At 40.1% G+C, this 72089-nt stretch overlaps 3 protein-coding genes and 1 long non-coding RNA gene across 12 annotated transcripts in view; 1 reads left to right on the top strand and 3 right to left on the bottom strand.

Moving 5' to 3' along the window:
• Positions 1-3020: 3020 nt before the first annotated feature.
• On the bottom strand, positions 3021-42742 carry LOC112970914 (carbonic anhydrase 3-like). 6 transcript variants are annotated; one of them, XM_026075811.1, is made up of 8 exons: positions 42497-42742; positions 37287-38077; positions 20143-20278; positions 8317-8370; positions 7397-7489; positions 5379-5444; positions 4699-4854; positions 3021-3867 (listed from the first exon to the last, which is right to left on the bottom strand). In XM_026075811.1, the coding sequence occupies exons 5-8, from the start codon at positions 7481-7483 to the stop codon at positions 3748-3750; spliced, it is 429 nt and encodes a 142-aa protein (XP_025931596.1). In that variant the 5' UTR covers positions 7484-7489; positions 8317-8370; positions 20143-20278; positions 37287-38077; positions 42497-42742; the 3' UTR covers positions 3021-3747. The 6 variants fall into 6 exon arrangements, with proteins under 6 accessions (XP_025931596.1, XP_025931597.1, XP_025931598.1 ...); XM_026075812.1 differs by lacking the exon at positions 8317-8370; XM_026075813.1 differs by lacking the exons at positions 20143-20278; positions 37287-38077; positions 42497-42742 and adding an exon at positions 9419-10061.
• CA1 (carbonic anhydrase 1) lies at positions 38085-47063 on the top strand. Its single transcript, XM_026075808.1, has 7 exons — positions 38085-39277; positions 39496-39693; positions 40868-40986; positions 42741-42836; positions 43727-43789; positions 44797-44952; positions 46139-47063. Exons 1-7 carry the CDS (start codon positions 39241-39243, stop codon positions 46247-46249), a joined length of 780 nt encoding a protein of 259 aa, XP_025931593.1. The 5' UTR covers positions 38085-39240; the 3' UTR covers positions 46250-47063.
• Positions 47064-59238: 12175 nt separating this feature from the next.
• LOC112970917 lies at positions 59239-63443 on the bottom strand. The gene is made up of 2 exons (XR_003255200.1): positions 60395-63443; positions 59239-60171 (listed from the first exon to the last, which is right to left on the bottom strand). It is a non-coding gene; the product is annotated as an uncharacterized LOC112970917 (long non-coding RNA).
• A 5287-nt stretch (positions 63444-68730) lies between these two features.
• The window catches only part of LOC112970912 (carbonic anhydrase 13-like), a 23438-nt gene continuing 20079 nt past the window's right edge, over positions 68731-72089 (bottom strand). For all 4 annotated transcript variants that reach the window (XM_026075804.1, XM_026075806.1, XM_026075805.1 and 1 more), the window contains one exon: positions 68731-71006. In XM_026075804.1, the coding sequence (XP_025931589.1) occupies positions 70893-71006 (114 nt within the window). In that variant the 3' untranslated portion in view covers positions 68731-70892. The remainder of the gene's footprint in view (positions 71007-72089) is intronic.

The raw sequence follows: 72089 nt of genomic DNA on the forward strand, positions 1-72089 counted from the left end.
ACGCACTCTTTATTTTTGTTTGCTGAGGCATGGGACAAAATGCCTCAGCAAGAGACAAAATGTTTTATTTTGCTGAAGTCATTGACAATATAAACATTTTTTAACTGATTACTCAGCCTAACATGAGCAAGCAGATCCAGGAAAATCCCTCTTTAAATGTGAGATACAGTAAAAATTATACATAAAGTCATCTTTTCCTTTTGCAGTAGAAATAGATAACTATAGCCATTTGCTATACCTAGGGTCATATCAAAAATTCACAATTCAGTTACAAAATTACACCTGACTCAAAGATGACTACAGCTGGAAGGAAACTGTTTCAGATAACTCACAGAAAAGCTTTAGGAAAGCTCTAGGAGTCAACTTCTAATTCTCTAGTCCTTGCTTTTGTGAGTTGTTGGAAGTACATGCAGGACCAAGGGTTCCAACTTTTGTTGAAACCTAATAGGTGGTAATTCACTTGAATCATTTGCTGCTCTGCTGAAAATTAATATGTGCATTATATGCACTAAAGTAGTCAAGCATTTAGTGCACCACACTGTCCAAATGATTAGGATAATTTTTAGATTCTTGTTTTCATTGACCAGTGCTCAGAAGCTTTTTTTTTATATATAAGATAAATAAGGGAGGAGGATTAGAGTCCACCTAATATATTCTTACTTCATTAGCAAGGTCATTAATACTAAACTACACTGGAATATCATTACAGAGGAACACATTCATCAAAGGCAAAAAGGGAATGGGACAAAACTGTCTGCTTTGTACTMCAAGAGAAAAGTGAAAGTCTAAAGCATATTAGCAATGAGGTTATTATTTTTGAGCAGTAATAGTAAATGCAGAGACAGAATGGAATGAGAGCAAATGTATGGGGAATATAAATTTCAGGCAATACCTTCCTTTGCATCAACATATAAACCATGTGTTTAGCCTGGGACCACAATTACTGTCAGTAGTTAATTCACTTTTGCCAATTTTGCAAGGCAGAAGCAATAMAGGAAAGATGCAAAGAAAGTAAACTGCATTCAAAGTCTGATTTTGTGGGCAGTAACAGCACAGTATCAGGGAAATTAAGGTATTATTTCATTTTAACAAGTTTGATTTGTATACTTAAAGTATAAATGAATCAGGAAATTTCAGAATGATGTAACATTTCAGCTAATTGTTTCATATGCTTTTTGCAAAATAACAGAACTCATATCCAGGTTAGTGATATTCAAGGACATCATTTATGAACATATGAATTTTGGGAAGATGCAAGGGAATATGTGTGTCCAGACAAGAAATAAATATTTCTTTTGTATCTGAAAACAGGTGCAACAGGACAAATGTGTTTTAGGTGATGTCTCATGTTTTTGAGGAGCTGTTTTATTAGATACACAGAAACCATGATGGGATATCAAAATAAACTGCAACAGCTAAACGGGCCATTACTAGTGTGTCCATCTATCCATATATTACAAGGACATATAACAAGTTTTTCTAGCAAGTTCTTGTTACTTTCTATCATCACTCAACATTAGAAATAAAGCCAAAAATATTGATTTTTTACATAAGTTAATTTATTGGTTCTCTGAAGACACAAAAGCTGTTACTTCAATTGCAGGCAAACAGTCCTGTTTTACTGTCCCAATAGCAAGAAATTAAAACATCACAGTCAATGGCTTTTAGACAGAAAGATTCAAATTCTGGTCTCACATACCTGTGTAGAAATTTCCTTGACACCAAGATCAACTGCACATAGATATGAGAAGAAATTTGAAAAGTAAGACATAGCATAGTTAAAAATGTTGTTTATGAGCTTTCTGTAGAAACATCTTTATATGTTGAGAAGATGTGGAGATTCAGGAAATTAAAGATCTAAGAGACTCTTAGTATTTTTGCAAGTGCTGCACTAGTAAAAATCAAAAGTTGATCTGATATGAATAAGCCAATGCCAAAACATTTTTAACTAGATTCAAACAGTACTTTCTGCTAACATGAACTTGGTTTTTAAAATGAAACTGCTCAATACTAAGCAATATGCTTTTAATAAACTGCAATATTAATTATCAATGGGAATTCAGCAACTCTTTGATCCCTTCTAAATTAATACAAAGGATCAAATTCTGCCCTCAGTTTCACTCCTGAATCCTCACTGAATTGTACTGGTAATAACAGCAGAATTTGGCCAATATCGCCCATTTCATTACTTCATTAGTGGAACACTTTTTTTTTTTTTTTTCTAGTAAAGGTGAAAAGTGAAATAGTGAAGGATAATTGGGAAATGCCTGCTCTAGCCATTTGTAACCTTGCTTTTTTCATCCTTTGACATATTCCTTATGAATGTTGCTGTAAACATATCTGTGGCAAGGTCTGCAGAAGGAACTCTCTCTGCCACCAACTGAAGAGTTAGAGGAAGACAAAGAATCCAAGAAGCTTAATTTGCAGGAGCTTTAGCCACCATGACAGCTTTGACCACCCAATCTCCTGTATGTAGGACACTGAATAATTACCCTGATGATGAATATAAGGTAGCAGATCTTTATTCATACTCTGAATGTGGGGTTAATCTCAATGGTACTTGTGTTACACTGCTTAGGGAGCATGCTAATGTGTTAAAGTTGACATGGTGAAGGACAGGGAAAGATGATTTAGATGTTCCTGTCTGCCAGTGATTCTTTGGTTTCATCCGGTATGTCAGCTGAACTGTCTCCCTAGAAAGTAACAGAGCTAAACAGAGCTTAAAGTCTTCAGCTACTCAGAGTTACAGTAAACAAACACTCAGATGACTTAACCTGGATTTGTTAGTAGCAGGGAAGACAAATGACAAATATGAGTTGCCAGCTCCTCTCCCTATGCAACAAAACTCCCAATGGGCGAAATCACTATTATGCAGACTAAGGTGTGGAAAACCAAAATCCACACACACACACATTACAGCATCAAAGCTGAAATGTGTCATCCTGAGAGGTAACACAGTCAAAGCAGCAAAAAAAAGGCACCCCTTCCCCCCCCCCCCCCCCACAGCAATCCTACAGCTGTTATACTGAATACAAGGCAACATGACACCAGCACTGCTCTATGGCTGGATGGGTGAAGCAACAGCAGCAGTGAAACAAGACCAATGGGCAACAGCAAAAAATGGCAAAGACAGCAAATGCAGAAATGACAAGGTATCTCTTTTCTTCTTCACACACAGAAGCTGAATATGCCTGACTGTATCTCCAGAATACGAATCCTGGATAACAAGCTATGAGCAAGAGCAAGAAGGAGAAAGGTGGTTTGTTAAAAGGGAATTTATTCTTCAGATGTTCATGATGGGGTATCTGAGAAAGATCACTACTAAAGATGCTGTAGGGACAGGTGCTTAACCTCATGTTCATGTACTGTTGATCCTCTGTTAATCTACTTTCCTAAACTACTGGTTCATTTTTCTGCCTTTACTACATTTCCTTTGAAATTTATTTGAAATACTGAAACTGAGTCCATTTTTCTTTCAAGATCATATGGCAGAGAAGTAACATTATCACAAATGCAAACACATTTGTGATGAAGAATCACATATATCCCACATTTCCATGTTAAGGTTAGTACTTCTACACAGTATTTTTTCTGCTTTAAAAATCAAATTCAGTTATCTGTCATGTTTCACCACTCAGATTTCAAGCTCAGAAACACAGATCTGGATCCAGAGGAAAAGCAGTAGCAGGCAAAAGCTAACTATGCTTTGGGATGCAGGAATTTTCTCACTCAGGTTCAGCAGGAGCTTTACTTGAATGAGGCTCTCACCACCCTGCCCTTCATAGGCTGAGGTGGGCGCCAGTTATCAACCAGTGGGATCGCAGGTTCATTCTCAGGGTTCTTGGAAAGGCTACGGAGCTTTGCCATCTGCAAGGAAGCAAAATAAAGTGTCAGCATGAATTAATCTGGAAGCAATGTGGACCCTGATGCCTAGAACAAACTAGAGAAGAGAAATTTTTTCTCACAGTGGCAAGCATGACTGGTAGAGGTCACTGCAGCCCAGTGTCTAGCACAGTTTCTGTGGATCTTTACAGCCTTCATCCACAGAGCAGCAGATCATCTGACCTTGCCTGGGCTTTTCTGGATTTTCTGCTAAGCCATACTCACAGTGTGAAGCAAGGGTAGGTGCCTCTTTTGTGACCCAGCTGAACTTCAGTCAGATCACTTGTGGAAAAATGGTCATCCATGAAGGGGGATGCAAGTCTAAGTGTGCACAAGGCAGTCTTATAGGAACAGCTGCTCTGCAGAAGTCCATCAACTGGATTAATGATCTAAAATTTCAGGTTCACTGCATATTGTATTCAGAACATAGTAGAGTATAGAGCATGTCACCTGCATGGGAGGTGGTGAGAATGTTTTAAAGGTTTTGTTACTTATACTTTCAATAAAGACTCTCACAGTAACTTCTAGGGTAATTGAATCTTCCTACAACAGTATAGTGCCATACCAACTCCTGAGGCCAGTATGCCTCCGTATGGCTGCAAACAGGCTGCAAGCTGCAAAAAGGATGGGCACTCAGAACAACTACTATCAGCAAGTCTGGAACATTAGCAGGATTCCAAAATTATAAATCATTATAGGACCCTCATYATCCTACACACTTCTGTATGGTAACATACAGCTGGCAAATCATCACACCAACATGGTGAGAGACCATTGAGAATAGGAAAAGGAGTAGCAGAACTAGCTGGCGTTTACCTGGTCTGGGCTGACTTCAATGGGCTCCCTCAAGAGAATCCAAGTGATGCACTCTTCACAAGGGGGTGTAGTGAATGAGCCATGGTAGGTCCAGTAGTCCCGAGATTTGGGAAAAAGAATTGATGGATCAAAGTGCTGAAAAGGAGCCTCTTTCCCCTTAAATAAAGACAAAATAAATCTCTGCAGTAACTCTAGGGATAGCCATCTTAAAAAACATCAGTATCTGTGTTATTACAGAGGAAGTAATTAAATATCAAGACCAAGAGATCAGTCCCTTTTCATCCTGTCAGGCATCTGCCCTGTAATAACTGACATTTTGATTCTATCAACATATAAAAAGAAAATATAAAACAAATTGTGCAGGACCAAGCAAATTCATTGTTACATTCTTCTATTCCCCATGCCTTCAAAAATTCATTTGGGATTATCAACATTTTGTTTTATTTTTGGGTCACCTGGGATAAAAGTTAAGGGCTGGTGCACTGCAGCTACAGGATACTTACAGAAGTGAGAAGCTATATGCTTACTTAAATAAAAGAAACAATCCTGCTCCACAATTCACAGTATCCTCTGGTGCTACTCTTAGGTACCAGAATGATATCAAGATGAGTGACTTCGAACTTCTGGTTTCTGCTTCCATTGCTTTCAACTATATTATATCATAAAAAGCATTCTGATACCTTGGTCTTAATATTATCAATTTCTTCAAGAATTCTCTTTATCTCCGGTTTGGGAGTTGTTCCAACCTGTAACACAGAGCACAAGTACTGCATTTGTTCACCATGTTCCACAATATGAAAAATGAATTCAGTACATCCCATCTGCCGAGGCAGGCAGCAGTATTCTCAGAACGTCTTGTACAGACTGGCACAAAATGATGTCTGTTAAAAGGCCATGCTGAATAACAGACTCGAGTAACTGGTTTTGTAATTCAGAAATGTACTGAAAGACTCTACAAGGTGTCTCCCACTGTCTGAGCAACAAACTGCACACCCAAACAATGTCATTTAGACCCCACAGGGCTTAGCCCTAGGCTCCTGGTTTGAAAGCAGACCACAACTGCTGGGTGATGATGTATAGTTACTCAGCACAAGTGCTGTTAGTCTGAACAGCTGGAGTTCCTGCAGATACTTAGAACATTCTGCAGCACATATGCCATCTGACCAGACTCCATATAAAACATATGATGAGATTCCTGTCATGGCCCCCTCATGGTATGAGGTCACTTTATGCTTGTGTTCACAACATTCAGTGCCTCCAAAAGCTTTGAAATGGTTCTGCATCCAAGAAGAGTAAACAGAATATGAATAAGACATACTTTTGTTGCTGTGTCTTGTTCCAAAACAGATTAAATTAAATTCTTCAGTAAGGAATTCAAACTCTGTCCTAGCAACAGAAAATCAGTCATGGAACACAACAAAACCAGAGCAAAACAACTGCTCTAACTCCAAAGAGCAAGAAGGAAATGGGAAAAGAAGGCCAGAGAAGATGTAGTGATGCCACTTACTTTTGTGGACATTTTAGCCAGCCTTAGCATGATTAATAGGAACACAATTTTATACTTTATAAGCTGTGTTTTACAAGGTAAGGCTTTAGCCTAAAATAGACCAAAAGAGACAATAAAAGAAGAATAATCAAAGGACATAGTCATAGGTGAGAATCTGTACAGATGCTAAACTTTTGACTTCTATCATTTTAAAGTATCCACATGAAAAAAGGACAGGCTGGTTCAGCTAATCACAGTATAACAGAATTAAAATAGCATTGGCTCTAGTGTGCCCAGGGACAGTGTGGCAAAATTAATTACTTCCACTTGCTATATTTGTACAAATGCAACTTACTATTAAACAATTATTAAACAATAAAAGAAGGGCTATTCCCTGACACTGATTCAAACATTGTGTTCAAGCTGAAGTTACCACCTGCAGGTACAATGAGACCTTTACTTCTCTACAGCTGCATAGCTGAAGTCTGGCTAATTTATCCCTATTAGGTTGTCTGTCTGTTAATCTCTTCTAGTGTCCTTGACCATTTCCAGATTTGATATTAGGATTGCTTTCTTTCTGCTATATTAAAAAAATCAGTTGCAAAATATCTGTATTTTATTATTTGTAATTAACCTGCTGTATTTCAAGGTTTTAATTTTTTCAGTGAACTCCTTTTACAACCAGTTCTTTGAGGTACTTGGTTTCTTTGGAGCAGTTCCTTGAACTTCTTTTCATTCCCAGCTCATGTGGGGATCAGGAAGAAACCAAGCAAGTGAATCAGTCAAGGTAACCTTGCTGACAAGTACATACAACAGCTGTTAGCAGACACAAGGCAGGAAGAAACACTCTTCCTATGTAGACTCTCTGCTCTCACCCACCACATGCAGTACACGTCACAGCACAGAGTGGGTAAACTATGAGGGATGAAGTAAGCAACTGCCTCAGGCTTAACATTGTGCATCTCTTGTTCAATACCACCCATGAAATGTGCCACTGTTGTCATGAATGGTGTCAGAAATCTGTTCTGAATGGGTTTGTGCATGGAATCTGGAGGGCCCAAAGGACATGTGTGACTTCTGTCTGTGCACCACTTTGAATGCTTTCCTGTAAAACGGTACAGTGCTGAGAAGAACAATGGGAACATTTTCCCCAAAGCTAGAGAAAGATGAAAAGTATGGAAAATATACAAAGACCAAATACTTGTCACTTACTTTCAGAAAAATGCCCACAACAGCCACACCATCAGGTTGTTTCAAAGCTCCTGCAAAATTACCATGTTTTGGATTCCAGTGGACCATATGTAACTAAAAAGCAATAAAAACTCAGTTGTAAATGTAAGAAACTGCTAACAGCCCAATTTATAAACTGTTAAATTATATTGAGAGAAGTTTTCAGTACACAGCAAGTAAAGGAATGGATATGAACAAGGAAACTATACATAAATGTTTCTTATTCCTGTTCCCATGCTTCCATGTCCTCACATTTTCTATGAGCATTACACTGTATTTAATTGAAGCATAAAAGACAGAAAATGGAATTTACCAAACAATTTTAAAAATTAATCAGACAATTCAACTGTGAACAGTTTAACTCATGCATGTGACATGCACACATGCAATGCAGGAATACCTACTGACATGCACTTCATCGCAAGTAGATTCTTAGATTATCCCGTTATGCAGATACAAGCTCAAGGATTTACACTGGGTTGTATGTAGTGCATATGATACTGTTTTGTATCTCTTACTACTTTTTGCACATTGCACTGGAAGGGAACAGAGGTAGTAACCTGGCATTTCTTTCTCATTTCTACTTTCAACAATGATGTATTTTCAGGAAGTATTTCAAGTTTTTACATCTCCTTCCAGAAAATCTCTGGCTCCTGTATATAACTGCAACCAGCCATGTGGAATCTCAGCATAAGTAGTGTCTGGAATAAAATGCCATACAACACGAGTCTAAGGCATATTTTGAATGCAAATTTTTAACAATTTTTTTTTGAAACACAGTCACAATTATTTAAAATAACAACAAAATAATTTCCCCTGAATGTTAAGTAATATGTTGCTCTGTTTCTTTTCTCTTGCAGATAAAGATATCATTTTCAAAGATAAAGATAGGGTAGCCATACATCTTTGGTTGTCTTCTAGCAAAGTTTCATACATTCCAGGCAATCTTCTCTTGTCTATAAACACCAGAAAAAACAAAAAAGCAAACAAAAGCAAAGTAAATATTTTCTGCTTGAAGTAACTAAGAAATAGCTTGAGGAAGCAGGATATGTCCATTCAGTCGGCCAAGAGAAGGTAGCATATTAATGCAGTTTGGCTGTGGCTAAGGCACAGGGGAAAAAAAACAAAAAGCATCACCCACAGTCATCTCTGCAACATTTGTGCCCATTGACCCTGCAAAATATCTGCCAGCATTTTTCCCTATGATAGGTGGGCAGAGTCCCTGTAAGCACTGCACCTTGACAGTATAGGTGATTGTATAATAGGAAAACACTGCTGCAGACTTTTCATGGACAGATGTATTTTAAGCCTATTTTCAGATAATATGGAGGAAGGAGGAAACATTTGTTAGTAATTCACTTTCATCACTAGTGAATTTGCTCATATTTATTACCTAAAGAAGTCTTCAGGGCCCCAATCAGCCATTAATTTTAGTAACTTTGGACAACAGTCCAGTAGTTTGCATCAAAAAACACAGAATATCTGTTTACCATAGTTCTTTAAATACAGAGATTTGAAAGCACAGATGTTTAGAAGCTAGAAGATATTCCTTACCACTCCAGATTTTAAGATAGATGAACAGCAGCTTAGTGAAATGTGCTTTTAGCAAGTTTTTCTCTTTATCAGTAACACTTCCTGAAACTAACTTAGTAACTCAAGCTATACCAGAAACTGCTAGTAGCCAAAGAAACATCAGCAAAAACCAGAGCTCCCTATTTGGAAATAATAGATCATTTTGTCACAAATATTTTTAAAACATTCCAAAAAACAGCAAAAAATCTTGCTCAAAGAAGCAAATTCCATGTTAGTGCATATTTGCAAAGACATGTTTGTTGGCAGATACAATTTATACCACCGCACATTGATGAATATTCACAAGTTTTATGACAGATTTTAGAGAAAAATCAATAAATAAATTGCAAAGGGAGAATGGTTAATCGTTCAGATGCACAATCAGTCAAATTCCAGTTAGTACCACATAGTACTATCAAAAAGAAGTCCTACCTCTGCTGCATATTTCACCCCATCTATAACATGTTCTGAGCCATGGTCATCAGAGGAACCCCAGTGCAAGTGAAGCTGACGCAGCCTGTAGGCTCCTGAGAGTGGCCCACCTCTCAGCACTGCAATTGAGAATCTACGTCAACACTAGCCTACAAAATGGTGACAAGCACATTTACTGAATAGGGATCCATACTTCAAAAGTGTGGAGCACCTCTTGTAAACCCAGCTGATTGCAGTGGGAGTCACAACACCCACCAGTTTATGAGACTGGGCCTGAATTCCATTATTGCTCAGGACAGTACTATTTGATTTCAAAACTGTAAAGCCTGCTGTGACTCAAGCACTGAATCAAACCCCAACTGCCAAACAAGCCCCTTTCCTCTAGCAAGACACATTATAGTTCCTGACGGGGAGAGAAGGAAAGTATTAGCAGCTTCTCCTTTCAAGAAAGCGTTCTGTTGGGATTAGGGCTGTGAAATTAACCCCGAAGTGTCATGCAGTGCCATGAAATGTACCTGCATTCCATGAGTGGCATACCTTTCAAAGTTCACACATGTTTACAGCCTAGTCTGCTCGTTCTAAAAATAAAGATCTATTTCCTGAAGTGAGGGAAGAGAAGAAAGTTTAAAACAAATCAGTTCRAAAAGTGCAGGCAAAAGCTATAGGCCACACTGAACACTGCCGCCAGTGAGACATAAATTAAGAAGCTATTATTTGATGTTCTCAGCCAAGTAGTGCTGACCACACATAGGTCTGACGGTTTACCTCTACTGTGACTTTCAAAATATCACATCTGCTCTTTCAGTTTGGGGATAATTTTCAGCAAAGCCTGGACATAGGATAAGCTCTCAAATATATTTTTCATTTATTACCTAAGGCAGGAATGAGATGAGTTTCCTTATGCAGAGAGCTGATAACCCAGTTCACAACTGCAGCCCCAGGAGACCTTGTTAAAACAAAATTTGAATTTCAGCTTCTAACAATAGCTTGGAATTTCAAAGTTAACAATAAAACCGTACTTAAAATGCTTTTGTGCCCAGTGGTCTCAAGTTAATTCTTGATATCATGTGTTGGAATACCTACAGATAAATGATATGCTAAGCACGGAGCAAAAGGTTTAACTTCGCAGTTTCTCTTTTTAGTTTGCATGTGTCGCAGCCACTGGGGGGCTGAAACAGAGCACTGTGATGAGTTTTGGGCATGCAGTTTCTCTTACTTTGAGTTTCTTAAAACATAAATAAACTAACATAATTAACTTCATATTATGGAAAGCCTTCTGTGGAAGATACAATGTATGTCACATCATTATTATCCTTCCTGTTTCACTTCGGAAGGAAGGAAAAATAAGGCATAGATGCTAAGACCCGAATTTTCAAAAGTATTTGCTTGTCATTTCATGCTGGAATCAATGGGAAGCAGGAACCTTCTTTCAAGATCTGTATTTATATGATATACCTACATTTACAAGATAAATCAGTATCAGAGTTGGAAATTCTTTTAGCAATGATTTGTTACTGACGGCCCTTTCCAAAGCTCAAATACAAGGTAGGCCTTAGAAACAGCACTTCCTAATGGTCTGCAGATCTCTCTAGCATAAAAAATAATTCAGTTTTTAACACTCAGAATTTTCCATGTGATTAGATCAAAATAAAAGGCTATGTTTAAACTAGATTTCTTTTGCCAGCTAAAATAAGATCTGCGACTAGTACTTAGCCTCGGCTGCTGCCATCACAGAAGCCAATGAAGGGTGGTGCTAAAATGTTTATGAAATGCTGTCTCACGCAGTTCTTCAGAAATGTTAAACATTGTATTCAAGAGCTAATTCCAAAGAGACACATTTCTATGGAAGGTTTCAACCCTAAATTTCTATCCAGCAGCCTGCAGAAAGTTAGCAATAGGAGCAGATGGGGTGTCCAGAGGTACAACAGAGATGACTGGGATTGGAGAGAACGGAGGGAAGATGATTTACAGGAAGGGCAGCACCAAGCTTGGCAAAATCAGGATATTTCTCCAACAGTATTCCCTGGAAAGGCACCTTCTTGAGCAGCCTTTGTCTAAAAGTTTCAGCCTTTAGGAAGCTGTAAAGAAGACAGAGCAGAACTACCATATGAGAAGGTTCATAATCAACTTCCTTCATCACATGTTTTTGATGTGTGTATTGACCTGAAATGCATTTATCTCTTTCCTACCCTTACGCACATTTAGGAATTTCAATAAACAGACAGAGCTGTGATACAGTTTTATAGGCTTGAAATGATGGAATGGCAGAATGGAAAAAAGCTACAGTTTGTGGCTTTGATCTCTCTGTAATGCAAATTTAGTACTATCTTGTGGGGAAAAAAACCAATCTTCACTCATGACTGTTACTTAAAAATTTTATATTATGATATATGTGGTGTGGAAGCCTTTTCTGAACATACGTTAAGGTCAATGCCTAGGATCAATCAGGAAAATTTACACACAAAAACAACAGATGTTTCTCATTGTTAATGTTACACAACAGTAACCACATCCAAACTTGTGCAAACAGAAGTGTCAAGAGACGCAAACCATTTGCACTGATCTGAGAGCATCCAGGCTTTTCCAGGTAGATGCTTTTTCTGACTTCAGAATTAAACACCTAGTGAGTGTCTAATCTGAAAGAATATTTTTTTCTATACTTTCAAACAAAGTATATGGCACTGATTTCATGCAGCATTTGTGGCGGAGCATTCCATGTCATAAAAAAAGTGTAATTTATTATTTGTCTGAGGCCACTGTGTAGAGAGTGCAGTCATGGATATTAAATTACCATACAAATACATAACAATGAGGTGGTCCCAAATAGTTTACATTCGATCTTCACAATGTGGAACAAAAACAGGTAGCTGAAATGGTAAGTGGAGGAGTCCAAGGAAACAATGAGCTCATCAAGATAAACAATAGTGATAGTGATCTTCAAATACACTGCAGATATGTCACTAATTATATAGCTTACTAAAAATAGAATTCCAATAGAAGTGCCAGCAAACCTGATGCAGAAAAATACAATGGAAAGTAATTCTGTTTTCCATGGATTAGATTGCTTTCCTTCTTGCTAAGGAACTGATCAGTAGTGTGTGCTCTTGAGACATCTTCACATTATATGGTATTGTGAATTTATTTTTCATTTTGGCAGCTGTTGCTCATCTGCACTCAGAATTATGCACTGATATAGCTCTGGAATCAAGTTTTGAACAATTTGACCTAAAGATGCAAGACTGATCTTAAATAGCAAAACCATTTCATAGCTTTTCATAAGTGAGTTCTACAAAGTACAGGGGAAAGAATCATTACAAAATGTCAGAGTTTAAGTCAAAAGAATCTAAATACTTCCAGCACTTGTTGAACAGTATTGGAACTACCCTTCAGAATAGATGATTGTTACAATCATTAAGTTACGTAGTCTGCATGCAGCACACTGAACACAGATGCAATGTTTCTGTAGTACTTTGTAGGTGAGTAAATAAGACTGATCATTAACAACAAGGATTTTCATGTAATTGTTTTCAATTACTTCCTTTTGTATCTATAGGTCTAGGTCTGTGGTTTATACTCAGTTAAAAATTCCGTATGTCTATGGCATTTTGCTCGGGCTCTGTGTAGCTGCTTTGTTTTATCAAAACTGATATGGCTACGTATGTTTTCAGATGATACTATTATAGCTCACCTACTATACATATACTATGAAAACACCATATTATGTAGTACACAGAAATATATAATATCAGGCTTTACCGGATGTTGGGCACAGTTGCTGCATTCAAAACAGCTGCAAGTGTACTGAGTTTCTTTAGGGATTGAAATAGCTGAAATTGAAGAACAGGCTTATAAAGGACCCTTATAAAGGGGTCAAGATTTTTGATTTAGTAGTTTTAGGAAGAGGCAGCCTGTATGTATGAAAGAAGACGGGGAATGTATTTGTATGATGAAAAGTAGTGACAGCTTAAAAACAGAGAAAAGCTTCGCACTATTTGAACAAGCATGGTAACGATGACCATCAGAAAAAGCCAAGAAAAGGCCTCTTTATAGTAAAAGGATCTGCAAACAGTTCTTTTTAGTTGGCTGCTTCCTTCTGTATTCACGGAAATAGGTCTTTGCAGATTCTTAATTATAACTGCACTGGTGATTTGATTACCTCATTAATTTCTCCTACCTGGAACAATCAGTAAAACCTCAGGTTTGTGTAATTGCTCAGTTCAAAAGGATTTAGGAGAATTTTGTCAGGAGTAAGTTCCAGGTTCAAAGGCTGATTTTTGTGATTTAATGTTCCTATGATAAAATAAGTAGTAGAGATGCTTGCAGAACTAGAAAAAACACCCAGAAGGAGCTAAAGATCAAGACAAGTATGTAGAAGTTTTCCTGTAATACCTAAAATACAACGTGCACGTGGATGCGATACCGCCACTGGAGAAAGTTACCATGGCATTCAAGGACTCAAATACACTGCAATGTCCGGTTGCAAATCTCCAAGTCTGAAACAGCCATATGGTCAAACAAAGTAATCATCAACCTGACTGTCAAGAATAGAAGAAACCATGAGCAAAGTCACTGGAAACATGAGGGCGAGTTTTGTGCTTACACAGTGTCTAAGAGAGCACATTAAACCCTTCCAGATGAAATCCTCTCATCTTACACAAAGCCTAAGGATTCGGTGTCCATGTGGAAGGAGGTTACTTGGGGAAGAGAAATCCACCTTCGAACCCTGAGCTAAGGATACCACTTGGCTACTATTAAGAGCCTCCCTTCCCAGCTGAATCTGCACCTGACAGCAGTCCCTGCAGCTATAGCCGCCCTGCCCCACATAGAGTGAATCTAAAAATGGCACGATCCACCAAAAGAAGCTCCTGGGCCACCTCTTTTCCATACACAAATAATCTTTCCCCGCTAGTCTGTGTAGGCCAGTAACTATAGGATGGATTTCAGTTTCAAGCACTTTGCAAACCTTAATTCCTAAAAACTCCCAAAAGCCATAACAAAAACTGACCTGATCTATCAAAAGTGTCATCAAAGACAACTCTGCAAGTCCGTCCGTTGTTCAGGATGGTTTTAGCTGCACCGGGATCATAACTAGCATGCCAGGGGGCAAGAGATGCGTCGTGCCGCACTTCATTGCTGTTGATTTCWATGGGCGACTGCTTGTCTCCTTTGGCAAGAGGGTAGTTTTCATGCCAGCGCGCAGGTCCTAGGGGTAAACGCAAGGGAATGTCACAGATAACCCCTGCCAGGCCCCCAACGGCCGCCGCGCGCGGGCTGCGCGGGCCGGTGGCGGGGAGGGGAGGGCGGCAGCCCGCGGCGCCGCTCACCGTTGTCGCTGTCGTAGCCCCACGGGGACTGGGCCATGGCCTCGCTGCCCGCACCTCGGCTCCTCTCTCGGCAGCTCTCGCAGCACCGTGGCCTCGCCGCTCCTCCCCCGGGGCTTTTTATAGACGCCCGCGGCTTCACGTCCTCCCCCGCGGAGGGCGGGAGGCTGTGAGGAGGTGGGCAGCCGCCGGGGGCGGGCAGAGCCGCGCTCCCCCGCCGCCCCGCTGCCTCCCCCGCGGCTCCCGGGCGGCCGGCGCCCGCCGCTGTGGGAGGAGGCGGGGAGCGGGGGGTCCGCGGGGCCGGGCCCTCCTTCCCCAGCAGCACGTTTAATCCCACCCAAGGGGGAAAGCATCGCTTTAAACCCGGTTTTCGTGCCCCTTTGCGAGGCAGAGAGATGCTAATGGCGCTGAACGGTCCTTTCGTCCTCCTCCTGCAAAACATGTCTCAGCCTGCCCTGCCCCGGCGAGTCCAAAGGAAGCGGCTGCTTTGCCCCGGTGAGAGCAGCAGGGCAGCGGCTGGCTGCCTGCGGCCGCTGCGTCTGCCTGCCCCAGGGCCACACAGTTAGAGACKGGGACATCGGCTGGGTGGTGGAGCCCGGCGGGGCGAGCAGGAGCAGGGGGGCCATGGCTCGGAGGGCGGCCAGGCTGAGGTGTCGCCGACTCTGCCGCTGCCGTGGGGCGAACGAGGGGCTCCGAAGCCCCACCGCCGGGGCACACGGTGGCCTGGCTGCGGCTGCGGCTGCGCCTCTGCCAAGGCCAGGGCAGTGCACAAGGAGCTCGCTCACCCTTAGGGTGCAACTGCTGCTCTCGGTTTGTCACGCCTGGCAGCCCCTCTCCGGCCTTTCAAGGCTCGAGTGGCAGGAGAGGCATGCAGCGCTGGAATTACCTCCTGGGGAGTTAACCTGCCCGGCAAACAACAGGAGCCAGCCAGATGGGAATGCAACACCCCAGCAAGACCGAGCCTGCAATGCTTTCCCCTCTTTATGTGCAGCGTAGCTGTTTTGAAGCTGAGTTTGGATGAGCTCCCAGCACAAACGCTACAGAGCTCTGTCTCACTGGTTTCATAGATAGCCTGAATTCCCATATTAACAACTGCTAAAGACACTGTGTCTGCCTAAAAGGATATCTCTTCATCTCCAAAATCATGCCGTTATGTAAAGCTAGCTTCTAACAGCTCCGGAGAAGACCATACCTTGTTATTACGTCAAATTCAGATTTGGTTTTGTTGAGCTGATTTTCATTTATTCAGGGAGCTTTACATCAAGTTCAGTGCAAAACTACACACATCTGCTGGCTTGCTGTTCATCCTGCAGGTGATTCACACATGTGGGCACACACATGGGCCCCACACTTTGAGGCCAAATGCTGATGTACAACTGTTTAGTCTGCTGGCATCCAGTGGAAAGGAGCATTGATGAGGCATAACTGGTGGAAATTCAGACTGGATCTGTCATAGAATATGTCTATGTGTAGAGAGAAATCAGAACAGAGGGTGGATATTTTGTCCCCCTGAGCAAAAGCAAGCATTTGTCATATTAGTCAGCTTACAAATCAATACTTCAGTCAGGAAAACGGCTGTTTTTCAGGTGATGGAGAAGTAGTAATCACTATGGCTCCAATAGTTGGCTTTCTCTATCTGTACATAGTCAAAGCTTCTTTCAGATAGTAGCTTCACCACAATCTCCCATGCCTTTATCACTCCATGTTATGGCTACTACAATCAAATCTACCTCGAGCTAAACACTGCCTGAAGCTTCATACCTCGAGCTGGCTAGTACCTGAGGCTAAATATTTGGGAGTCTGCCCAAACGCACTGTGAGCCGTGGAGATTTCCAACAGAGTTGCAGCAAAGTTGCTCAAATGCTCCATGCTCCCTGTCAGCACTGGAAAGTAGTGTGAAAGCAGATCTGCAGCTCTGAGACTCCAAAAGTTGTACCCCATCTTTTGGTGAGATATAGGGAAAAGGTTCAGAAGCTACAGCGTGCAGATCGTAGGATTAATCTGGCCATGTTTTATATCCTACAACCATCTGGAGGACAAGGGTTCCACTTCTAGCTTACTTATATTGCTATTCTAATAAATAACTAAATTTGGACTTTGCTTAGGGTAGCTACAATGGCTTCTTGGAAGTTACTTGTTTAGTAAACCATCTCATCTATATACACCCTCTCTTCTTCTTGCTTTGAAGTAAATCATAGTAGAAGACATTTTCCTCAAATGATGCGCATCACATGAAAGCCGCATGAGATTTGTGGACAAATGGCCTGATGCCCATCCAAGGCTGACCAGGCAGAACAAGACACAGAGCAGACCCCCAAAAGACCCTAAAAGAACCCCTAGAAATATCAGATCATAGGTATGTGCTGATTTTTATATTTAGCAGTAGCATAGATATTAAATCCTATTCACAAACAGACTGGCACACAAATCATTTGCCAAAACAAAGCAGCACATGAAGTGCTCTTGTAAACATACAAAACTTGTAAAAGTGAGCCCTACTACTCCAGCTGTGACTCCTTCCCTTATGCCTGCAGGTATTTTCCACCTCACTTGSTGACTGCGAACATGAATGAAAGTCCATTAAGGAACTTTTCACCAGACTAAACTTATAAAGGTTTTACATAGTGTCTTTATATATAAAAATGTGTATCTTATCAGATTGAAACTCATACAACCATAGAGRTGCCTCTTGTCACCTTTAAAGATATAAAGATATGCTCATTGTAAAAGTGTCCTTTGTAAAATTTACTTCCTCATATCTTATTTAGGCAGTATTAAATTAAGAAAATAATATGAAATGGTTTAGAAATGATGGTATGAAAAATTATACCTTTTGCTTTTAAAAGAGAACTCTTAAACAAAAGAAAATATAATCTTTTACTCTGTCATCAATCAAATGAATAATGTCACATTTGTTTGTAAGGACAGGCATATAAAACTGACACCTGTTGCAATTTTAATTCAGAAAGCTTAGACATTAATCCTTTTGAAATGGTTTCTACCTCATCTTGTTAGACAGAAACATTTATGAGCTCATGAAATTCTAATTGGAGCAGCTTATTTTCTGTCTGTATAAACAGACAGTTTTAGTAGGCTTGTTTATTGAAGGTTCAGAGGGACATTTAATCAACTTCATAAATACAAAGAATGCTTACTGCAGCCATTTATGGAGGTAAGGACATGATTTGTATTACACAGAAAAAGATGCAAGCCAGTTCTTTCACTGATGTTTCAGTTCATTGTTCTGAATGAGAATTTGCACAGTCTTCTCTACTACGGAGTCCCACGACTACAGCAGAAGTCTTCATATTTTAGCTTTCCAGTGAGCTTTACCTGATTCTGGAAGGTATCCACGCACACAGGAAGCTCTTTGTCAGCTTCTGCACACTGCGACTTCTAGGCGCTGATTTACATACAAGCAACAAATGCTAGGATCAGCACTGAAATTACTTGGAGTCAGCCCCAGACTCTAAGTCATATCACAGTGTTTCACTGACTTTTTGCTGTTATTCTTTTGCTTTTGCTTTCATCATCAAAGGTAGAGCAAAAGTAGAAAATGTAGTACCTGCACTGAAAGATAATCACAGTAAAATGATTTTTATGTCCCTTAGCTCCTTCATATTTATCTTTTCTTCTGATCCTGGCTCAAAAATTCATTATCATCTAACTTTCTTAGCATCTCTTTCTCTAGGTAATATATACTTCTGTCATGGAAAAGCCATTATAATTAAGAAATGCCCAGACTTTTAAACATTTAAGAAGAACAGAGTTATTGAGTACATTCACAGCTGTGTTGAAATGCATTGTTTATTTTTCTAAACCTCTGACATATTTAGAAAGTCAACGTGCATCTGAAATAGCAAAGGCGAGAGCATAAGAAGATCGGTTTGTGAAAAACATAAGGTTTTCCACCTACCCAGATGCAAAACTACTCACAATACTGCAGTTTCCTACTAATAAAACATCTTCCAGTATCCTCTGAAAAGAATATTATACCCATTGTTCAGGTGGAGAATTGAGGTACAGAATTTTTAAGACTGGCACTCATAAAAGTAGTCCTACATCTCTTACATGCTTTTTAAAATCCTGTCCGAAGTTGTTTATCTGTGAGTACATAAGAGTGCAAAACAGCAGGGAATCCAGGGTGGGTCCTACTTAATCTATGCCTTAATCAGGCATAGATTACTGTCCCTCAAGAATGTAATGCAATAATACTCAGTCCTAGCACTGTAGGAGCTCATGGAGCTCATAGCAAACTGATATCTGTTTCATCAGAAAGATAAAGATTTGAGAATTCAGGGAAACAAAAGTAAGAGGAAAAAAGTGAATGCAATCAAACTGACCAAAAAGAATGGCAGATTTCGGCAGCATCATTAATGGTTGGGTCTAAAAAGCATTAGTAAAGTTCATTTGTGATTTTACTTGCAGAAGGAAAATTGTGCATTTGTTCCAACTGTTCTGATTTTGTTCTTAAAGGTAGGAGTGATCTGAGTGTCAACTGGAGATTGCTAGGTGAAGCGCAGGCTGAATAAATACTAAACCTGGCTTCTCTTAAACTGTGTTTATAGAAAGGTTCCGTAATACAGCACATATAGTGTGATTACAGGTAAACCTCAGTTACTTTATTTGCACTCTTATTTTCAGTCGGGACTTAACTCAGTAGAAAGCAAGTGACATAAAATGGAAAGCGATTTAATTAAAGAATGCTGCTGATGTATTAGCTTTGAAAGATGGCTGACAGCTTCCTATCACTGCTGTATCTGTAAATACATAATATCAAATAGTAGTAGAATCCAATCGTAGCAGAAGTAAAACAGCAGTCTTCATGATAAACTGCTCCTCTCTTACACTAATAAAATCACTCATGCAAAACAGACAAATACATGCATCACACATTCATGTAACTGAAGAGAAATATGGTGGGATAAATGTGGACAAAAGTGAGAGGTTTTAGCCTACACACTAGTTGTAGACACACTCTTGTCTGAAGCTGGTGCCCAATCACAGGATCACAGTTTATTTCCAAAGCTTTCCAGAATAAGTCAAACATGGTTCTGTCAGATACATAACTAGTAAGGTACTATTCATCCAAAAGAGATTTTGCAAATTTGTCACCTAAAAGAAAGATTGAAACAAAGGGACCAGTGCAAATTAATGTGCTGTAGATGTGGGACACTTTCTGTTGCATGTGCAATTCAGATGCAGTCTTCGTCTCTGCCAGGTAAACAACAGGCACAATCTTGCTCATCTCACTCGTGAAAATAATTTAACTGAAATCAAAGACACTGTCTTTGAGTAAGGAAAGGAGGAATAAGCAGAGTCTGGCAAATGGCTCAGAACCATGGCTTTACCCAGGGCACACAAAGCACATATGGAAGAATGAGGCATGGAAAAGTGACTTACAGCAGCTTTGGACTCCTCCAGTCATGGCTGGCTTGGCCAATACCTTGACATAACTAGAACAATCAAAGTGCTGCTCCGCCAGTAGGCCAATTTCCAGTAGTCTCCAGAGGCCAACATGACAGCTAAGAATGGCTGCCTGTAAGGGGACACAGAAGTAAATATACCAGCAGGATGTAATTCAAGAATTCCCCTGCTCAAAGTTAAGCTTCCCAGGTTCCACCGTGCTTAGGGCTATTTCACATGGGTGATTTCATACAGGGGGCTTTACCAGAGCACACAACGTGCCCACAGTGAGCACATTGTTAAATGAGCAAGAGTATTTACTCAGTCCTTATGGCCAATCCAAATATAAAATATCTTCCACTATATTTAATAGCTTGTGGAAGAAAACAATACAGCAGAAAGGAATCTGATAATACAAAATATGGAAGGGGCAGCAATATTTTTTGACATATTGCACATTGCATTCCAGGCAGTGCAAGAAAGGCATGTCACACTGCATTTGATTGAGCGATGCCATGGTGGCATGCCACAGCCAAAAAGCCAAATTGTCATATGTCTTCCAGTCCACTGAGATGCGTGCCACACTATGGAAAACATTGTAGGCATGAATGGAAACCCTCATTAACAGCCAGATCTTTGCTGGAAGATCTGCCAAAGCAGAAAGAGAAGCATATTGGGTCAGTTTTGTTGTTTTTATACAGCGTGAGTTCTTTAGCTACCTTTACTTATTTTAATGAAGAGCAGAATCTAGCACATCTAGACAAACATTAGGCAGACTTTTAACGGACATTTCTGTTTCAGAGGCATATAGTTCAGCGGTATATCTTCAGTTCTGTCTCTAGCAGCTCACTTGCAAAATTCCATCATTCTCCTGCTATAGTTCAGAACCTACATTGCCATTTGCAAATCCTATATTTAGTCCTTGAGAGACAATAAACGTGAAAACAGCAAAACAGAGTTCAGATTTAGCAAAATAAACAAGGTTTCTTTGTGGCAGTCTATTGAAATGAACATGGACTTAAAAGAGTATCAGTAGCAAAAAAACTGGTAAATTTATTATATATCATATACAGATCTGGTAGAACAAAAATATACTGCCTGTGTAAGACACATCTTCCAGATCTGACAAACTATGTAAACTCTGCAGGAAGATGACTCTCCCAGTTTTCTCACAGGAATTTGCTTGTATGGCATTCACACTGAAATCCAAATCTGAGCTGGGCTGTCTACTTTTATACACACTGGCACAGTCTGACTTGAAATAATCCAAGTATGAGAATCTGACCTATACTGTTTGCTTTTATAAGCTCTGGACATGTCTATTTGGAAATTTCAGCAGATAGATTGGCAACTCTTCTATATCAAGATAGAGCTTTATGTATGACCTTCATCTCAAATGGCAGTAACATCCACCTGAGAGCAGTCCTAACCAAACCACAGAAATGCTAAGATGAGGCTAGGAGAGTTAATAAGATACAGACCCAGAGCTTTGCATAAGACACCTCAATGTTATATGTAGAATAGTTAATGATGCAGAAAATCAGAAATACTTCATAGTATTTTCCAGTAAGACCCATCTTCCTAAAAGAGCATTTTGTAAGAAAATCACTAGATGTGTTTCCGGCCCTTGAAATATGCCCTCTGCAGGCAGAAGAGATTTTGGCCCTTAATCATCTTCCTAAAATCCCTGGGGAGATGCATGTCTCCCAAAACCCTGAGAAAATCATTCCTTATGAATCCATATCATTTGTGCACTTCTAAAGGTCAGAGCCCAGCATCCCATTTCTATCAACACTTGTGGTTCTATTCCTTTTAATGGAGTCAAGATTTTACTCTGAGACCACAAAACAACTTTGAAACTTTGAAAGTATCATCTCTAGGTCAGAAGAGGATAACTCGATGTATGGAAGTATAAACATTATATAAGACAAGTGTAAGGAGTGTATACTTATAAAGGAGTCAGTATAAGGAACCCCATCTGTGTCAAGTACAGAAATTTCAGCAACACATAAAGAACATCAGGTATTACCAGAAGAAAGGAAGCAAAATAGAGAATGAAAAGTCTTCAGAGACTGAGAACAGTTTAGGAAAATAGTAATACATAAAAAGATCTTTTTGACAAACCCCACAGAAACAGACTAAAAGAATGATATGCAAGTGATCCTAGGATGTAGCTTGTAAAAATCCATTACAAGATTCAGTAATAGAGTAGTACATCATTTTGCAGTTGGAAATATGTTACAGGTTTATGGGCAAAATCCCCAGATTCCATTCTCTATATTTTACGTCTCCATTTTATTAATTTATACTGATACATATGCATGGTCTCCTCTACTATATTCAGCTTTCTTTAGTATGACCCCTTACAAGCTTGGGCTATGGATTCTGCAACACACCTGCACTTTAAAGTTGCTGGTGTAACTAACTGAAATGCTGTTGATCTGACAGTTCAGCATATACAACAGTCTGTCTAACACAGAAGATTTTGCTAGTTTCTCTCCTCCTTTCCAACACTTCTGTCTTTCTCTTCCTCAGCCTCTTTCTTCAGTTTTCATTAACTTTCTCCACGGCATTATTCTCCATTTTCTACAAATGTGTCACTTGCCCAATCCACCTCTACATTATAGATTTTGAAAAAATCTTTTCTCCTGAGTCAATGCCAAGACTTCATGAGTAGTTTTGATGATACACTAAATGCTAGATATATTTTATGTGATTGAACCACAGGCTGCTATTCAAACCTCATAGTCATTTTAGTGCACTACCCACATACCAACATTAGTGCAGAAGTACAGAAATACATTTGAAATACAGAGCCAAAGCACTCAGAACCTTTCAGAACTAAGCTCTTAACTCCTGGCCTGAAAGATGTTTCAGTGCTACCTATAAATGCAGTAAAAATATCAGTATACCTTTTGGATACTTTAGTGGAAAAGTTTTTATTAGTAAACCCTATATGTCATTGTGGAACTGTTCTGGGCAAGGACAGAATATGTGCTGGCACAAACACCCCACATCTTCCTAACTTGTCTGCAAAGAAGACTATAAAGGACCTTGATGTGATAAGTTAGGAATAAGGAAATCTGTGCTTCATGCTCGCAGGAATGATAGTGACTACTGTTATTTTGTGCTGCCCTCAAAGGTTTTTTGGAAGCAGTAACAGCATCATTCCAAGGAGTGACACTGAGAGGTGCCCTCTGGTTTTAACTGCTGCTTCTGCAACTATGATGATGATCATGGTTTATAATCTACACATAAACAGCTCAGTAATAGCAACAACTTGTAGAGTTATGATCTACGAGTAGCATGGGAGGTGGAAGGAACAGCAGATTGTACATTGACAGCAACTTGAAATTTATGTTAATATTTTTCTCAGCTTGCTTCCCTAAGGAAGGAACTAGCTATTTGTCTAGCTAGTTTCACTGTTCATTCTTCTTCTGTGTGCCTCTAACTGGGCACTTTCCCAGTCTTAGCTACGTGCTTTTTCAAAGGTACTCTGCAGAAATTATAGCAAAGTATTCCAAGGCATTAGACATGGAAAATATTTTTCTAACCTTGCATCACTATACCTTTCCTGACAGAGTCAATGAACCCTGTGTTTCAATTATAGATCTTACACACACAACTGGGCAACAAGCCAACAATTTTCATCTGTGTATTCCAGGACCAGTAGCATTTGTTTAGCTATAAATTCAGAGATGCTGTAGGTTATGATGCTCTATTGCGACTGGGAAAATGCATCCCATGATTAAGGTCTTTCTCAAAATAGTTTAATTCAATTAATCACTTTCCAGTTAAACTCCAGTGACTAAAAACTAACAAAATTAAATGAAATTAGGGTTTTCTGATGAGAGATCAAGAAGGGAGCATATGCCACTGTACTCATTCTTTGTCTTCCAGTTCAGCAGCAATGTTAACATCAAGTCTTACCATAGGGTAAAATGAGAGGTGGAAGTTATGGAAGAGAACATTATGGTCATATAACATATGTCTTTCCCCTCTCACCTGGAATGTTTATCATTAATTTGAGCAAAGCAACAGAAAAGTACAAGACAAATTTGACTTTCTCAAGAGATTAGGACTAGATGACTTATCCACCTCTAGCTTGTGTCATTTTATCATTTGAAAATATTAGACTGCAAAGGTAGAGCTAATCTACATGTGGACATGTCTTCATTTTCTGGTAACAAATTTGCACACATAAAAACACATACACTTGCATAACCAAAATATGTGTGTGAATATATACAAGGTACTTCTTAATACTAAATCCTGAGTAACAAAAAATATAAAATCTGGAGTAAATATTAGTGGCACCAGAAATATTATCATAAGTCAAATTCTCTGAATTAATAATGTCACACATCAATTGCTAAACAGAAAATGAAAAAAAAAAGGTAAGAAAAAAGGCATTTGAGTTAATATGATTTTTAAATTCATTTTTTTCACTAGCACGATTGTCATTAATTAATTTCTTTTGAATTTTTAAAATAAATTCAATTTGAATATATGTTGTTATTTGAAAATGAAAATTGTCAAAACAAAATGTTTTACTTTCTAGTAATTTTTCCATTTATTTTAATGGTACCTATCACCAGGTTCAGCTCAAACACACTGATCAGAAACGGCGTAGATTACTTGCATGAAAAATTTTGCTCAGCTGTGTTCTCAAGTTTGGTACGACAAACCCCAGGGAACTGTATGGGATGACAAATAAGTTTATCATTCTACATACRCCAAATGCAAGAATGTCAGTGAACTCCAAGTATCTGCAGTTGAAGGTTATATCTCTACTGCAAGATGTCCAAGATTAGGCTCTTACTTTTTACCCAAATCATCCCATCAYCCCCAGAGTTTATGTAATAATTTCCAATGGGTATGTTCATGTTCTACATATGGAATAACCTCAGCTAAATAGACAATCTACCCTGCAAATAGAATTCCAGAGTTCAAATCTCAAATCTCTTCCTTTGGAAGACAGATGACATCTATAGCTCTCCTGAGCTGCCCCAGGCTGCTGGCAGAGACTGCCAGCTAATTGCTGCTGAYTTGGATCAAAGATGTTCTCAGTGCTCAGCTAGCTACCAGGAGAAAATATTCGTCTCAATAAACACCTGAAAGGGATACTGCAAATTCTGCTGTTTTGGCTACTGAAGTAAGAATGTTCACTACTAAGGTTACTCAGCTAAGTTCTCACAGGGCTATGTCAAGCTATCAGTTACATAGAAAGGCAAAGTATGAAACCCAGAGATCGGATCACTCCTCCAAGGAGCTGAGCAGTACCACAGCTTTCCAGTCACTGGCTCCTCCTCTGACAGCCCTGTTCCTCCATGAGGAGATTTCTCCAGAAAGCAAGAAGAAGCACTTCTCAAGAGGGCTCCTTGGAAGTGACACTGAACCTGCAGGAAGCTTTAAGCAATCACATCAGGACATCCTAGGGAATACGCATGTAAAGCCATGGGTGATCTCACCCGGGTGGACATGTACGAGCTGGAGCTTCCCCCAGAGAGCACTACCTGCTGTGTTTGCTGTCATTCAAAGTGTGTGTGGTAGTGGTGGGGAATTGGCAAGATTTCTTGATGGATGGCAAAATAATTTGCAGTGAAGGGTTTCCTCAGCTCCTCAAGGTCTGATTAAATTTGTTTATGGTGGAATGATCTCTAAGGTTGTTCTTCTCCCTTCTCTGTTCTAATTTTAATATGGTCACCAAGCATAGAAAAAAGTAAGATAAGAAAATTTCTAGGAGTTTCATAATATCGCTTTATCAGTTCTACACACAATTGCACTGCCATTTGTTCCTCAGGTGCATTTCTTATAATACCTTGTCATCCACTTTCACCATGTAAAAGTATTTTATCCTTAAATTACAGTTTGTAAAAACAACAAAACAAATAAAAGGAATGAAGTGTCTTCTGAGAACTGTGTGTGCTCTTGACTGGACAAATTCTGTCAGTGATCTATCAGTGTTAAAAGTGCCAGGAATCTGTTCTGTTTTGCAAGCCCCTTTCCAGAGAAACCTCACTGAGGTAGACAGAAGATATTCTTTTTTAGGTCAGAGATCCTATTGCATGATTAGTGTTTCTGCAGAGTCAAATCATTGCATTGGGAGGAGTGGGGCTGGCAATATTTTATTTTTATAAATAAGTTTAGTTTTACTTAATGGTTTTACTGTAGTACTCCAGATTGCTTTGTGCTCAAACATGAAAAAGATTTAAGTAATCACTTGCCACCATCTGAGCATCCAGTGCATTGTTCTCAAGTTTTTATTTCTACTTGTCTGAGTTTAACAAAGGTCTATGTTTAACCACTTTTTGTCTTCAAGTATAAAAAAAACCCTGTAATCATGACAAAACATTATGTTCAAGTACAGCAAAATAACAATCTACCCAAACCACACAAATAAATACAAAGAATTCCATTTAAATTGCTGGATACATTATCCATGAAATCAGCTAACCTTATCCAACACAATCTCTAAATTTAATCAAGGTTTAAGCCATTTCCATGTGGACTAGTAGTGCCTTAAAAATATATATACATAGTTTCTTAAGTCTCTTTTTAACATCAGTATATTTCACAACATTTCACTGTGTACAGGACATCGTCTTTATTGAGTCCTGCCCAATCTACCAGCTTTAACAGTAGTCTACTGCTTTTGATAATAATATATAGCCTTCTTACTTTGTGTGGTAAACTGCTAAACTGATGTCTAATAACACTCACTATTAAGCATCCTAAAATTCCAGAAAGTGAAAATTCCAGATATACAGAGTAATTTGATATACACACAATGTACTGCCATTCTGTGAACATTTGCTTGTCTACTATATTTGACATTTGGATGTGCGTGTGGAGATCAGCAGTGCAGTATGTGTGGAGCAGTTTGACATGTGGCATATGCAGTGTGCAGAGGAGCTTTAGACTAGCACTTGACCACTGGAGTTTTGTTTYGTCTTTGGTGGGTTTTTTGTTTTGTTTTGTTTTTAAGAGTGACAACTTATTAAAATCCTTATACGTGGAATGGAATGAATGCCTGCGGAACCATTAATTGTCTTTGTCTCTTTATCCTGCTGTTGAAGGGTTTTCTAACTGCACAGTCAGCTAAGGAATCCATTGATGTTGACAGTCCTCTCAATATGAAAGTACCTCAAGTTGTCGTTCAGGATGCCCAAAGTCACATACCAAAGTTTTTCTCCATCAAAGGTTTCTATTTTAAGAGTCACGTCTATACACACAACCTGATTGCAGGAGTGTTTCTAAACATGAGTCATTTGGTATTGTGAATATTTTCTTGCTTTTCAGACAAAAGACGCATTAGACCCGAACTGATGTCTCTCCTTTGCAAATTGCTATTTTAGCACTGGCGACTCAGAAGTAATAATTCCCCTTCTTAGCATGCTTGAATAACCACCAGTAGTGGGGCTGGATCGTACATCAAAATCTGCAAACATTTTACAAAGATCTGGATGCAAATACCACAAACTATGAGATCTGTTTCCTTTAAAAGGAAAAAAATATATATCTATTGATGCACAGCAAGAACTAAACGGCCAGCTCTGAACACTCCCAGCACTTGCAGCAGTCACTTCTATTTCAAATAACGTGGGAAGCTGGCTCCCCCCAGTGGAAGATGGACACTCAACAGTGGAAGTTGTGTAATGGGACTTCAGACATTTGTAGTTGCACGAATATCTTCTAATAAATCATCCTATAACATAAATCTCTTCCTATTCCGTTTCTCCTATAATCAGACTTAAAATGTATAATAAAAACAGTTGCTATCAAAGATTATTTTAAGAAAATAAAGGATATGAATAAGAACAGAGTATCTTGTAGTTGCTGAGTAGTCTTTTTTCAGACCCATTTACTATAGGTGCTGTAAAACAGCTGCTTTGGCCAGATCACGTCAAATATGTCTATCATCTGTCGTCTAAACAGATTATGAAGTCTTAGCTTTGACTTAAGAAGACTAAGATTTGCTATTATTAAGATTTGTTTGGACATTCACTTGTATATTCATCAAATTATTTCTTCCTATTGCCTAATAATTAAAGCTTTTGTTTGTTTAGTATGATGAGGAAGAAAACAGTAGTTAGACAGACCAGTGATATACTGTCATAGTGACAAATCTGTGCTATGGAGGACAAGATGTCGGCAAGATACTCTCAAACCGTTCCCTGCCCCCAAAACTAGCAAAAAGGACTGCTGTTACGTAGGAAATCCATCTAGCACACAGACCCAACCAAGCCTAGCATTTAGGAATATGCAGAATTCTAAGTTTATAATCAGCTCTTTTGATTGCAGTCAACTCCTCACAGTATTTGTCAAAGGCCAAGGCAGCACTTCGCTGGTCTCCTATGAGAGGAAAGATCTCCTATGTCCCTTTTCCCATCCTCTATCAGGGTCTGAATAGTTGTGTAGCTGTGTCCTTTGAAAACTTTTGGGACAGAGAATGTGATCCATGCAGAAGGGACAGCGTCATCCTTCATCAGGTTATTATATTGTTACTATGAATGTTTGTAAATATTCAGTACAGTATAYAGTAATGAGAACACTTCTGAGAAGAGTATGTTTTCTTTTAAGAGGAAAGGGATCCTGTTTTCTTCAGCAATCCAACTACTTTCTTAATAATTTACAATACAGATTACAGATTAAAAAAGAGTCATCTCTAGACATGTAAATCAAATTAACATAAATTGATGACAATTAATTGTGATGTGATTACTATATTCTAATATAATAGGTAAACAGTCCTTCAGAAATCAGAGCATCATTAAAGGAAAAGTATCCGTTGCAGTAAACTTACAAGACTGTCCTAAAATAACGGCAGATGAGACTGTGTTTGTAAGATTTGTTTCCCTGTCTGCACTTACTACATGACACTTGATCTCACTATGGTATTGCACTTTGGAATGGAAAAAACCCAACAGTTTAGTTAGGCTTTTCGGAAGCATTAGCTAACTATAGCTTTTATAATCCCCTTCATTTAGAACTAGTCTCTTGTAATAGCTGAGATCATCTCTATCTTGCAACATCCCACACAGTCACTTGCTGGATACCCTCTTTTTCCTACAAATATGCCTCTCTGAACTCTCAATTCTATTAGCTTGTCTTAAGCAAAGTTATACATTCTGGACTGTTTGCCGTTTTACTTTATTCACGATTGATTTCACCACACATGCAAATTCAGAGAACAGCCATTTATCCACACAATTTGTTTATGTATATGTCTTAATCCAAATGTTATGAAATATAAAAATCATTGCACAGGAATGTTCCAAATTCCATAGATGATGCCTACATCTCTGACTCATCCTCCTTATCCTTTAATTCTGTGTGTATTCTCTATACAACACCTTTTTAATTCCTATATCTGATCACAGAAGAAAAACAAAAAATAATCAGTTTGTCAAAACTTAATATAATTCTTGCCTAGCATCCAAGATTTTTTGCAGGAAAATATTTTGTAACATTTCAGACAAAACTTCAATTACGAGACCATAGAAAAATTCAGGTTGGAAGGGACCTCAGAGAGCCATCTAGTCCAACCTCCTGCACAAGTAGCTACCCCAAAAATATTTCAGATGTGCTTCAGAACTTATATGAAAATGGCATATTGTTAATTTAACTTAGCATATTGAGCTCACATATACTTGCAAAACCTATTCTTGAAATGGTTACTAAATTCATTCTGGTTTCATTTCATTTATTGATACAAATTTTGGAAAGAAGTAGAAGAACAAGTGGTGTCAGTAGAAAAAAACTCTGGATGGAAAAAATATATGTCCCGTATGGTTAGCCACATAAAAAGAAATGTGCAGTGTTAATGCTCAGGAGCCATCCAGGTAGACCGTATGCTGATGTTCAATAAGATAATATTGAAACAGTAAGGGAAAATAGTATTTCTGAAGTCCAAAGTCTCACGTTAGATGAGGTTAATATTCCTACAAGGACAGCTGGTTTTAATACAAAGACAACAACAGTATCACACTGGACAATCAAGAAAACTTTCAGAGTACCACGTCTAGTAAGGAAAGTAGAGAACAGAAATTTTGTGGCTGCTGTATTTGGCAAAGAGAAATACAAAGATAAGAAGAAGGAGGGCCCACCCTGTTGACATTAGCATCTCCATCAACTGTAATAGTATCAAAGAATAAAGTTTATTGCTGCTAAAACATAAATTGCTAACATCAAGATGTGCTAAGATATCCTAGTTATTTGAATCTGCATTAGAGATACTCAAGGCAAATGAGGGAGCCACAGGCCAAAACACTTACCCCACCAAGTTCCACACATATATTCCCCTCCCATCTTGCAGCATGTCTTCAGTTCCAGTCTGGCCCCATTTTGTTTTGCACCTCTCAGATTTTTTTCTACCTCCCTAATACTTCTTCCATTCCTTCATTTTCTTATTGGCATCCAGGCATCCCCCTGAGGCTCTTCACAATTTTCTGGTCAGGATCTAAATCACAGAACCCAAAATATCTCCATTTACAACTGTTTCCTTGGCACCTCAGAAAGCTGTCAGAGTATTAGCCGTGTTTACTGAGAGCATTTAAGTGACTTCAGTCTTTCACAAAAGAAACACGAGGGAATAGTCAATTTGAATAAGAACAAACATTTTAAGACACTGCTCCTGGGAAATGTGAAATTAGGGAAAACTGTAAAGGAATGCACAGAATTTGGATTCTTCACAGAACTAGTAATTCATATTTTTGACTAGCTATCCCACCAGGTACAGTGGATGTTCAGAGCTGAAGTGAAATAGCTGGGAGACTTTTTTGCATCAAATTCCTGCTTGTTGGCTAGGACTGGGAGTGAATGTCCTTACTGAGAAAACGGAGCTGAAAAAAGGAAATAAATGCCTTGGAGTAGTGAAGTTAAATGGAGGAATGGAGCTTCAAGGTGTCTCTCCATAGCATCCTCTTTTAGACTCTGAGAGGGAGGAGGTGGCTGCCCACATCCCTGCTCTGACAGCAGGCAACAGAATGGGAGATGGTAAGGGACAGGGAGAGTCTCTTCAGGGTTGCTTCTTACTTAACTTTTCCAGAAAATGAGAGTGTGACCGTATGGGTCTACAAGCATGCATTTCTCAACCTTCAGGAACACTCATGTATTGCGCCTGTTGTAAGCTGAGCTCAGCTTGCTGGCACCTTTCCTCCATCCCAGTCTGTTTACATTGTTTCAGGTTTTCAAGGCCATCTCTGCATAGAAAAGGGCTGGAAAACTTTTCTTTTTTTAAACTGAGAGGAGACCCACAGTCTGCTCTGCTGACCTGAGATTTGCACAATTCTCTCTGATCCTTTGCCAGTACATGAGACGTGGGTTTTTTTTGTTTGTTTTTTTGTTTTGCATCTGTGAGAGGAGTAGCATAGCTTCATAGTACTCAGTGTGGTGTCATGATGATAGGGAACATGCAATATGTGGTTTCTCTAAACTGCAACAGATATTAAAAYACTGGGGGAAACAGGGCAAGCAGGTCTTATTTTTGACATTTTCAGGCACATCAGGCTACTGTCAGAAATTTGGGAAAGCTGCTATTCATTTAAGAATGGGATAGATACCTATCAACTGTAACACTTATTCAGCTGTAACACAACTATTAAAAACAACAAATGCCTGTTAGCCCTGTTTAGCATCGTGGGCTCTGTTACATCCCAGGGGAACCGCCAGCAGTGAAGATGGCTTGTACTCAGTATGTGTGGCTGCTGCAAATACCTTGCTCAGGTTATGTACAATTTGCGTTAAATCCTGATCATTCAGCACATTCCTGTATTTCTGGCTTACACAATGGGATTCCCAGTTAGGATGCCTGTTATTTCCACTGCTGTAAGAACTCTAAGCAGGGATAAGTTTTTTTCTTCTTTTGTTTTGTTATTTTTTAAATGCGGATACACAAGTGGGGTGTCTGTAAGTGGCAGTGTTGGTCAAATGGTTATTATGGTGTACTCATGAATTCTATGGCATTCCTGAAGTTATTTCTGTTTTTTAACAAATGTGCTTTTTAGATTACAATTGCTAAGTCRCAGGAGGTTTCGAACAAGCCCCAGTGGAAAGGCAAAAGTACTGACAAATCACACTTTGCACCATCCATGCTGCAGACATGCCATCAAAGAGGTGGACGCATCTACAATTTGTACTAAGTTTGCGAGATTTAATGTAGAGTGTTCAAATAGAGTACATGGCTAGAACCATAATATCTTTAGAATGGAAGCTAATGAAACTACATCTGTGATACATAAATATGTTTATTTGCATATGTACATAGCTGCCTTATACATTTATGATAGAATCTACATATGTTACTTGTATTTCAGTACTCCCAAAAGAGAAATACTTTCACAAAACAGTTTTGCAACACTGAAATTATATTCCCTTCATATGACTTTATTATTAATAACTCTTTCTGGAAATTTAAGAAATTACAATAGAATCATTGCAGCCCTAACAGGCTCACAGAACCTATTCTTTGTGGCAAATATGGCAAATTAAAGACAGAATAGCCATTCAGAAAACATTTCCAAGCCAAATATAGCCTTGAATCCAGATTTAAGCAGGATTTGATGAAAAAGGTCCAACAATCATAAAATGAAGCTTTCAAAAGCTATTTGTTTTTCCACTGGTATTTTGATGGAAGCAAGAGTTAGCTTTTTTTTTTTATCCACTCTTGCTGAAGAAATAATTAATTTTCACACTTTGTCACTGATGAAAGAAAAAACTTCTCAAAATTATTACCGTTCTTGTTTTTCACTATATGGGGTATGGCTCAGTCCCTCAGGAGTCTAGAAACAAAAAATATTCACAACCAACCAATACAGCTTACTATAAAATTTAAGCTTTCTGTGACAATTTGACAAAAATCCTAACATCAAAAATTGCTTTCAGGCAAAAACATTACTCTGYAGCTATGTTAGAAATGTCACTGAATTGTCCCATTTCACCCATGTTTCAGGTCAAAGGTGCACACGCTAAATTTCTTACTGCTATTTCTTCCTTCTGTTCAAGCAAGCAGCAGAGGGCACAGTTCACTGCTGAAAACCTTCAAAGCAGGAGGCTGTGGGACTGGCTCATCCTGGCTAAAACTAAGCTTTCCATCTATCACAAGTGAAGCTTTGATTAAAATATCCACAGTCAGTAATTCAGCAATACCTCTTAAAGAAGGTATTTGTCTTTCTGTATTTCTCCCACAGCCAATGGGGATAAATACACAAAATCATGGGATTTAGTTATGCCTAATTTAACTTCCAGAATACAAGTGTTACCACAGGTCACTGAAGTAATTATCTACATTCTCTTTATACTGAACTCCCCAAACTGAATACATTTGAAATAAAAATTACTGGTCACTTTGGACAAATGTCTCCGCACATAGAGCTCAATTTGTTCACAAGCAGTAGCAGTAACACAAGGTGAAGCTTTATTACAACTGATCAGCAGCTCCTACTGAAGGGCCCAAATCCTGAACACTTATCATGCAGATAACCACTTTCAGCAGTCTCATGGCACAGAAATGTGATTTTCAACTTCTGGCCCCAAATCTTGGGGTCTATAAACTCTTTTCAAAAAGAAAGGTAACTAAAACCAAGCCTGCTTTCAGTAGGCTTAGATTTTCTGCTTCTTTGCTGGTAAATGTTTTAAGGTCTGGAAAATAAAGGCTTGAAAACCCTTGATACAGGGCAAGTAAAAGTCATCATCATTTGTTACAGATACAAGCCAGATTCATTCTGTTGCAGCTGTATATACTTCTTTCATAAGGGATAGAATCAAAAAGGAAAAAAACCACAGAATTACTCCATTGTTTCTAATACAGATTCTTTAATGCTGCACCAGTATAAGTGCAAAGGGATAAAACATGTATTTATTACCATGCCATGTCTACCATATGAGGTTGGTTTTTGTTTTGTTTTGGTTTTGTTTTGTTTTGTTTTGTTTTGTTTTGTTTTGTTTTGTTTTCCTTCAGGTCTGTTTTAGTATTGAAATATATTAGGTCAAATTCAATAAATTCCATGAATATGAGGTGCATAATGACACTTAAAATGTTTTGTTGCCATTTGCTAGAAGGTATGGACTAGATAGGCTCACTGAACACCTAGAAACAAAAAAAGACTGGATACCTCATTATTTGGGGATTACATTTTTTCTTGGCTTCAGACTTTGGCTGTTCTTGCAGCTAGGACAGGTAGTTATAGGACTGACAGTAATATATTTTATAGGTCTGTCTGCAAATAAAAATAAAGAGATATGTTGTCTTTCGTTGCTTCTAATTAAATGCTCTGTTAGTGTCAAGAACCTAAGGCTGTAGCTCACACCAAGTAAAATTCCCCTGTTAAGGCGACACTTCCCGCACATGGAGGGAGACTGGATTTGATCCTGAATGCACTAACCAGTCATGAATAAACAAATTGGGCTGCATCTCTCCCCTTAACAGACCCTGGGGTGGGAAGCGCATACCAGGTCCTACGACACAACAGCTCTTCCACAACCCTATGTGACCTACACTTTCCCTCCTTTACGCCACAGGCCAGTACTTACTCTGTGGTTTATTTTTATTTTTAAGGAGATCTCTATGTCTTCATCCCTATGCCTGAGCCCTTATTCTGATATGTATTCAGGAGCTTGAACTGTCACTAAATTTAAGCCTGAAGTGTCAGTGAAAGTTGAGAATAACCAATATTGTGCACAGGGCCTGATCTTTCTCAGATCCAGCAGTGCCTCATGGCTTGGGAACCTCCTCCTCCTCCTCGCAGTTAACTCCAAAACTTGCCCCACATTGTAACGTTCCTACCACTAGTGTATCTACAATAACGATAGGGGAAGACTATCTAATACCTCCTCTTTAATTTAATCTAATAACAATGATATCTTGATACTCTGTAAACATGAACTAAAAATGAGCACTACAGAAGCTAGTGAAGAATTTTTGAAACTTTTATTATTGCGTTGAAATTTTTACAGAAAAAGTCACTATCAAGATATGTAGTATTTGACATTTCAAAAATGCAAAGTTTCCTTTGCTTGTTCTTTCGGTTTAATATTTTTCAGAATTGTTTTCTGCTTTTCTGGACAGTGTCCTTAAAATAAGACTGTTTTGCATTCATTCCTATAGTAACATTCATGTTTAATTTCATAGGCCCAAATAAGGTCAATCAGTGTCCTATTATGCATAGCATTTTGCAGAATTAGAGCTTTAGACATAAAAACTTTGTCTGCACTGGTCTGGAAAGCCAGGGATCCACTTCTATTTATACCATGAAAGTTTTGCCAAGGCTATCACATTTCTTTAATCCTAGTTTCCTGGAAAGGTGCTAACACTTTCCCTGCAGAGTGTGGATAGCCTGAAATGTGGAGGCAATARTCAGTGGCTGATGGAATATAGACTTGTTTTTTAAGAAACTTATTATCATCCATGATCCTCAAACTTTTTACTCCCTGTGCTTCTGGGTCGTTTTTTGTGGTTGCTGTCTTAGCAATTTATTTTCCTGGTTCTAATGCATTAGTATAATGTGACAAAGTCTGAACCACAAGTATTCTAGAGTAATGCACAAAAGCCACAAAAGTAATTATAAAATGCTTTAAATCACATTATTTTACTTTACATTTATAGATATTTTACTGCAATCACTACTGCAATAAAGCTTTGTAAAAGCTTTTTATTTCAGAATAACATTCATTGTGCTTTGAATTCAGAATTCTTTCCTCCTACCATTAGGTTTTTGTAAAAAGCCTTAACGGTTTTTGTGAGGTAGAAGAGAGAACTAACAGAAGTTGCCCAAAGTGCAAGTGCTGTGCAGCAAGCAATAACGAGATGTCGGCCACCCTTCCTAAATTGCATCAACCTAGTTCCTGTGACTTTGTTTAAAGTCAAATACAGTTTCTTCCTCACCTGGATAAGGGTTGATCCACACTGTAGCTTCAGGAATTAACAAGTCATAAGAGTCTATTCACAGAAATATTTTCTTTGCATTCTGGTTCAAGAGCTCTTAAAAAGTGCTCCTTCATAACATTAACCTTTTTATCTACATTCATAGAGCAAAAAATGTATTTTTTTTTACTGTTTTTAATTTGAAATTGTAAGAACCAGCAGCTTAGACTTGAATTAAGCAATATTATTAATTAACCAATAATGAATTAATTTAGCAAGACTGATGGAGTGATAGTTAAATACTGAAGCGCACTTAGGCGGTATAWAAAGGTGCAAAGGGAGGAATCATAAGCCAGTTGTGTTGGGTTTCAAGAAGCAAACCAGCTGTCCTGTCAGTCACACATGCTCTGCAGTGTTTGAATTGGAGATCTAGGATTACTTTAGAGACTGTCTGATGAGACGCTAAAAAGGTCATAACTGTGAAATCTGGCTCCTGTTCCAAGCGATCATTTTACTGAATCTGTGCCATGGTCACCTCGCGCAGAAAGAATATTTTTCATAGTCGGAAAATTGTCGTTGATTATCTGATCAAACAGAAGATACTATGGCAGTTTTTCCACATTAAATTCCCATTGCATCTGTCTAATAGGACAAGATTTATACTTCCCTTGGCTATTATTCCTAATACTTCATTTCTTTCTTTGTTAGAAAATTCAGAATGATCTCTCCCCAGTCTTTTTTGTCACTGCATTTCTTAATATTATATTGTCCCGATATCATGCTGGAATGCATCACCTGTTTAATTCAAACCATAAACACAATTTAAAAATTTTTTGGATGAGTCCTATCTAATAGGTCACTCATGTTTTCCCATGGTCTAGCAAGTAGTTCTTGACCAGTGACAGAAGGTCCTTGATATTAGCTACATAACTGACTCTCATTGACCACCACTGCCTTCCAATTACTTGGACACGGAATTGAGGGGGCTCTGGCTCTTATTACTAACTGCAGTAAGAATGTTTCCTGCATTTGGTGCTATGGCTTTAGCAGAAATGAATCCTACATTATTCTCAAGGAATAGTAACGGTTGACATGAGAGCTGGTCAAAAGTCAGGATTTCCATTCTGCAAGAAATGCATTCTGTTTCAAAACAGTTCTTTAAAGAATTTACAAATTTTACTGGTGGCTGCTCCATCCCTCCCCACCAAATTTGTTGAAAAGAGTTCTGATTCTCAAAAAGAAGAACTATTGAGCCTTGAATACCTGTGCCCCAGCTTACCAGACTCAGCCGTCCCTGATTGCCTTGCAGGTGCAGGAGGCTGCCAGGAAGCCAGGACGCTTTCGTGCCACTAATAACATAACTTTAGGACTCAGAACCCAAACCTCCTCCTTCACCGGGAGAAAGGCTGCAAGTCCTGAATCTCTTTTGACGCCAAAGAGGATGTGAGTGGCAGTAACTTTTCAGGGCCATGCTAGACCATAGCAGCCAAGATTGCAGCAGTTCCCCACCCCTCGCCAGAAACGCTGAGGTACCGAAGGCCTTGACGTGATCCAGCTACTGAGCTCTTCACACTCACTGCTAAGGAACTGGAAGCTAAATCCTGGCCAGAACCAGGATACATAATGTTTTCAGGTGCTCTGCCAATTTTGGTAGTGTTGTTTCTCATGTAGCTCATAGAGCAAGGTTGTCCAAGGGCAGTAAATCATGCACCCTTCACACTAAGCAGGAATATCATGGTATAGCAAAACACTGGTAATCATCTTAGTAGTCTGGCTAGAAAACTGGCCAGGGACTAAGCAGGTGAAGCTGTCTCTTTTTCAGTTTGTGGTGGTAATTTTCCACTGAATGTTTACATTTTGGTAAGTCATAATTTCTGAATAAAAAACTAACAGAAAATTGCTATCCACCTACAACTGAGATGCACCTAAAAGCTATTATATTTCTAGGTATCAGTGCCACAAGTTCTCCAGGTTATAGCATTACTTGCACAATGGTATCTGAAATTCCTGTCGTCAGCTGTGGACATCTGCAAAACCAGATATCAGTAATTTCCTATTACTGAGAACAGTCTGTAAGAAAAACAGGAAAATGTCAACAGGTTCCATTTTTGCAACTCAGGATGACAAGGCAATGCTCACATAGTCTGTGATAAACTTTATTTTATATAGAAATAATTACTCAATATGCTCAGTTCAAATGGTTACAAATATAGATAATAGTAGAACTATTTAACTATGCAACAGGACTTGTAAAGCATATGGTCATAAAAATACAATTCTGCTTTTAGGCACTTATGAGACAGACTTTAAGCCAAGCAAAGTTTGCATATGTATTAGTAGAACTTAGCTTTACAACAAAGAGGGCCAGGACATGATATCTTATTGCTGAAGAGAGAGGTGATTGTGTATAAATATTCTCAAAGTACATGATGGGCCCTACTTCAGGAGAGAACTTTGAGTGCTTACCTCAGTTATGCGCTTCAGTAGGTATTAATCCTAAAGAAGATGACCTTGAAGGTTCCTATCACTACAAAAATGGCTTGACATAATTCCCAAAACAGCTGAAGCTGGTAAGACCTAGTAGGTTCTGGAGCTCCACTTTTATTAATGAGAGCATTGCCAGTAATATTAAAGTGACATTTAGTAATATTGTTGATCATTTTATCAGACATTGACATTATTATTTGCTTTACACCACTAAAAACCACTGAGATTGATTTTTTTTTAGTGAATGCCTAAAGTTTAGGGCGCTTCGTCCACACATGGATTAGTCATTGACATGAATTTTCAAAAAGGCGAACATCCACTGATTTCCATGTAGGTTGCAATCTTACACCAGAATTATCCTTTGGCTTGCAAAGGTTGAGTGTAGAAGTCATTGGCCAACATTTGAACAGCTGGAATGAAGTATCTTTTAATTTGGCATCTAACTCTTGTCATATCTATCTTAATATATGTACTGAACCAAAAAGTAAACAAACTGCAAGCCTCTGTTTCCTTATTACAATCCTTTCTCTTATCACAATTTCTTATGTCATTCTGAAATCATATGAAATCAATAAAGATTAATTAGAAAATGTTACTGTCTTTACTGTTGAAGAAATCCTATAAAAGCCCAGGCATAAGCCAGAAATTCAGAGGAAAATCAAAGCACAAGTCTGGTCTTTACAACAGCTTTTTCAGCACCAGTACCTTCTTTTTAAAGAAGACAATATCTTGCAAGCAGAAAAAAAATGGCAAATTTGAACTGGAGTTATCAAGGCAACAATGGTAAAAGCTTTCTTTAATAGCAAATCAAATTTATTTAAAATATTTGAAATACTTCTTTCCTTTTCCTTATAAAAACTCTTTAGAAAGACATTGGGTATTAACCTATCAAATATAGCTGTTATGAGTACAATTGGTTTCAAGGGAAAGTGCCACAAATTCAGCATTGATATAGAATTTAAAGTAGAAAGCTTCAAAAAAAATTTTTTTTTTTTGCCTAGGACCTGACCATTGGCACAAGTTGTACCCTATTGCCAATGGAGACCATCAATCTCCTATAGATATTAAAACCAAGGAAGTCAAAAAAGATGCCTCTCTGGGGCATCTCCAGATCACCTGGAAGCCTTCCACATGCAAGGAGATTGTCAACGTTGGACATTCTTTCCATGTGAATTTTGAGGATAAGGATAATCAATCAGGTTAGTAAAAAGGCAATCTGGAGAGCAGAACTGGAAACATTTTTTTCAATCTCTTTTTCTTTAATTTGTATTGAAAACAAGACTAGTGGCTTTTCAGGAGTATTTATACAGTTCAGGGTATGCTTTCTGATTTTGTAAGCTATACCAGCTGCCAGTACCTTTTAAGTGTCACAGAAGATCCAAATTATGTCCTTTAAATGTATAATTTCTTGGCAAGTGTTCCTGTGCTAATGTCAAAAGGATTGGTGACTTCCCAGTAGAAAACCTCCAGGATAATCACTGATTTAGAGGGTGGACAGTAGGAGGAGAATTTCTAAACACAATAGGGTTTGTGTGTGTGTTTGTTTGTTTGCTTAACCAACATGGGGTGGGAGATTTATACATATATCAAAGTTACTGACATGTATAACTCCATATGGAATCACTCTGGACTATGTTATTTTCCTCAGAGAATCTTATTACCTTGACAGCAAAGGAGGGGATTTATATGTGCTGTTGTGCAAATACTATTGCAAATACCATCCTACAAGGGCTCCAGGCATGTATTTCTAAGCATCATGCACAAACAAAAGCAGGTCCCTATCACCACAATAGGAATGAATACACATTTATGTGCTTTAGTCAGAGGAGCAGTGATAATGACCTAAAAACAGCACTGTCAATAACATCCAGGTACGCCTGTAACATTTTATAAGTTAAATCCAGAAAACATCAAGTACCCATAACTATTACCTCTGTGTAGAAAGGAACTATTAAATACGATCACAAATGAGACAAATTTTAATGGGAAGTGAACTCCATGAGGTAGGACTTGTCATCTGCAATTATTAAAATCTAATTACTCCTTCTGGAAAACTGCTGTTTTTCTGCTTTTGTTTTCGCTCTGGAGTAGCTGGTCTAGTCACATGTATTTGATCTGAATTTTGGAACTGTATTTGGGGACGTGCAGATTTACTATACCAATGCACTCTTATACACATATTTAGAGTTGAGGACTTCAATAACTTTGGCTTAACTGCACAAACATTTTTCTTCTTCTACCAATGACTAAAAATAATCTACTAGATAAATATGTTAATTTCCAGTTTCAAGAAAAGTGCTTGCATGTTATGAACCCTGGTTGTCAGGAAGACTTTACTGACTAACGTTTTTAACTGGTTCCGTGTGTTTGCAGTGCTGGCTGGGGGACCTCTCCCCGGAAATTACAGATTGTGCCAGTTTCACTTCCACTGGGGCCAAACTGATGAACAAGGCTCTGAGCACACCGTGGATGGGGGAAAATATGCCTCAGAGGTAGGTAGAGTGAATGAAAGCAATATCAAAGGCACTTTTTCAAACTCCGGTCACATATCTCATCCCCAGAAAAAACAAAATTGCATGTGCAAACTGCTCTGATAATTATTTTATTTTGCAAAACAGCACCATCTCTGCCTGTGCAAAGCTGACTTCACAAAAGCAAGTTAGGATCTATGGTCAGTACTCAATAAGATAAATTTAGATAATCTAAATCCGTGTTTAAATGATGAACTAGGGCTGAAAGGTGCACATACACAAGTGAATAGCACCTGCTAACTTCCCAGCAGTAAAAAGGTCACATATAGAGGCACTTAACAAGGGTCCCGGCTGCTGTCAAGTACATTAACCATCTTCAGATAATGAAGCAAGGTTCCTTTTATAGGAAATAAACACCTGTAACCTAACTTCTTTTCATTTCTTTCCCAGTGTCTTAGTATCATGCCATTAGCTAACAATATGCCAAAAAAACAATTCATGTTCAATCCATGTAATGTTATCTTTGGCAGCTCTTTAGATTTTAAGAACATTACTACATGCAAATCTAATGAGACAGATTAGAGTATTCATTTTCAATTTAGACATTAAGAACACACAGCCAAAAGTGTGCTCGTAAAAGGAAATTTTCCACCATTGAGAGTGCTAAAGCTATCTCATTTGATACAGCCAAGATATGAAAGGGGTGTTCCTTTAGAACTGCTTCCTGCCATAAAGAGATAGTGCACTTAAGCTGTGTTTAAGCAGCACATGATTAAAAGTGTTTATTAGTTTTCTTTGAATCAGTGGTTTAAAATACTTTAAAACAGTAAAGATGTTACATTGAAAGGACAGCAATTCAGCTTTAAAATGTACCTGAGGATTCACAAAGATGAAACAACAGTTTTAAAATTATTTGCATTACATGATGAATTCCATGTTCTGTGTCTAATTTGAGGACCTCCCCCTTGTATTTTAAGAAGCTTTGATAATTTTTGTGACCATGTTGCTGAAACATTATAGAAATAATCCTGGACTAGACTAATGCCGTAGAGTTACATAGTTGCTAAGGAATTACTAAGTATGCTCCAGTGTTCATGGACGAGAAGGCATTTAAAGAAATTATTATGATTTCCAACTTCTGTAGGTTTTGGAAATTTTTATTTCACGCTTGAAAAATAACTCAAGATATAATAAGGAACATACTAGGCTGAGCAAAAGTTTCTTGAAACTCTTTTAAAGGAAATACTGTCAAAACTGCAAAGTTGCTGAAAGATCTGTTTTGAATATATCATATCTACAGCTATGACATTCACGGCTATACCAGCAGTCTATTGCAGTAAATGGAACTATTGTGAATGAATAGTGCACCCTGTGTGACAAAGGGGTTACACTCCTCGAAATGCTACTTAATCTATTACACTTTTAAAGACATGGAAGTAAAGGCATGCACAGGAGACTGTTAGAGGTAGAGTTGTTAGAAAAAATCTATGCCCCTTGTAAGCTGTGATTTTCCACATCTCCGTGTACTTACCCCTAAATTGCTTTCAGGAATATATGCAGTTCTGCCTACTGCGAGATAATGCCTGGGTATCGGCACTGACACTGCGAGAGCAATTCGGCAGAACACCAGAAACCAGCAGGCGTTCATGAGCACACTCGTGCTTTCAGGGTCAGACCCGCCGAGTGCAGAGTGCAGTTTCTAACATGTTTTACTTCAGCTGCAGTGTTTCCTTGCAATAGAACCAGCAGAATTTATCCTGCCACTTGCTTTTCAGCTTCATCTCGTTCACTGGAACTCGGACAAGTATTCAAGCAGAGCGGAGGCTTTTGACAAGCCGGATGGTTTGGCAATTGTCACTGTTTTCCTGAAGGTCAGTTAATGACATCCTGAAAACACATGTGTCTCTCTTCCCTGCCTTTATCAAAGTTGCACTCAGTCCTGAGAATTAGAAAAAACACATCTTTGTATTAAATTGGTGGAGATGACTATCTCTTATCCTGATTTAGCCCATATTGCCAACTTTGCCCACGCTTCTACGTAGGTGTTTTGCCCAAACCCCCCTTTCACCCATACAACCTTCAAGAAGGTCTGTGTTTAAACGCCATTGCTAGTGAGCTTGTGCTGTTTCATCCACCTTTGTGACAGTCAGTGCTCACACCTTTTGTGTTTGCTTTTTACTCCATTTACAACGATGTGAACTTTCACAGAAAGACAGTTTCAGTCACCTGTGCAATTACTACCAGCAAAGAAATTTTTAAATCATAATTCCAAGAAGCCTTGAAGCCATGTATGTGACATATTTGGCCTTTCAAAACTAATGGAGGCAGCAAAAACAATTCCTTATGACTATATAAGGAAATATGATATAATAATATTATATTATAACATAGCGCTAAAATATAATTGTTCATAATTCACATTGTAAAAAAGATACCAGCAAAGCCATCTCTCTGAATGCTTCCAAAGAAAAGTACATTTCAAGGATAAACACCACAGCTGCAGAACAAAGCAATCATATACATCTTAACTACAGATTAATATTCCCACTACTGGTAGCATTAGTTTGCCAAACAGAAACATTACTTTGAGCAAAACATCTTGTTATTTCCTCAAAGTTCTAAATATTATCTCCTTCATAGTGGGTTTGCAAAACTAATCAGCATTTGTAAAGCATATTCATACTCTTGGGTGGAGGATGTTCTTTCAGAATAAAACTGTTGTTACATATTTAGGATTTTAAAAATATTTTTACATTTACAGCTTGGTTCAGGCAATGAAAACCTGAAGGATGTTTTGAAGGCCTTGGATTCAGTAAAGACTAAGGTAAACATCATCACATCCTGGTCCTGATAATATACAGAACAGTTAAATTAAAACCTACTCAGTCTCTCATCTGCCTTTTTGAAGGCTGCAGAATAATTCAGGGGTTCAGCTGCACGAGGCTGTTGAGACATGTGGCTGAAAGCGTCTCCCTGAACATGAGTTTATAGGAGCCCATGAGATACTCTGTATTCTTGGGGCTCTACCCGGTAGATGGCTGTGGGCTCTTGGTGAAAGATTAAGAGTTCTTATTTCCTGATTCCTAGCTAATCCTATGCTTCCATCCGTCTGTCTGTCTATTTAAAATTATCCCTGGTGTCCATCATCAGCACACCCTAGCAATAACTGAACTGAAGTTTTGCTTGGTGGAGGAGGGAGAAGAGGGAGAGGAAATGAGTAACACCAGAACTGTGCCTTTCTTAAACTCTTGTGTAAACTAAACCTCTGGCTGTTCCCACTAAGCCTCACACATAATAAGCTGAGATAGGATCTGCATTTTCGTGGGCATGTTGWAAACACAGTACTGCATCTCCCGTAGGAGGAATGTGGGCTTTGACGCAGAACATGCAAACACTATAAATATATGTGAATATGTTTATATTTTTACATAAAATTAGCCTCAGCAGGCAGATTTGATTTAATTATCTACTGAAGTGTTTCACTTGCTTAGGACCATAGAGTTGAGTATCTTGCAAAAAGAAAGCTCTTAGTCAGTGATGACAAAAATTCTTTGGTATCCCAAAGCTGTTTTGTGTTTTTGTTTGCTTGGTTGGATGGGCTTTTTTTAAGATATGCCGCCCATTTTTGTTGGTACCAGCTTAGATCTATCTCAGTGTCAAACTTGCCACCCGGGCCAGCAAATCACCTCTGCTGCTATGAGAAAATGCTAGCAYTTTGAAGTGACCTCCTCTGTATTTTGATTTAGGAACACACTCCCTTGTAGTCTCAATCTTAAATAAATCATATCTTACTCATGTATGGGTCCCATTAACTCTATGTATCTTCCACAGGGTAAGAAAGCTCCATTTTCTAACTTTGATCCTGCAAGCCTACTGCCTAAATCCTTGGATTACTGGACCTACAATGGCTCTCTGACTCATCCTCCCCTCCACGAGAGTGTTATCTGGATTATCTTCAAAGAGCCCATTACTATCAGCTCAGAGCAGGTACGGTATTGCAAACAACAAAAACCTCTCTTGTCTTTTAGCTTCAGTGACAGTATCATTTTACAGTGTATTATCATTTTATATTAGGTTTATTTATCTCATTTTTACTATAAAATCAATATTACCTTTATACCACATTATTGCTCTTACCTATGATTCTGCCTCAGCCTGCTTAGGCTACTAACATCTTACAAAGTCCTGTGGGAATTGAGGTAAGAAGACTTCAGATTTGTGGACTTGCTTCCACTGTTCAGGTAAAGGCTGTTTGCTTGTTTTAATTTGCTTGTAGTGCTGTTGCTCCCAGAGCAGAAGCCAGGCAGAAAGCCTAATTCTTCCTATCTTCATTCCTGCATGACTCCCCCCAAAAAATGTATATTCCCATCAAATCTCAGCCAAATGCCTGCCTGAGCAGGGGGTTTTGTGGCATGCCACAAAGGTCAAATGCATGGAGTGCGGTTCTCCCTTCAGTGCTATTATAAGGTGGTTAGAAACTCTACAGATTGCTCACTATTTCCTAATAATGTCTGCAGGACTAACTAAAAATCCCTCCCTAGCCTTATCAGGTTAAGTATGGTCCTGTTCTGATCTAAACTCTTTCATGAAACTCTCTTACCTTGTTAAATTACTGTCACCTGTCATCTAAGGGTGTTTGAATTAATATCTTCCTGGGTAAGGGTAGCTAAGTGCTTTGGATCTTTGAAAATAAAAAGTGCCTATGTAAAAATAAATTAGGTTTTATCAAGATCCTTTATATTTGTATAAGGTGTTTTTACTTGGGCTGTTCAATGGATATGTGACAGAAATTGGGTACAAATAGTTTGACATAAAAAGCAATGTTTAAAGCAAACTTGAATTAATTTTAAGGCACTGTTTTTTACTTTGATAATTGGTGGTATTTTTAATTTATCATAATGCAGTGTTTTTTACATAGCTGATAAAATGGTGTACCAGTGAGTGAAAGTTTCTGCAATAGTCAGACATAGAGGTAAATAGAATATTTTAAGACGGTTGTTCGTTCCAGTTCTCATGTGACAGCATAAATCCTGATTCATCACTGGATTAATTCATTTCTGCAGTTAAATGTTTTTTTAAAAGAAAGGTAGTTGGGCAGCGTAAAAATCTCTTGCTGCCATGCAGTACAGAAGCTCAAAGCTACGTGTATTCCTCCTTCCCTCCCGCCGTTTAGCTGGCCCATTTCCGCACCCTCCTGTCTTCGGCTGAAGGAGAAAGACCTTGTCCCATCCTGAGCAATCACCGGCCACCGCAGCCACTGAAGGGCCGAGTGGTGAGAAGCTAATTCCAGCCAGTCCAAGCGACTGTTCAGATGCACAGTCTGCTCATCCAGACCAACACACCCAAAGAAAGACCATGTAAAAATCTACAAAAGAGATGAAAAATAGAGTATATTCTTAGCTCCAATAATCTTATCCTACTACGAGCTGTTGTAGTTCACTGTGGCATTAGGTTAGCACTTTTACTGAAATTAATCTATGTTCTTTCTATAATAGGAAATGAATGTATTTTAATGCATGACTTTTAACAGTTGGATATATAAGTTTTTTTAATTGATTTTCACATTTCTTCTGATATACTGTGTCAACAGCAGYGATAAGAAGCAAAGCAAATGTTGAAAGTGAAATTAATCTGTACTCAGTTTACTACAAGAGGAGTACATGCCACCGTATGAAGTGTCTGTTGAGTTTTGCAATGAAATCAGTTCTGTTAATGGCAATTACTAATCGGTTATTGTTGATTTTGCTAAGAAAAACGTTTCTTCTCCCAGTTTACCTGATATATGCTTAATTGAAATTAAATCAATAAATAAAGCACTCTGAAATGAAACAGTATTTTAACAGCGATATGCATCAATGTTTTCAAAGAAATTGTGTAATAATTGCTCTATTTCACTTGCATCATCTAATAAAGAACTAGGTACGTGCACTAACATATGTCCATGCAAAAGTAGAGCACCTGGGTCTGGTTGTACATTTAAGTCACACACTTACAGTTCTAGATTTCACTTTTTTTTTCCCCAAGCAAAGCAGTACTTAACTTTGCAAATGGCTCCAGTAGTGACAACTGAATTATTCAATAAACAACAGTGGCAAAGGTCTGAGGAAGATAAGGTCAGATTTTACAAGGAAGAACATCATGCATTAGAACAGAAATTAGGTTTTCAGGTGACCCCATTATGTAACTTTAATGGTATTTAACTAAAATGATGAAGTACCTTCATTAAATTACATTGGTAATTATTATCTGTTGGGAAATTACAGCATATGTTGCTACACACTTTCTTTTTAATGTTCATATGCCTTTGACTATACAGCAAAAGTGGTGCTGTAAACATTTACAGTTCCTCACATTTTTCATAAGCTACAGAAAATTTTCAAATGCTTCTTCCCAACAYATTCAAAAGCAGAATTGCTTTAAATGCAAAATACCATCTGTACTGCATGTCAGCTGCATTCAGTAGGACACATCCCTTGATGTGCTCTACTCTTCAGTCAGCCAATGTGTGAATCCAGCGACTGGAGCAGTAAGGCCTTGGTCTGTGACTGTGATTTCTTGAGAATTGCACCATAATCTAGTGGCAATGGCATCAGAACATAAGAAATGAATAACTAATTACTCACCCTGATTAAATTATCCTATACCTGTTTTGCTTCTATGTCATTGCTGCAGTTCTGCATTGTGCCATTGGCTTCTTAATCATAACATTTAAAGTATGATGATAGAGGCAAGACTCCAACTTAATTCAATGCAATGCATTTATAAGAAACATAACAAAATCATGCCTACACCTTTCTTTATTCCATTTCTAAACAGATGTCACATTTATGGCTGACTTCATATGAAACAGGTCTGAGAGACCACATGTAAATTTACTTCTAAGACCAGAGTGATCATTTAGTCTTACCCCCCTTACCCTAGTTTAGAACTAATGAAAAATGGTAATGAGTTTTTTTAAAGCACAGAAAAGTGAGCACAAACTACAGATATGCACATGGCTGCTAAAATGTAATGCTTGAGCTTAGTCTTGAGACCGCTGCCTTTATAAACAAGAATTGCCCTTCCTCAGAAAAGCTTCTTTTCCTAATATCAATCCCCAAAGCAGAATCATATGTAAAATGGTAACTCACCACTCAAAGGTATTCTCCGCTTCTGTGGAGACTGGAAAAGATCAAAATTAATGAAGAAGAACACAATTAAAAAGAATGCAAACCAACAGTCAGTCAGACATTCCTGCCATCCTCATCAGCAACATCTATTCCTATTACCTTATTTAGCAGAGCCAGTAAAGCGTTGTTACCTCTTTCTGTCCACAGACTCACATAGAGAATTACAAAAAGGCTGGTAATCCCCTCAGGTAACTGATACCTTCTTAATGAGCAATGCTGCCACCACCCCACTTGTCCCTGCCTTAGTGCAACAACTGTTTCCTTCCTTTAACTGCCATGATTAGGGAAATAATCATTTTCATTCATCTCAGCTCTCTGAAAATAAATCTAATAGTGCTTTGGGGAAAAATGAGAACAGAAACACAGCTATATCCGCTGGATTGATTTCAGAGGAGATGTTTTCCTTGCGGTGGCAAATAATTTAAGTAAACTTCACAAAGAGTTCACAATAAGCACACATTTAAGAAATGGGAACAAATCTGTTAGGCAAAACAGCAGGTTCATAGAAAAAGGTGTTTCATTCAGAGTCTCTTTGCAGACCTAACTAGTTTCCTGAGCTATATCATGCAATTTCTCAGACTGAACATGGGCCTGAGCTATAGAGCTATGGATTCCATCAGCTGGAGACCTCTGCATGTGGGCACGAGGGTGACAGGAAGCGGRCAGCTGCAGCTACCCACTCACCTCAAGTCCGTCTTCAACATAAATGACCCCATTTCTTCTTGTGCAAGCCCTCTGATAAATTACTTTAACAAAATGCCAATGAAAACATCAAGTAGGAACAACGGCAAAAATCAGATGGTGCAGATTATGACCAGCGGGAAAATGAACAAGCAATTCCAAGTCTAGAAAACTGTAGGGCAAAGGAAATGTCCTTGATATGTGATCAAGGAAAGGCAAACTCATAATATCTCTAGACTTTGACTACCAGTTAAGCAAAGATCTCTTATCTTTATGTCACAGAAAGAGAACAAAATGCAAACAGGATTTTATTTTGAGACATAAAACTATCCCTGCATTGACATATACTGCTACTTCCTGGCAATATATAAAAAGAGATGGAAAGGAAAATTACCTATTGCAGTAGTTTAAATGAGCGATTTCTCAATGTGAAACACTTGAGAAAATTCAACAGACAAATATAAGTATTTTAAGCTTTATTTTAAGAATATCATTTTTTGCCTTGAACAGAATGGATCATTTTCTCATCTGCTGCTCTATATCTTATCCATACATAGAAATATTTTAATATCTGCATGCTATGCCAATAGCCAAACCCAACACTAAATCACATATAGTCCCCAAAAACATAGAAACACAGGCAAATGCAAGCTACCACTTACACAACTCATGCTGCAGAACTTCTGCTAAGCTTTTCTTTTCAGGATAAAGGATTAAACTGCTTAATTCTGTTAAAGTAAAGTTCCCTCATGTAGCCCCACAGCTGTGAAAAAATTAATTACACTTAACATTTAGCATCTGATCAACAGGCTTCTGGTCATGTTCCAGCAAATACCTGCCATCTCTGGATGGGACAACTCTAACAGACACATTAACTAGGACTCCTTTGTTAGGGAAATAAAACAAAAATGTGTTAGTTAATGTTCCACACTCATTTTGGTTTAGCAAATCCTTCCTGGTTCAATTTTTCCTCCATGCTGAGGGAAGGAGTGCACTGTTATAAACGTGTAGGTGGTAAATGAATGATGTAGAGCGGTTGCCTAGAGCAGGTTAGAAAAGCTCTCTGCTTTTGGTGTATTCTGCTGGGTTCTCAGTTTCCCCTTAAGTGTCAGCTGCTGCATGTGGGATATGCTCCACAGCTTTACAGGAAAATATCAAAACATTTCTTTTTCAAAAGCTGGAATTCTTGACCTACTGTTGCTGGTCCTGCTTTTCCATCTTCCTTTTCCAGCCTTTTATCAACTAGTTCTCTCTCTTAGTGCTAGCTAAATTATTATGGGAAAATAAAATTCATGAAATCCCATCRGAGAAATTTTGTTGTAATACAGATGTTGGTTTAATAGCAACATTCATTTCCAGAAATAAAATGTACAATTATGGAGACCTATGAGTGGACAAGTAAAACATAATGTTTTGCTGCACTTGTTAATTCACATTGGCTGCCAAACCTCTGAAAGCAGTGTAAGTTGCATTCAGGTAAGGAGAAACGCCTGTTAAACAACTGAAATGAATGTAACAGGGGTGTCTTCATGCATTATGGAGTAAGCTTAGAGTCTTAACATTTCAGTAAAGTATTTAGTTCAGTCCCAAAAGCCCTAAAACCGCCTTTTTTAGAAATGTTTCTCAGAAGGGGGTTTGTACGCCTACTCATACCTTAGAGAAAGAATGTGAACATTCAGTAGAAGACTGGAGCCAGTGTCTTCTCTTTCCATGATGAATTCCAAGGCCTCTAGACTACAAAGCCAGGCTCATAAACACTTGTTGATCTGTGGGACTGTTCTTTATTCCCAGGCACAAATTTGCTGTGCCAGCTATAGAGGCTGTAGCACAGCCCTCCCGGTGGGATACTAAGCTTCTAGTCCTGTGATGGATCTCAGCCATGCATCAGAGCAGCACCCTACCCGCGCTGTTTCCCCACCAGCCCTGCGGTCAGTAGATAAACCCCACAGGTTGGTTGGGCTTCTGTTTGCAAGGTGGGTGATGCAGGTTAAAATCCAATTTACCACAATCCTACAGAGATCCTCATATAAAAGGAGAGCATCATTGCTCCCATCTCTTTTGTCTGGGGCCGATGTGCTCTGAGCACACCTGCTAGATAAGCCCTTACAGATGAGACAGCCTGAGGAAGGCCTGGTTGATAGCTCCTGGAAGAGTTTAGGGACTTGACCATAGGGTCTATAGATCTTTTGGAAAAGGAAGGACTTTGTACAGGAAGTCTGCCCTCTTTCATAGCACTTACTGGGACTCCTCTGCATCACTGATCCCCTCTGCAACAGGTGAAGCAACATTGGGAGCGCAGTGCTGAGAAAGCCCAACAGCATGGTACAGGAAACTCAAGGAGCAGAAGCAGCTAACAACACTGGCTGGTGCAAGCAACCACTTAAAACTGAAGTCAATCACAGTAGGTCATTTAGGAAATGTCAGAATGTGATAATACACCTTGAAGCTTTTAAAATTATTTTCCAAGACAAACCCCTTGTCAAAATCCCACATTCCCTAGCTATTTTGAAGTTCTTAATTGCATTCCTTAGCAAAAAAAGAAAAGAAAAGAAGATTTGCTGAAAAAGTCCTACCAGCATAAATGGTATACTGCTGTCTATATTAAGGTAAGGCATTATAGCCTCATTGCATCCCTTTTTCTTTTTCTGCATTAGCACAGAGGTCAAGCAAAATGCTTTCATTTTTTGACTGCTTAATCCTTAACCATTTAGTCTTTTGCAATGCTCTGAAGTAAGCAAAAGATAACATCATAAACACTGTAAAATCAACAAACTGAATTGTACCACGAAGTCCACCATAATATAGCTAGAGTCAGGTCAGCTAAAATGATAGTTCTGTAGGACAAGTACACCAGTGCAGTTATGTTCGTGTCAATACAATATAGTGTGACTAATTTATTTGAGAGCTATCGGTTACGGCGCTAAGGCTGCCAAAGGTGTAAGGTTCCTCGCAGAAGGGTGCTAAAGAATGAGCCAGGTGACACCGAAGCGCCGGCTGCCACGCGGCACCACACACCCTTCACCCCCAGACCTCTCGGCAGCTCACAGCTTGGGACCAGGAGCAAATGTTGGAGCTGCCAGAGGGCTCTCACGTCCCAGGGGTGTCTCGGCAGCCCAGTGCCTGGGAGGACTCAGCATGCCTTTGCCATTTTGAGATCAGCAACAGCAGTGGCACTTTCTGCTCCTGTGCTCCGAAATGAACACTTCCCTCATGACTRAACTATCGCCACCTGATCCCCACTTTTTATGTCTATTACATTCGCTTCCTATTTTGTCTGTGGAGCACTGCCACTTGCTTTTGGGTAAACCCAGGAAATCAAGAGGCTGGACTCTTATCTCTAGTATTCACCATACCATGCAGTGGTAGCAGCTACTTTATTTTCTCATAAACACACATCTGGGTGGAAATTTAAGAGAAAACTTGGGGAAAAGCCCGTTTCTCTCAATGCTCCYCTGCAAGGAGGTATCATATTCGTTTATCACATATCCTTTGAATGGTAGTCTCCCCTCCTCAAAAGACCCATGAACTTAAATCGATCCTGCCCAAGCAGGAGAAACTTGAGGATGACCAAAGGGTGAGAGGACGTGGCACGAGCCCTGTGGCTCCTGGCACGCATCGCTCTGCAGGGGCGACAGCTACTCATGCGATGTCCACGTAACTGGATACGGGGKGGGGCTGTTAGCGTGATTCCTCCAAAACAATGCCGCAGAACATGGCCTGAAAGACAGGTCTGCGGCTCAGCTATGTGCGCCCTGTGCCAAGGCTGGGCCCACGGCGTCCTGGCCGCTGTTGCATAACTGAATTTAGCCCCAGCAGAGCCCCTGGGCCATAGTGCTCACAATGCAATGAACCCAGCTCCGTTTGGGACATTCAGTTACAACAGTAACATAATAATATGAACCAGTATAAAAGACCAAATCATTCATGGCCAGTATCGCTATAGAAGATGCCTCTGAACACGTCCTCCCACCCCACTGTAAGCTCGTTCCTTCAGCCGCAGCTGTGTTAATCGGGAGGTGATAGCAGAGGAGCTGGGAAATCTGTTCATCTAGGCTGCTCATTAAAGCCAAACTGCTTCCTCATGATAAGGAGACACCAACCCTTGGCACACAGACAATGTGCGGTCAGGAAACATTTAGATTTACCCTTGAAAAATGCGATAGGACAGATTTGGTGGTAGTGGCACAAAGTTCCATCGGTAACTGACACAACAAGACCACCACTGTCCTCTCGAGTGGTTCCCCACAAGGATGAGCAAGGAGCAGGATACCCACTGCTGCTTCTGCATGTCCACCCAGGAGAGGTGTGCTCCACAAGCAATGGGACTTCCTTGCAGCCCTCTGGTAGAGGCCAAATTGGCATGTTCCCACCTTCTCTCACCAGGCTGTGCACTCTTCCATTGATTCCCACTGCCATGAGGTGTAGTCTAATATCGTATTTCAAAATCATATTCCTAAATTGTCTTCATGGCACCATATAAGCCATTTCTGCAAAGGCACCATGCTTTTGAGGCATGATCCAATGGAACCGTTGTGTTGTCTACGTATAAAAATACACATACGCAAGAAGAATGCCTGAAATGGTCACACTCCTTCCAGTATTCAGAGTGTTTTCAACCCTTGAACGAGCCCTTTACGTTAACTTTAAGTAGGATCTTTACAAGGCTGCCAGCTATCAACATTACATTTTGTCTCTTTCCATTACTTCTCCCACAACAAAGTTTGCAACTTGGATTCTTTTGTGATTTGGTCAAGAGAAAGAAAGCCTCCAGACAGCTTTGGATAATTATTGCAAAGGAAAGCTCTGCCAAGCCCTACAGAATTGTTTGCTATTTCACTATTGTACCCTGCTTCTGGCCTCCTAGGTTTTTCTGGTATGAACATTGCTGGCCTATCTCTGATCCCCTAGTCCTCCTTCCAAGTATTTGTTGTATGCACATTTTTTTCTTCAGGTGACATTTTAACTCATTTGAGCATATTTGATTGATGAGAGGGAGGTGGAGAACAGATGTTTGGCTCAAGCAGTTGCAAGACCAGACACTTATGTACAGGAGATCAAGCTCTAGGCCTGTCTCTGAAATCTTATTTCTGTGATACTACAGCAAGTTAGGCCAATTGTGAAATGAGCATAGACTGAATTCAAATAAATGATTCAAAATAACTACATTGTAAGTATAAAGAAGTACATATTAAAACCTAATTAACCTAATTCACCTAGTGGTGAAGAATGTGACATACACACCATTCAGATTCATGTTCTTCTGTAGCTCTCCAAGCATAAAGGGATATAGTTATTCTGATGGGATGGTTAGACTAAGATTTGGCACCTACTCCTGAACTCCTGTGCCTAAGGGTTATGCTTTGAAATCTTTAAGCATTGCAACAGAAGCGACCCAACTTGCTGCAGGCAGGAGCTGCTGTTGACTAGGAGATCTCTTTGGTAGTCAGTACTTTAGGAAAATTAAAAGCTTCTTTTAAAATGGCTAAATTAAGCTCCTAATTTCAGGAAACCAGCTTGAAAATATTGACATTCTGTAACTAGCACAAAGCCAGGAAAAAAAAAGTTGCAAAGTTAGGAAGAGCACAGCATTTCTGCCATGATCTCCCACACTAGAGGTGGTTCAGCCCCAACCACTAAAACACAGCTTTTCAAAGCCACCTTCCATTGCTCTCCCTGAGATAGATATGTGACCCACCTYGGCCTGAAAGTCAACTCCTTCCACCCACCCAGTTTTCCAGGCTGTGAACCAGGAGGCCCCTCTCTCCCCATAAAGAAAGGAGTTGAGACGGGATCCAGAAGATTTATTTTGGCACCTAAAATGAAACTTAAGCTAAATGTAGGTGGCTAAATTCAGTAAAGAATTCCAGAAAGCGTGTGCCAACCTGTCTCATTTACGAGCCATCTAAATATCACTGTTGTGCAGGAATGCAATGTGCGGTGGTGCCCAGACATCAGCCAGCTTACAGAGACTTAAGTGTCCAGATCTAGYGGGGACAAGGCGCAGTGGGACTCAGAAAGGGGAGAGGCCCTCATGAAGCCCCATGTCGTACTGCTAGGCACAGCACTCGGCACGCGCAAGACAGCGCCAGGGCTCGGGCTCTGGCCATGGTCCTTTCCGCGGGGAAATTGCTAGGAAGCTCCTCAGCGTGGTTCTGGCAGATGTCAATGGGAGAGCGCCCAGGTGTGGTGGTGGTGGAGCATGGGCCAGCGACCGTTGTCTGCAGGCCTTGTGGAGAAGGGGATCCACAGGTCCTGTGCTCAGCTGCACCCATGCAGGGCRTGCTAGGACCCTCGTTCTCAGGACAAGAAAGCGGGCCCCGGCCTGTTTCATTTGCCACGATAGCCATACTTACTAAGTTCGCTGCAAAGCACAGCAGACCCCCTCACTTTTCCCTCTGGGGGTGTCAGTAGTTAAAACACTCCTCTAAAAAGCAGGTGGCTTTTCCCCACTCAAGCTGAGGAAGCCTTGTCGCCTCTGCAAGCGCCCTAACCGACAGGCTTTAACAAAGTCCATCGCAGGGCACCCGCTCCCTTGTTGGTGCAAGCAGGGATGCTCCCGGAGGCTGGCGGAGGAGCTGGCTCTGCAGCCTCGCAGTTGGGCAAGGGCTCCGGTTTTCAGAGTATTTATTTACATCGCACAGTCGGGAGCAAAAACTGGAGTCCGTCACTGGAGTCAGTCCTGGGAGCAGGGACTGGAAACACGTCTCCTCCCTCATCGCCCACCCCCTTTCCCCCTGCCACTTCGTTCAGCTATGCCTGCCAGCAACACGGGGTCCCGGCTTGCTCAGTTTCCCAGAAGAGCTTTACTCTTGCCTAAGTTTGTACTGCTGCGAACACAGTCCTTTTCCACACATTACATGATGCCACTGGTTCTTAATATGAACTCTCCACTGTCATAACTGGATAGAACTTATACAGTGGATGTGATATTGTGCCTCTCTGTAAACTCAGAAAGTATAATAAAAGTTCTAGCAATGAGAATATGCAACTAGATCATTTCTTTCTATCTGTCTGACCATTTATTCTGCTAGTGGTTTTGTGCTTTGGCTGGGTAGCTTTTCGCTTGCCAAACGAGACAGGTATCTCTCACAGCCAGTAACAAGTATTAGCTAATGTCTGTGCTGTGCCTACCAATGGTGCTAAATATTAGAAGTGAAGCACATCTTAGGACTCAAAAAAATGCATGTTAAATAGCTGACTCAGTGCCCAGACTGGGTCAAGTCCTGAGTCTACRGAGGCTGAATATAACCTTAAAACCATAGTAGAAAAAGTCCAGTACAGATATATAACTAACAACATGTAAAGCACAACTAAGCAGAAATATACATTTCAGAAAAGAAGGGGCCTTCTCTGCTTCAATACAAAGAATTTCAGTTGGTCACGTTCTCCTACTGCATGAATTACTGTATGTAAAGCCCCCAAAAAATTATTAAATTTAATCCTTTAAAATCTTAACCATTTTTCGCATAAGTGTAGTGCAGGTGACTTGGCAACATTCAGGGAGTTGTGTTGTCCTARGCTACAAACACCGCTGAACACATTGCCGTGATGCAACACACCCGCGCCCGTCACTAGGGAAAAGTGAAGCACCAGCATGAGACTTCGGTATTATTTAAGCAATATCGCACCTAGGCAGGGCATGTCCCTGAGGGCTGTTCAGCCCTGATATCCTGGGTGTTCCCACTCCRCTATTAGATGGCCAGGTTGCAGGACCAGATTATTTCCTGACTGTCGTAACGCAGCACGGGTTATGCACACCCTCCATACACTGACACGGGGGGAAGCCAGATCAATGGAAAAACTGCCATGGAAGCCAATGGTGCCTGAATTTCCTTCCAGTTCGTGCTGTCCAGCTTAAGGCATCTAATATAACATACCCAAAACCTGGAACACTTCTGCAACTGTACAGGAAAGCTCTGTCACTTGATACTCCAGCAAGCACAGGCTGATAATATAGGTATTTTAGTTAGATGTCTAAGAATAAATGGTGTCAATGGTCTTTAAGAATCTGATAGTCAAATTTCACTTTTTACTGTTCAGCAAAACAATATTTTGTTTTACCAGATGCTCTAGGTGTAGTCCTTCTTGGTTTATTACTGATCCTGCTTGAAAACTCAAATGAATTAGTTGCACAAYGAGTTTAGTGCTCAGAAAATGTTTTAAGCTTAAATTTCTGAGTTTTTTGACTTATCCAATAAATTATATTTAAAAAAAAGCAGGACAGAAAGGAAGATTTTGGTAGTTCATTGTCCTGTTCACAATTACATCTTTCATCTTTCCATAGTCACACAGATCCGATTCCAGTTAACACGTGTTCGCAGTTTGATTGCGTGAACCAAGAAGCCTGCCTTGGGGCCTGACAGGAGGGTGGGGAGAATTTAGTCTCCAAATTCAACAAAGTCACCAGGAAAGCCCACAATACTTTGGCTTTCCTGACTGTAGTGCCATCTAAATTCAGTTAATGCCTGTAATCTAGGCTGTTTAAAACAAAGCTCAAATATCAGATTTGATACAAACCTGTCCAGTACCGTTCTTGGTCCAATCTTCAGTTGGAGTAAGTTGCTTCTTTGTTGACTTTGATAGTTCAGCAACCAAAGATCTAATTTGCCATGACAGCTTCATGAGCRTATCAAAGCCACAATACAGCCTTTAAACTGCACTTCAGAGGCCTCTACCTGGCAGTACGCGGGAGCCAAACGCTTGTTGCCATTCAGAGATTTAACTAGAGGGCAGGCACGCTTGTGACTGTGGGATCTCAGCAGTACGCTGGTTGCAGCATGCTTCACTATGTTTACTGCAAATATTTGACATAGAAAAAAGGAGTGAAAGCCTTTGCATGTGTTTAATTATAGAGGGTGATGTATCTTGAGCCTGTTTTTTTKGGGGGGGGGGGTTGTTTTTTTTTTTTTAAGGAAAAGGACTTGAAAACTCATTTAAGTAATTTAAAATGTCAGTATCTAGTGACTGGTTACCTGGATTCCGATCTGTTTTAAATCTCTTTTTTATCCTTTCTTTTACAGTTGATGTTAATGGTCAATTGTTAGTGTTCCAAGATTTCTTTAAGTTCCTGAAAGATCTTTATTTTGCCAAGGAAAAATTCCTTATCTATTACGAAGCAAAGGTTAGAAGCACGTTTTGCATAGCGAAGGACATAGCATTTCACTGTTTCTGCCTTAAACTCTACAAAGCGACTGACTCGGTCGCTGGACCTGGAGAAGGCTCGTGTCCCTCCTCCTGCAATGGTTCTTACCCGTTACGGCGGACAGTCGCTCCGTGAAGGTGGGAAGCTGTCCCGAGGCAGGGGATCAGACTCCAGCCCGGGCTATCTCCTCAGGGGCCTGACACCAGGGCCGCATGCACCAGTGCAAGACAGGAATACCTCCACTAAAGCAAAATTATAAAAAATTTGAAGGTAAACTCACTGTTTTTAATATTTTAAGAAGTTATTTAATTTCTGATGTAAAGGAACCTTTTTGATGAGTTAAACAGAATGAATCTAATTAATCTGCACTTGCCTGAACTGTTGTAGTGCTTTGTAAAAATCTGTTTTCATCACCTTCTGCTCCTCTCCCCTCGGTGTSCTGGGATTCCTGCCCCGGTGATGCCTTTACGATACCATCTTTCCCCCRGGTGAACCACCATCAGGCACGAGAATTGCAGTCCAACCGCCAGGCTCATCCTCCCTCCGGATATGTGTATAAAGCATTCAAATCATAACTAAAATCCAGGCACTGACACATCTCACACGCCTGCCACGCCGCGTTTTCTCAGCAGGCGGCGATGCTGGGGTACATTTCATTTAGCTTGACGAGTCCCCATTAAAGACAGCAATATCTGAGCTAGTCACCTCAGGAATTGGCATCCGACCAGATGAAACCCAGCCTAAATGCTATGTCCTAACAGAGAACATATTTCGTTTGAACTGAAATATCACAGAATACATTTCAGAATTTGCCTGAGGACAAGGCTTTCAGGAAGAGGTAATAGCCTTTACTAGACCAATTGATACATTTGGAGAAACTTGAAAGCTTCTGCAGATTTGAATTCATCTTTTTAATTTGCTRTTCTGTGACAAATGGCACATTTTGACTTTTTTTCTTCTTCTTTGAAGCAATAAAAAGGGTCAAATTAATGAAATTGTTTATGGACAGGAATTTTAACTTTTTAGTGCTTTTAATTAAATTCTTTTCAATGACACTGATAGGACCAATACACTTAGACTTCCACAGAGCTGTCTAAATGTTACCCATTCCTGCAGAGCTGTTAGCACTAAAGTATCCCATATGATCCAAAATCTCCCAACAACGTACATTAAGATAAATTCCGCTCTCTTGAATCCCAAGCAAATCTTGTATAAGAGGTTTATACAGATAGAAGAGTAGCACTGGCACATGGAATTTCACGAGTAATGGGAGACTACTACTCAAATAATGAGAAGTTTATTTTGAGTACAGTACTAGAATATCAGCCTGCCTCCAAGGATTTCACTCGAGCTACTCCTGCTCACCCCAATGGAGTTGAGAAAAAAGCAAATCCAAAAGAGCCGCGTTTACCACCTGTAGTTATGCTGTGGTTACGCACAACAAGTTCCATTAGATACAAAATAGTTTTGTTAGTGTAAAAACTGTCTGGGAAAAAAAAAAAAAGGAAAGAAAAGAAAAGTGATCCAAGTGATCCAGAATCTACACGTGTTCATGTCCCTCACTTACCAATCCCAAAGGCCAGGATTTCGTTGAAGGGGGGAGGGTTGGTGCACTTGGGCTTTGCAGGTTGTCGCTGTGGCCTATGAACCATGACACGCGGCACTGAGGACCGCAGGGGTGAGGCAGCCAGTGTACCCAACACGAAACTGCAGGCCCAGGGGACTCCTGTGCAATATAGGGCAAGCTGGAGGAGACGACACTACATTTTGACCAGGGCTGAAGAATATTTCTGGATAAAACTTTTCCTCAACACTGAGGTTTACGGAAACGGGCAGGTTTTAATTTGCTCAATGTATCAGTCAAAAATAATCTATCAAATAACATTTTCAGTGAAGAAATAATAAGCTCAGAGAGACATCTTATATATCGAGCAGCATTTCTCTTTGATTCTACCTCTCCTACCCCAGAAAGTAAGCTTTCTGCCAACCCAAAATGATGCTTCTGCCTTTGTTCCATATAGCAGAGAAACAAATGTGTAATATAGTCATATTTGTCTGCTCCATCTTGAGGAATCAGGATAGTCCTTTTGGTCTCCCTCAAGGCTGTGACAGATGGTAGTTTTCCTAAGAGGAAATCCTCATTCACTGCTTCTTTTACTCCTTCTGCAATCATATACATCATCCTGGGCACAGCTGCTGGCTTCTTACATCCACCTGCAAGAACAAGCAAGGCCCAGCAGAACGGTTACCATAACTAACCAGGGCAGACGAAATGGCAGGATGAGGTGAGAGAGCTGCCACCGCTGAACTGAGCACCACATTCTCCTGATTTGGTCAGGGCACTGAAGCAGAAAATAGTTTTAAATAGCCATATTTTCCATATGACCATTCTCTGTTCCCTTTGCAAAAAAAAAAAAAAGCTCTCAACGACGATCACCTTTGCCTGTCTGCATTTCCTGAAGTGTGGATTTGCCCTTGCGCAGAGCTTGCTCACCGAGCTACGTGCGCCTGTGCRGTCTGGCCGGCTGCCCACACTCTGCCCGCTTGCTTCTCGTACGCTCGGTAACATCCAGCTAATGCAGAACGTGCTGGATTTGCAGTGCCTGCTTGGTAGCATTGACCTGGCCATGCACAGCCCAGGGCTCCCTGCACCCGAACGACCCCAATTCTCTTTTTCTTTAATGCCTTTGGAAAATTTCCAACTGGAAGAAAACACAGACAAATTTGATCATATAGTGGCCATTTCCATCAAAAAGCTGCTAGGCATGTGTAAACCTATGGGATGGTTATTGCTTATGGAAAACAGGTTAGTATTTAAATGTACAGATTTGCCTAAACATGACAGTTTAAATCTGCACATGGGTTTTGTTATGTATCTGAAACTCATCCTTTTTTTGTATAATCCTTCTTTCACTTTTAAGAAAGGAAATAAATCCTAACCCATGGCACAGCCTCAGTACCTGGGTTACATGACCCAGCCCTCCTCCGCAGGCGGAGATGGCAGGTTATTCCAGCTATCGCACCGGTGTGACCCTGGCACCCACGCCATTGCCTTGCTTGCAGTGACACCTGTTGGCAAAAGAAATCTGCAAAGGGCCTTTTATTCTCTCAAAATGTTTTTCCAGCGTTTATCTCCCTATCTTTTGCGTTTTTCTTCTCCTGCAGAGCTCCCTAGACAGTTGTTCACATTCAGTTCAGCATTCTAGACTATTGAATATATTTTAGCTTGTTGTTATCTTTTCAAACGCAATACCATTTTCCCCAAAGAAAGGTATATCCATCGCCTTCTCCAGAGTACAAGGCAGCAGAGAACAGGATTGTGTGACATCGGCAGTTTGTCAGTACATGAAAGCATATGCGGCATTACCAGCAACCCCGGAGACACAGCTTCTGCTGAGGATAGCATACTCTCACCATCATATATATAGCATTCCTGCATCCTTATCAGGTGATGCTAATGCAGCTGTCACCAACACCATCCATAGAGCAAAACTGAAGTCTCTCCAGGCTCTAGGATGCTGTCTTCAGATTTCAGGAGACTGGTGAAATCCGGTTTCTGTTCAGTTCAGTGATGCTCAGTACAATCTGCTGGGTTACAGAGTCCTCCTCTAGATCTTCCTACATCCCGTACAGTGCCTAGTGCAGGCTGTGTAGGGGTGTATATGTACACACATAGCATGTTTATAGGAAAAAAAATAGAATATGTAGAGATAGTTTATTATAGCCCCTAAACTATTCAGGAATTATATACAGCRACAGTAGGTACATTAACACTGTCAGACTGTTAGTACAGAACTATTCATATAATGTTAATGTAATAGTTTTGTTTTGAGTATGCCATACATAGTTATTGCTATGTATCAGTCAATTGAAAACGAATTCTGTCAAACAGAAACAGGCCTGTTCTGACAAAGTTTAGCAATGGCCTAAGGGTCAGCATTGCCCTGATAAATAATTCAGTTTCTGATTGTTTTAAACACAAAGTAAAAATTGGCCCTGCAATTTGTCTGTTCCCAGTAAAACAACTGTCACGTTAGCACGTCAGTAAAAATAATTCTCACCTACCGCTTAGCTGCACGCTCTACTGGATTTTAGTCAACAACATGGAAACATGGAACAGAAGTCACATAATAGGATGCTATCAGGAAATAAATTCACCTTGAAAACAGATTCAGAAYGCAAATACCTTTGCTGGTGTGACTGCTGTCTCCTCTTTTACACGGCTACGTTCAAGTCAGCCTTAAGAAATGGTGCCGCTGATGTCGCACACGAATACGCTCACACTGCTGCGGTCTAAAGGTGTCTCTGTATGATTGTGTCACACATTCACTCCCTTAACTGTAACAGCCGGCAAAGGCTGATCTGCAGCAGCAGACGCTCAGGAAGCCTTCTCTGGGCTTCCCTTCTGCTTTCATTCTCCGTAGGGACCCCGGACCAGCAGGGAAGACGAGCCAAACTGTGTAGACAGATTCAAAACTTGGGGGGGCACTGGATCAACAGGCAGAAACCTCTGTGGCTAGCCCCTTCAAACATTTTTAACAGACTTTCAAATTAAGTACGTTGCTTAATAGCACAGTACCAGGACTCTCGTATTATTTAGTTTGATATCAAAATATATCAGTGAGATATTGCTCTTATTTCTAACTATATTTGCAATGAGATGGGTAACTAAAATACTATTTAAATTGTTTTCAGCAATTTGGGGATTGCCAAAGCCATCTGCAGGCTTGGGGACACAGCATTCTTTTGACTGTTTACACATAGGTTCCTGTTTTCTGTGTAACCATGAAAATTTTTAAAAGTTTTGAAATATAAATTTGGATGCTTAGATTAGTGATTTCCAAGTAAACTGTTTATCCATGAAATCACAAAATACATAAGAAGTTAGAGTTTAAACAGAGCAAGAGGAAAACAGAAATCAAAGAATAGACTGTCTGAAAAACTGGTTCCATCTGTCCCAAAATAATCCCCAAATTTAATTCAAATTTAATTCCTAGTTTCTTCTAGAAATATATATATTATATATATTCTGAGCTACAAAACAGGAGGATGGCCTACTTTTACCCGAAGTTTTTAGCTTTGTAGCTGCAATAACTCAAGAAGATGTTCAGCTCCTTCTGCTAATAGCAGGTACTTGAGTGTACATCTCTGTGCCTTAGCCACTGCTGCCAGGTGTGCCAAGGRGTGCAAGTGCCGCGACGCTGCACCTCTGCCCTCTGCGCTGTTAGGGAAGCACCCTATTTATTACGCTACAGAGTCACTCTATCTTCCACAGCATGGAAGAGCTCCCAGAGGAGAGCTAGTGGGACCCCCGATCTCAATACAGTCGCTCTGTAGGGGAGATCCACTGGTACCAACCCCTGCTGCTGAGCCTGTTGCAGGGGTGATGTGGGGCTGTATAATCACAGTCACAGAAGGGCTGAGGTTGGAAGGGACCCCTGGAGATGGTCTAGTCCAACACCCCTGCTCAGAGCAGGGTCAGCTGCAGCAGGTTGCTCAGGGCAGTGTCCAGTCGGGTTTTGAATATCTCCAAGGATGGAGATTCCCCAACCTCTCCGGGCAACCTGTGCCAGRGTTTGACCACTCTCACAGTAAAGTTTCTTCTTATGTTCATGTGGAGTTTCCCATGTTTTCATCTGTGCCCATTGCCTCTTGTCCTGTCACAGGGCACCACTGAGAAGAGCTTGGCTCCATCTTCTTCACTCCCCCCCATCAGGTGTTTATACACACTGATCACATCCCCTCTGAGCCTTCTCTCACCCTTGCTGAAAAGTCTCAGCTCTCTCAGCCTCTCCTCATATGAGATGCTCCAGTCCCTTAATCACTTTCTTGGCCCTCTGCTGGACTCACTCCAGCATGCCCATGTCTCTCTTGTATTGGGGAGCCCAGAACTGGACACAGTACTCCAGATGTGGCCTCATCGGTGCTGAGCAGAGGGGAAGGATCACCTCCCTCGACCTGCTGGCAATGTTCTTCTTAATGCAACCCAGGATACTCTTGGCCTTCTTTGCTGCAAAAGCGAATTGTTGGTCCACGTTCAACTTGGTGTCCACCAGTATCCTTACAACCTTCTCTGTAAAGCTGCTCTCCAGCCAGTCAGCCCCTAGCTTGTACGGGTACCTGGGGCTATTTCTCCCTAGGTGCAGGACTCTGCACTTGCCTTTGTTGAACTTCATGAGGTTCCCCTCTGCCCATCTCTCCATCCTGTACAGGTCCCTCTGAATGATAGCACAGCCCTCTGGTGTATCAGCCACATTTGTATCATCAACAAACTTGCTGAGGGTGCACTCTGTCCCATCATCCAGGTCATTAATGAGACCTTAAACAGTATTGACTCCAAGATCAACCCCTGAGGGACACCACTGGTGACTGGCCTGCAGCTAAACTTTATGCTGCTGAGAGACTACTTCTGTAAGTAAACAGTAACCCACCTGTTACTGAGGTAGGAATGCATGCAGGGAATGAGAGAAGACTGCAGGAAGCAAAAGGATAACCCTTAAGGAAACTGAAGGCTGCTTTGGAGAACTAAATTATTGTCCTGCTTCACTACAGAGTTCTTAGGTGCCACACATTTGGCATCAGTGGTCACACAGCTTGAGATTAAGGATGGGGCTCAGGTGCCTACCACCATCTGAGATGCCCTACAAAATCTGAACATCTGCCCAGGGCCAAAAAATACTACCCAAAGCCTATGGGAAACCTTTCTCCTTATGGAGTAGCAACTGAAAGTCATGTGGGTACCCCACAAGGCATTATATGGTATTACACACTTAAGTTTAGGCAAATGATTGCTATCCTGTGACATCTAACTTCAGGTGTCTACATGCACATGCGCCAGGTGGCTAAATTCCCATTACAGTCTGTGGAGATACTCAGTGGCCAGAGATGAGATGATGCTCTTCTTTAGGGTGAGCTGAACTGCTCTCTAGGCTCCAAGGAGAAGGGGGTCAGTTCACTTGCCCGCACATTGACATGTGCCCTGGCATATCCTGCTTGGTCTCCAGCTGTTCCTTCAGAAAGGCAAGGGTCCCCCCAAAAGTCCTATATCATACCAGTCATCCCATGCACAGGTCTATACTCTGAAGCATCTCAAATAGCAGCAGTCACCTAGGTGTGGGGAACTGAACTGAGATSTCCTTGATTGTACTGGGAACTCAGAAACTTATCTCACTTATAAACATTTAAATTAAGGTTTCAGTCTCAAACTGAAACCAACTCATTCTTTATGTTCAATTCAATTACCCACACCTAGATGTCTAGTGCCATTTGAGGTGCTCCAGGTACTGAAGACATCTGCGGTAGGCTGGTAGATACAGCACAGGACCTACAGGATATCTGTGCTCTTCTGCACTGCTGCTGGAGGCCTAGTGTGGTAGGCAAAGGCATCTCAAACACAGCTAGACGCCCATGTGTGGACAGCTGAATCAAACCCTTTGCATTCCTCCATTTTCCACATGTCCAATGCAAGAAGTCTGGTTGGCAAAGATGCTGAATGTCTTCAGCAGCAACTGAGGTCAGCTGAGCTGTCCTCTATCAAGTGCTGTGAAACACTAAGTTCAGTAAAAAAATAAACCCTGAGACATTCCAAAATGGAGGTACAAAATTAGTGAACGTATTTTACTTTCACCCATCCATGCCTCAGCTTCTCCTCCTTAAAAGAGATAATGCTACTGCCTTTTTCTGCCACAAGCATTTTGAGTACAAAAAAATGAAGGAAGCATTTGGATACTGTTGCAATGGATACCATGGGACAGCAAAGAATACATCCTCTTTTGGACCGACCTGAAATAATGCACAGTGAGTAAAGCCTAGGGCCACACAGGGAGCAAAGAGGAGGAAACAAAATGTGGCTCAATGAGATGAGCACTCCCAGGTGTGTACACTGAATGAAGTTGGGATGCTGCAGAAATTATAGTACCTCATCATGCAATTCACAAAACATATTTTAAAGTGTGGAGGTTTTGTGTACAGTTTGTTTTGCTTTCCTTTCTGATATCTTTTATACTCAGTTTTCACCAACTTTACCACTTACCTCCTATATTCACACTTATCTTGGCAGCACAATCCACTATTTCTCCCTTGCTTATGAAAATATACAACAAACAATTGTTTTGCTTTACATTTCTGTCACAGTGCACCCTAAGGCAAAAGGTTTATAATCCAGATTGCTCCCTGCCTTGCCTCTTTACAGAGCTCAAGAGCTGTTTTTGAAAGAAGAGAAGCTGCTGAATGAAGAACAAAATCTTGCATCAGCTCTTTGCCTGGCTGCCTTTGCACTGATTTGTTACTTTTCTATCTCTTTCTTTGTTTATTCACTTTTCATTTCACATTCTCCCACTCCCATGCTACTTTCGCTCCAGGAACACAGAAATCAGAATACTAATTTTGGAAGCCTCAAGCAGGGTACGTGGACTCTCTCATTAATGTCTCAGGGTGTCTCTCCCTTTTCCCATGAGCGCTGTTTCCATCTTACCTGGATTACGCTGGAGCCTAAATCAGCTGCCTGGATTTCATCCAATTCACTTGTTTTTCACGGGCACTGTAACATCAGGGATTTGTGCCTGTACCTGCTGAAAATGAAATGTAAAACCAGGTGTGATCAGCGTGTTGTTGGCAACAACATTCTTAGATTTTCACAAACCATCGAGAGACCCTCAGACACAAAACAGGAAGCATAGGACTGAGCCTATCTCGACTCCACATTAAAGCTCCAGAGACAGGAAGGCAGCTGCCTGCCCCTTCCCCAGAGCACAGCTGTGGCTAGAAGCAGCCAGTTTTCTGCTCTGCCTTCGCCAGGATTTGCAGGCCAGGCAGCTGCAGCGCAGGATGCTCTTCCCCTGAAAGCTTTCACAGTGCCAGGCAGAAGTTTGGTGAAATAAAGGGTGCATCATTTTTCTTGGGAAGATTAAGTCTGCACAAAATACAAATGAGAATTATACTAAATGTTAAAACCTTTCTCACCACCAAAGATGCTGGGTGCCTTTTTTCCCCCTCAAAAAGTCAACATTTTATTTTATTTTATTCTATTTTATTGAGACCACATTTGCCTAGTGTTCATACAGCTGTAGAAAACAGAATTGGAAACAAAATATTGACTTTTAAATAGTTGGGGGTTTTTTTCTGGAATTGGTTCCTTGAATTATTTTGGGTCCCTGTTTCATGTCTGGAAGGTTAACGAAGTCCGGTTTGCTAAAACGAGAGAGACAAATCTATGCAGTGGCAGAGAAAACAGACAGAGCAAGCGGGTGTATGGCAGCAAACAGCCATCTACCTGGTTGATCTTCATCCCAGCTCTTAGGCAGCTGCGGCTGAGGCAGCTGAATTACCCTCAGGGCACGTCAAGCCACTCAGGCTGTGGCAGCCCTAGCTCTCATTCCTCTGCCATGTTACCAACTTGCTTAAAACTTCATCTTTCCTGTTTGCCTGAGTKTGCGGTTGAGTTGTAATAGGTTTTTACCTGAGCCATATAGATAAGAAGAAGGAGATAAAGTGCATGTGCCTTCCCAAGTAGATGAAAGGAAGGGAGCACCGTCCCGCATGAACAAAAATTCTGCAGCGCTGGATCTCGCCTTGCCCGTTTACAAAGCGGCCCGAGGGAAGCCCAGAAGACATCCTTACCGCATAAGAAGGGGGCACTACTGGCGACCCCGGGAGCTGCTCTGGCCCATGTCTTCTGGGGGAGTGCAAGGTCGCCCGCGGGCCAGGAGGCAGCATGTCCCCACATTCCCGGGCTGGCCCCAGGGGACCCACAGATAACCGAGGCCAACGGCAAGAGCCTGACCCCACCGTACTCCAGGAGGGCAGATAGCCTGCTTCCCAGGTCATTTTGTCAATAAAAAGAAAACACCCAGCTAAAGCCTCCTTGTGTCCCGAAAGGCAGTATGAGCTTCCTTGGTAAAGGCTATAAATGCAGCAGAGTGGACCGCTTCCCTCCCTGCTGGCTCCTGTACCAAACACAGCAGAGCTGACCCCAAGCACCTGCTGCAGTTGATTTAATTCTGAGAATACGTTTATGGGTGACCGATCATCCAGCCATACAAAACTCTTGACAGCTACTGTTTTCAGTACATGCCCTGTATGTTTTTTGGTCATGGAGCATTTCATTCTTCTCAGTATGATGGCTCCAAGTGTGTCAGAGGCCCTGCGTATTTTAGCCTTGTCTGCCCTAGAGTCATGTTACCGCAGCACTGAACCCGCACATGAGTTTTAACTCCATGGGAGCACCTGGCAAATAGTCTGGAAGAGATTAAGTGCAGGTGGAGAGTAGGGTGAGTGACTGAGCAGCAACCTAGTGCTCAATGCTGAGACTGAAACCGTGCTCCTACCTTGCAGTCACAGCAGAAAGTGAATCTAGGAAGCTGCTCCCAAAGGATTTCAGAAAACTGAGCATTTCCARTCTTTCTCAGATGCTACCAGCTGCCAGTCCAGATGTAGTACCATACTAGGCAAATCTACTGCAAACAGCAATATGTCCACTTCAGGAGAACTACTATGAATAGCCTCCTGTTCTAGAAGTTATTGCATAAATCTATACAAATACTCGATAGTTCAAAACAGCTATCAAAATCTTTAAATATAATCAATTAAATCTTATCATTGCCAAAGACATTTCACCTAGAACATTAAAAAGATTCCTAATATGACACTGCCTAAAGATCGACTTAAAATGAGGAGTGAAATTTTTTTTCCAAAACTAGAGCCACTGGCTCTAGTTATAAAACTACAGGCTTCTCAGTACAACTTCAATCTCTTTGATACAGAATACAAGACACATTCATAAAATCCATTTTTATTTTGATAAAATCCTTATAAATATCAAAGCTCTGGATCAACTCCACTGTTTTCAATGTGTAAAAACATCTGAAATTTTTGCTTCTGATATGAAGTAGAAGGCTTATTACTTCCTCTTCTCAGACAAACAAACTTTATAACCTTCATACAACTTGTAAACAATTTGTTCATGTTCTGCAGATACTTACACAATAGGGAAATACATCAGATGCAACACTAAATCTTAAAAAAGGGTTGTGAAAATACACAACACACTTGCGCTCTCTCCACACACACTTTCCACAAGCCCTCTTTCAGAAGGGACCAGGCTGAGGTCTTTCCAGCTGGATTCTTGTCCCCATGCTGGAAAACAAAAAAGTGCCTGCAGGTTTTTCCCCACAGTTAGTACTAGTACTTGCTGCTGCCAAATGCCTTTTATTTCTCCCATGATCTATTTGTGCTTTTTCCTTCAGAAAACAGTCACAAGGCAGAGAGGCCTTGCAGCAATACTAGCTATATTCTGGGGAGGAGAGGACAAAAATATCCACCTATCTTAAACTAAGCTAAAACATCTATGACTCTACGTCTATTTTATTCAGTTATAAAAATGAATATAAAGTCAATCCAGTTTGCGATTTCCCTCATATTTGTCCATCTAAGGTCAGAAGACCTGTTGAGGCAAGAGGCACAGCCTATAAAACCTGTGAAAGAACAAATTCATGGAGCTCAACAGCAGAAAATTAGTTCAGTCAGAAGTACTACAGCGTTTGGTGGTACTGGCTGCCCATGAAATCTCTAGTTGCCTCTCTTTGGCTTTCACTTCGTAGTTCTCACAGTCTGAGGGTAATCTAATCTTATACTAACTACATCCTATGGCAAGTTCATTAAAAATAATAAAAATAAATTTGGCATAAAACAATTACATTCAAATAACAAAAATTCCTGAGAGAAACACAGGCTCAAGTYAATTCATAAAAACAGTCACTTCAAGGTATTGCTATTAAGGTTGATCTTTTACTAGATATTGACTTGATTATGATTTCTTTGTTGTGCTCTAAACGCTGTCTTTGGTCTTGGAATATTAAAAGTGCAGCTCTTTGGGGCCACCTACGCTGCCAGCAAAGCCTCAGCAGGTTTCGCAGGAGGCGTTACGTGCCGAAGTAAGGCTGTTCTCCACTGCGAGATGTGGGGTGGGCGATGTGCGTCTCACACCGCAGTGGGCAACGGGCCGGGAACGAAACAGGCTAGAGCAAGAGTTCTCCCTTCGCCCCCAGAGCACCATGCCACCGCGACGTTATAGTCCTTGGACTATCTATAGTCCAGGACTATAATGTGTGGTCCCTTACTGATCACTGGGTGCAACAGGCTGGATTTTGGCAGGTACAAACAGAGCCCTCTCTGCCCTTCCGCCTTGCAGTTTTGCAAGTTTCTGGACAATTTCATCACTATACAGGGTGGAATTCAGGAACACCTCATCCACCTGACATCATCCAACCATATACACAGTCCTTACTATTTCCCTTTTTTTTTTTTTCCTCCTCTTTTTCTCATTCAATCAGTATATCATCACTGCTACAAAGCAGTCAGAACAAAAAGATCACATAGATATCTGTATTACTTCCATCCAGCTTATGGATTCAAATGCTGTTGTTTGCTGCTGTTTTTTGCAGGAAGGTTAGCATGGTATCCCAGAGGTCAGTGAGGAAATTATGGCAGCCTTGAAATATTTTTTCCTTAAGAACTACAGTGCAAAGGCTCACATAGAGGTTATATCTTATGTTATAGACCAGAAGCATAGTCCCACAATACCCTTTACTGCCATTAACATCAGGGATCCTCTTCAGTAATTTGGTGGCAAATTCTGGACAACTCCATCACTGTTTCTGGCCCTTAGGATTAGCACTGCACTCCGTGCACGTAACACTAACATCTCAACACTCTCATACCAACGCACTCAAATACATTTGGACCAGCTAACACTGATGAAATTGCAACAACTCAGGACATATTTGTCTGTGAGAAATGACTGCATGGTACCAATAATAAAATAACACCTATTTGTTATAACAACTCACAAAAAAAAAAAATCACAAAGTATATTAACTATTAAAATTAATTCAGCCTCCTAAATGGTTTCGGAGATGGCCGATTCTTGCTTTATTCCTTTAATTCCTTCTGACTTCTCGTCCCTTTAAAGGCTGGGGAGGCCGGTAGTTTCTCAGCAGACAGCAGGCTACCTCATCCTCAGCCGTGCTCAGGAGGCTGCGGAATTTGGCTAGCTGCAAGGAAAAAGAGATACAAGGCTCAGCGGAAAACCGTCATGCTCATACTAATGAAAAAATATGTAGTAAACATTAAAGATACTTTTTCACCTTTTCTTCCGCCAAGAAGAATGGAATCACATTTTTCTATGGCATGTGTGGAATGGCAATTCTACCATTTCTGTCCTTGTAAATGAAAAACAGTGACTAACAAGAAATAAAAAATCTCCTGAAATATATGTCAGCATGAAATTGCACATAAAGTTTATTCATTTCATATATTCACACTTTTGTCTTCCCTAACCTGATCTAAAAAAGAGTTTTCTATATTCTTTCAGTTTGATTTTGTAGTTTGGAGACTCTGGAATATTTTGTGCCAAAATCAGATTTCTTACATGTACCTGTTTACATCCTCTTGTTCAAAGACTATATTCACAATTAACTTGGAATAATCAGTGCTGTGCTATCAGTGCTGTGCTATAAAAAGCTTTTGTAATTACCACTTGGGACATATTAAACRTGTGCCCAAACCAGGAGAGATTCAGAACTTTTCCCCCATACAGACACAGAATTGGCAGTTATTTAAATCTCAGCATAAACTTCTCTGCTTAAGCCTATCTCAGCAGAAACCCAGATCTGACCTCCATGTCTAAACCCCAGGAAACTGGAATCTTCTTTGTCTCATTTCTAATAAACTAATTTTATATTCTTATTCTTATACTAATTCAATATTCAACATTTGATATTTGATATTCTATATTCTTATTTCCTTTCTACATTACCATGGATAGAACAGCACAAAAATCATCCCATTGAATAGTGCATTTTTGTGTAGTCGTGCAGCACATTGGGAGTGTCAAGAGCTACTATTGAGGCAAATGGAATATCTTCCTGCAGAAACAGAAGCATTTTAAAATAAAAGTGATCCAAAGCATAAAATATCCAGATTCCCTCTCCTTTACTCATGAGTGGAACTCCTGAAATTGTCCCATTCATTTAATCTGGGTCTCTATCTTCAGTTTAGGGTTAAGTCAGTATAAAATCTGACCTGCTACCAGAGCTGTAGGATGAACCAGGAGACCCTGGGGATGCTCTGTGCAT

Source organism: Apteryx rowi, unplaced genomic scaffold, assembly GCF_003343035.1.
Source record: "Apteryx rowi isolate R43461 unplaced genomic scaffold, aptRow1 scaffold_411, whole genome shotgun sequence".
Lineage (NCBI taxonomy): Eukaryota > Metazoa > Chordata > Aves > Apterygiformes > Apterygidae > Apteryx > Apteryx rowi.

Coding starts and splice junctions, on each gene's coding strand:
- LOC112970914 (XM_026075809.1), bottom strand. CDS start 14,444: ATGACACTTTTGATAGATCAG. Junction 7,490..14,423: donor TGACACTTTTGATAGATCAG/GTCAGTTTTTGT, acceptor ATTGCTTTTTAG/TTACATATGGTCCACTGGAA. Junction 3,868..4,698: donor TTGAAGTCAGCCCAGACCAG/GTAAACGCCAGC, acceptor GCTTCCTTGCAG/ATGGCAAAGCTCCGTAGCCT.
- CA1 (XM_026075808.1), top strand. CDS start 39,241: ATGGCAAATTTGAACTGGAGTTATCAAGGCAACAATG. Junction 39,278..39,495: donor GAGTTATCAAGGCAACAATG/GTAAAAGCTTTC, acceptor TTTTTTGCCTAG/GACCTGACCATTGGCACAAG. Junction 44,953..46,138: donor TTACTATCAGCTCAGAGCAG/GTACGGTATTGC, acceptor CCCGCCGTTTAG/CTGGCCCATTTCCGCACCCT.